The sequence below is a fragment of the Vigna unguiculata genome, chromosome 10 (genome assembly GCF_037176805.1).
Source record: "Vigna unguiculata cultivar grain cowpea cultivar isolate G323 ecotype 2 chromosome 10, ASM3717680v1, whole genome shotgun sequence".
In the NCBI taxonomy this organism is placed as follows: domain Eukaryota; kingdom Viridiplantae; phylum Streptophyta; class Magnoliopsida; order Fabales; family Fabaceae; genus Vigna; species Vigna unguiculata.
The window spans coordinates 7,124,863-7,196,951 of NC_140801.1; the positions used below are offsets into that span (position 1 = coordinate 7,124,863).

The 72,089-nt window shown below is 32.2% G+C and overlaps 2 protein-coding genes and 2 pseudogenes across 3 annotated transcripts in view; 1 reads left to right on the top strand and 3 right to left on the bottom strand.

Annotated features, from left to right (window-relative positions):
• Positions 1–24,112: 24,112 nt before the first annotated feature.
• LOC114167339 (uncharacterized) lies at positions 24,113–28,307 on the bottom strand. The gene is made up of 5 exons (XM_085667259.1): positions 28,266–28,307; positions 25,386–25,567; positions 25,249–25,311; positions 25,013–25,123; positions 24,113–24,420 (listed from the first exon to the last, which is right to left on the bottom strand). The coding sequence occupies exons 1-5, from the start codon at positions 28,305–28,307 to the stop codon at positions 24,330–24,332; spliced, it is 489 nt and encodes a 162-aa protein (XP_085523385.1). The 3' UTR covers positions 24,113–24,329.
• A 7,986-nt stretch (positions 28,308–36,293) lies between these two features.
• Positions 36,294–37,524, top strand: LOC114167566 (uncharacterized; annotated as a pseudogene). Its single transcript, XR_014985227.1, has 3 exons — positions 36,294–36,510; positions 36,642–36,748; positions 37,236–37,524. The product of XR_014985227.1 is annotated as an uncharacterized LOC114167566 (transcript).
• A 154-nt stretch (positions 37,525–37,678) lies between these two features.
• On the bottom strand, positions 37,679–40,671 carry LOC114167507 (alkane hydroxylase MAH1 pseudogene; annotated as a pseudogene).
• Positions 40,672–70,714: 30,043 nt separating this feature from the next.
• LOC146882071 (uncharacterized) overlaps positions 70,715–72,089 on the bottom strand; it is a 2,997-nt gene continuing 1,622 nt past the window's right edge. The window contains exons 2-3 of the mRNA XM_085667260.1: positions 71,090–72,089; positions 70,715–70,840 (exon numbers count right to left, since the gene is read on the bottom strand). The exon at positions 71,090–72,089 is cut by the window's right edge and continues 20 nt beyond it. Of these exons, the coding sequence (XP_085523386.1) occupies positions 70,715–70,840; positions 71,090–72,089 (1,126 nt within the window). The remainder of the gene's footprint in view (positions 70,841–71,089) is intronic.

Genomic DNA, 72,089 nt, shown 5'->3' on the forward strand with positions numbered 1-72,089 from the left:
AAATCCATAGATATAGATATCCATGCCTAAGTAGGAATAGGTAAAGGTCGTAAAATATCAATAAGTAATTGAAGTGATGGCTTATTTTTTTGTCAGAAATGACAATTTTGTACCCATTTCTTAACCTCATTTTGCATAGTTTTCCAATAAAATTGGTCTTTCATTCTTTTATAAGTTAAATCATACCCGAAATTGCCCTTAAGAGCGGAATCATGAAACTTTTGCAGAATTTGAGTCTTCAATTCTGGATCGTTCCCCACGACAAGCTTACTCTTTCATTTTAACACATCACCCTCTCATGTAAAATGTTTCTGAGGTTGATGTCACATAGGATGATATCAACTATCTTTCTTAGCTCCTTATCAAGTGTTCCAAAAATCAATTGCACGAGTAATGAATTGAGATCTCAGAGTTAACATTGTAGCTATTTTACCGTGTGAATCTTTTCGTGACAAGGCATATGCTGCTACATTGTCTTTCCCTTTCTTATATTCAATTTTGAAGCCTAATCTCATGAGTTCTTTTAATTCCAAATTCTGCATTATTGTTGTTGGAGGCTGTTTCAACAATCAATATATCGTCAAAGAAAACTAAAATAAAATTACACAGATAAGATCTAAAAATATCATTATTCTGAAAGTTACTTGAACATTATTAAGACCAAAGGGTAAAACTAACCAATCATATAGCTCATTATGAGCTCTAAAGGCCGTTTCGTATGTATCTTTCTCATTCATCCCCACTTGGTTATAATCACTTTTTAAATCTAATTTGGAAAATTATTTAGCTCCTTTTATTTCGTAAAAAAGATCTTCAATTAATGGTTTGGGAATTTGATTTTTATCGTAAGGGCATTTAGCTTTCTAAAATTTGTGCAACATCTCTAAGACTCATCTTTTTTCTTGACCAAAACCACAGGGGAAGCATAAAAGCTAGAAAACTCTAATGAATTCGGTAGATAGTAGAGACTTAATTTGGAAGTGTGGATACCTATAAAGTTTTAAACAAAAATGTATATCACTAGGTAAAACGATTTTATGGTCAAATTGTCCTTGGGGAGGTATATTTGTAGGATCTTGAAATACTTCCTGAAACTGGTGTAGGAGTTTATCCAGTTGGTTTTGTTGAGAAAGTCAAAGCCATGTTGCCATCAACTTCCGTGGCATGAACATAAACTGCAACCTGGATAACCAACAACAGTTATTGACCTTTTGTCGTTTTCAAATTTCCAAATAAGAGCCTATTAGTATCAATATTTTGTCCAACCTGTGACGTTAATGTCTCTCTTTGATGCTGAAAAGTCATGGTTAGTTAAGCATAATTCCAAGATATTACTCTTAAGTTTTAAACCATTGCATGCCTAAAATTACCCCAAAATTATTGCTAGGCAAAACAAGAAAATCAACTAGAAACAAGTGATATGATTATCAAATTTTCACGTAACTTGTCGACAAACTTTTGTAATTCACAAATGTTTGTCAGAGGCAATCATTACAGAAAAATATTTAACCATTGATATTCCAAGTTGGTATTTCCTGAACCATTGAGACGCTTTGTTATTCCCTGCAAACCTTCATCTCGAAGGCGCACTAAGCTCACGGTTTCCTGAATTGTGGATGGCTTATGCAACCCAACAAAAGTTTCAAATTCGATATTAAGACCTGAAATAAAGAAACTTAAGGCAATGTCCTCCGAAACTGAAACTCTAACTAAAATATGATCAAAATTTTCCAAATATTCAAGTAAAGAACTTCCTGTTTCAGTTTAGTAAGCTCTGCCACCAGATCATCAAAAACACCATCGTCAAAACGATTACCACAACAATTTTTAATCTAAAAGTAAAGATTTTGTATGTAATGGCGCTACCACGAAAACGCCTTTCCATTCATAGACAATAACAACAATCTGGCACGTTGATTCAGAGGGATTCCTTCTAATTCAAAGAATTGTTCATCAAAAGATGAAAATTGTAATTGAGTTCTGTCAAGAACTCCATCAGTAGTTGCTGGCGAATAGTGGGTGTAATTTGAGATTCTGACTGCAACATTGTGCTTTTGTAAAGCTAGTAAAGCTGGGTGAATTCTTATGCTTCTGCCATCTTTTTCTCCAAGGAATCCATGCGGCTGTCTAGTTCTTTGTTATGCTTTTCATTCATGTCACAAAATATTCTATTTTAACATATTAAGAGCAGAAAAAACACAAGCAATCCTAATTCTGTACAGAGGATGAGATCCAAGAAAATATTATATTTGAAGAAAATCATCTAAATGGCATTTGTTTCAGAAAATGATGAATAAAATATGATATAGAATTTAAGTAAAAAAATATTTTGTATTTGTATAGATTAAATATTTTAACTTCATTTTTATGTGTGATATATTTAATATTTATTTCATTTCACTTGGTTTTACTTAAAAATGTTATATTTTATTTATTACAAATCTTCTTATTATAACAAGAATCTATTCACAATTTAAAAAATCATAAAACGATTACCGATTCAATAACTATGTTAAGATTATCACACATTTCAATGTCTTTGACAAATTACATAAATCAACAACATAGACACATTTAGATCTGATCCATTTAGAGGCAAAAGAATCAGAAAGAAAGAAAGGAAACAAAACATCATAACAAGCTACGACAAATTGCATTCCAAATTATATAGAAGTCAAAGGATTAAAAGCCAACATCAATGCCCTCCAAGCTAATAAACAAGTTATTCAATTGTTTATCTGAAATGGCATGCGCAGATGACTCAACCAAAAGCCCGTACTATATATAATAAGCAAATACAATTTCTCCCATTCCCCAACTCAACAAGCTTGCCTATTTTTTGCCTCTGCCACCACCTGCATTATTTCCTCCTGCAGCCTGAGCAGCTTTCTTAGCCGCTTTCTCCTGCAATGCTTTCGCATCCCTGCACACCAAGTAAACACAATGTCAGATCAAGGCTTCAAATTCCATCATCCCAAAATATTACAATAAAATGTGCTCTCCAACCACATTGCAGCCACAATTGGTCGCAGCATTTGGTCATAATTATACCAACTTTGGTAATTATTGAGTCTGAATGAACATTTACAAATATGTTCATTGAATTTGGTTGGTAATTGTAAATTTAAAACACGACGAGTGCAGACAACACAACACGGTATTTATCACATCCTTTTAAAGATACACATAACTATTAGTTCAAATTCATTGCAAACTCCATAATCAAGACAATAAATAAGAGACTTGGAGCCTCTGGTTACGTAAGATAAACTTCAATATGTTCCAGTCCTTCAAAAATAACTAATATTTGATTTTAAGTCTAATTCATTTTCACAATAAATCCCAATTTATACTTTATAATTTGGTCATTCTCTCGCACATGATTCCTACAACAAAAATTGCTTTTCATTTAAATTTCAATATGCTCAATAGCTTAAACACAGAAAGCGAGAAAGAAAACAACCTTTCCCTGCGCTGTTCAGGAGTCAAGCCATCATCCTTAGATTGCTTAGTTTTTCCACCAGCTCTTGCCTGAGCCCTTTCACGATCTCGGTCCCTCTGGTTACCGCGTTCGCTTCAGTTAAGTCAAAACAACGTTATTAAATGAAAAAAAAAAAAAAAAAAAAAAACCTACAAACTTTCGTCACAATCCACTAAAAGGAAACGAAAACACGGAAAAACAAAACGATGCTCCATATGAAAGGATATGAGACATTGTTTTACGGAATCCTGAAAAACCAAGGTGAAAGGGGGGAAATAAGGAGAAGACGAAACGCCCTGAACAACGAGAAAAGCAAAAGATTAGCGAATTGTGAAAGAAGAAAACGATGAATGAAATGAGAGGGGAAACTCAGAAACCTGAAAATGATGAGAAAGGAGGATGAAGAGAAAGAGGATGAGAAGGAGTAAAATAGCGTGAGAAGGTGTTGGAATATGGAATGGAAGACTCTAGATGGAAGGGCGTCCAAATATAATATGAAAAAAACAGGTAAGCAATGAAAAAAATAACGGTTTTGTCTAGTTGTAAGATATTCTATTTTTTTAAGATTTCTAATGTTTTATCTCATATTGTATTTTTTTTTAAGATCGCTAATTTATTATTGGCTGAAAGTTTAATCTATTTTTTTATTTAATTTAATTAATTAATCTGGGCCCTTTAAAAACTATATTTGTTAAAATAAATAAATATTTTTAATAACAATACTAATACTAATAAGGTAACAATAATTTTTATTGTATACAAAATACAAAACTTTTATATGATAAAATATGAAAATATTAGACAATAAGTATTATTTATTATGTAGTAAGGTTTGAGTTTGAAATTCTTGAACATGTTATCGAAATTAATTATTGGTAAGTGTATTAAATAAGCAATGTAAACGAGCACTCTAACTATTCTTCTGTTCATATTATTGTTGTTATTAATGAGTTTGCACACTGAGAATAAAAAATCAAATACATTAATCTTCTTTTCTTGCAATATTTTATGAATGTTATTAACTACATTGGTTTTTTATATGAATTTCCGTCAATACATATGTCATTTAATATATATATATATATATATATATATATATATATATATATATATATATATATATATATATATATATATATATTCGATTCTTTACTGATCGGAAGAAGAAAAGATTTTTAAAAAACAGAAGAAAAATATTAAAAATAGCTAATCTAAATATATTAAATTCTTATTTCAAAATTATGTTTTGAATTTATGATCGTCTATTAATTTGCTATAGTTACTTTCATATGGTTGATATAATTATACTTAATACTGATATGATTTATTACTCTGTATATAAATATTTGTATTAACTATTTGATTTGTACCCTTTATGTGTATCTATATATAAGACTTTTTCGATAAGTAATAATCAGTAATAAGACACAAAAAATTGCTCTTCATTCTCTCATTCTTTATTCTTCCTTGACTTCTTTCCTCTATTATTAGTTTTATTTTATAACACGTTATCAACACTATTCTCCAACCAACTAAACGCTAGTGGAAGCATTAGGACAATGTTTTATGTGTCTTAATCAAAGCTCTTTTAATCCTTTCTTCATTTACAATTTTATCTTATATTATTTTTTTGTCATAAGAATAGTTTGACTTTATTGATCTTCATCTCAAATTATTATTATTATTATTATTATTATTATTATTATTATTACTATTATTTTATGTACTAATTCTAAACATGTCAAACCTTATAAATTTTGAATTTTTTACCCTTGATATTATAGGGAAGAATTAGTTATATTGGATTTTAAATGTTGGAATACATTAGATGCAATGGGTATTGGTGATATCATTAAAGAAAGAAATAAAACATCTGAGCAACTAATTTGCTCCTGTGACAACAATATTGTAAAAAGAGATTTCACACATATTATGAATTTATTTCATGCCTTTGTATGGTTGAACAAAGCAATGAAACTTTTGATAAAAAATCATGAGATTTGCCTAACTAGTTCTGCTCCATTCTCATAAGTTAATGTAGCAATAAATATTATGAATTTATTCCATGCATTTGTATGACTGAACAAAGCAATGAAGCATTTGATGAAAAATCATGAGATTTGCCCAATTGGTTATGCTTCATTTCTAGAAGTGAATGCAACAATATTTCTTATTTATATTTTCATGGTCATAATCGTGGCCTTGGTTGTGGTTGTAGTCATGATAGGGATCATGATTGTGGACATGGTCATAAAGAAAATTTCAAAAAAAAAAAATTTATCATCAGAAGTGGAACAATAGTGTGAAAAAGGAAAAAAAAAAGAAAAAGGTGGAAATAATGGCAAATATAAGATGAAAGTATATGTTATCATTACGGTGGTAAAGGCAATTTGAGTTGTACTTGTCGTACACCAAATCATCTTAAAACTAATGAGAAGAACATAGAAACACACTTTGCTTATGAAGATGGTGATTCTGATTATGGCCATGTGGATGCTACTCATCTTGATATTATTATTTTCTTTGCTAAACCAAATGGAAGCATTGATTTAAGCCTATACACATTAAACTACCTAATAGATCATGTTATTGCCAAATGCGTAGGTACAATTTGTTTCTCTGATCACATTATGATATATCATGTGTTGTTTGTGCTTGAATTTACTTTGAATATTGTGTCTATTCAAAAGCTGACAAATACTTTAGACTGCCAAATTGTTTTCTCTCGTGATCCTTGTTTAATATAGGAGAAGAATTCATTCAAGACGATTGGGCAAGCTAAGATACACAATGGTCTCTATCATTTCACTAGTCACTCATTGAATGCTATTTCTCTTAAACACAATAATGATTTTTTCAAGCATGTTAATAATCTTGATGTATGGCACTATAGACTTGGACATCTGTACAAAAAGATTTTAGATCAATTGTCTAAAAGCTATGATGATATTCATTATGATAGTTTGAATGTTTGTGCACCTTGTCACTTAGCTAAGCAACACAAGCTTCCTTTTCCCCTTAGCAAGACTAGAATTGATAATGCTTTTGATCCTCTACATTTAGATATTTGGAGGCCCTTTGGAACCCCTTCTATACATGGCCACAAGTTTTTTCTTTTTGTTGTTGATGACTTCACAAGGCATACATGGGTTTTCTTAATGAAAAGCAAAAGTGAAACTAGCGGTTTGTTAAATAGTTTTGTTATGCTTACTAAAAATCAGTTTAATCAAAGTATTAAGATTATGAGGACTGATAATGATCAGGAATTCTGTTGGCTAGAGTTTTATGAAAAACATGGTATTATTCACCAAAAAACATGCGTTGAAACACCACAACAAAACTCCATTGTTGAGAGAAAACACAACTACATCTTGAACATTACTCGTTGTCTCATGTTTCAATCCAAACTTCCTAAAGTGTTTTGGTCATATGCTATTTCACATTTTGTTTTCCTTATTAATCGTCTTCCTTCTCCCATTATTTGTGATAAAAGTCCTTTTGAAATGTTATATAACCGCATGCCTGACTTGTCAAATTTAAAGATTTTTGGGTGCTTGTATTTTGCCTCCACTCTTGAACAAAATAGAAATAAGCTTGATCCAAGAGCTAGAAAATGTATCTTTCTTAGTTTTAAACCTAGAACAAAAGGATATATCATTATTGATACAAATAATAGAGAAATATTTGTGTCTAGAAATGTGATCTTTCATGAAAACATTTTGTCAAGTTTCTGATACTGAAAAAGCAATTGATATTGATGTCTCTAATGATCAAGTGTATGGTTATTCTTATGATGTACATCAAGATGTTACACAAACTATTGAGGATAATCATGATAACACGAATGATAATGAGAACGATTCTTCAAGAGATAATGATAAGACAATCCTCCTGAAGATAACTTGAAACGTTCTATAATAATTCGTAAAGCTCCAACATTTCATGAAGATTACCATCATCAAATATCTCCATATGAAGAAACTTCACAAAAATATGACAAGGTTCGTTACACACTTAATTTTGTTTTGTCATACAAGAATTTATCTGAAAAGCACCTTAATTATGCTTTTTCTCTTTCAACTAAAACTAAGCCACAATGATATGAAGAGGCAGCACAAAAACCAGAATGGGTCAAAGCCATGAAGGCAGAGATAAAGGCTCTTGAGGCTAACAACACTTGGAAGATAATGGATCTTCCTCTAGGAAAAACGCCCATCAGATACAGATGGCAAGATTAAAGAAAATGTCGATGGACACATAGAACACTATAAAGCACAGCTTGTCGCCAAGGGATACACACAATGCGAAGGAATAGATTATCTAGACACAAATTCTCCTATGGCAAGACTAACCATGGTTCAAACATTTCTTGTTGTTGTTGCTATAAAGGATTAGTTTTTGGAACAGCTTGATGTCGCCATCGCTTTCTTACATGGTGATTTAAGTGAAGAAGTGTAGATGACTTTACCTCAAGGAGCTAATGCTACTGTCCTTTCTGGAAAACAAAACCAACTTTGTCGCTTAACAAAGTCTCTATATGGATTGAAACAAGTAAGTAAACAATGGTATGAGAAACTTACTTCCTTTTTACATAACATTAATTTCAGTCAATCAAAAACCTATAGTCCTCTCTTTATTAAAAACTTAAATAAGTCCATAATTTTTCGGTTAATATATGTTGACGACATCATCCTAGTTGGAGATGAGATGACTAGCATTTCAAATGTTAAAGCAGCTTTAAATGCAGCTTTTAAAATTAAAGATCTTGGTCAACTACGATACTTCCTTGGATTAGAGATAGTGAGACCTTATGAAGGCATACATATATGTTAAAGAAAATACACTCGTGACATCTTAGTTAACGCTAGAATGCTCAATGCCAAGCCTATTTGCAGTTCTATGGTAAAGAAGAATGAAGTTTTGTTTGACCAAAATTTCACTGTTCACAATGCCTCTGCATATGGAAGAATTATAGGAAGATTATAATACCTTGTCAACACAAGACCAAACATAAGCTTCGTTGTGTAGTTCCTCAGCCAATTCGTTCAAACACAATCAAAGCATCATCATCAAGCCATTCAACGAATCCTTAGATATATCAAGGCTTCACCCGCACAAGGCATTTTTATCCCAAAATTTTGTTTTACAATTAAAAGCTTTTAGTGACTCTAAGTGGGCATCATGTTCTATCACTCGACGATCAACAACCAAATATTGCTTCTTCCTTGGAGATTTGTTAATATCTTGGAGAACTAAAAACCATAGTACAATTTCCAGATCCTCATTTGTAGCCGAATACCATGCCTTGATGTCAACTTGTTATGAATTACAATGGTTAGTTTTTCTCCTTGAAGATTTACGTGTGATTACTTGCAGCATGGCCAACTTATATTGTGATATTGAATCTGCCAGACATATAGCTCACAACAGTAGTTTTCATGAATAAACTAAGCATGTAGACATAGATTGTCATGTGGTCAAAGAAAAGTTTCAACAACGTCTCTTCAATTTGCTTCCTATTCGGTCTTCTGAATAGCCCGCGAATGTGCTTACTAAAGCGCTCAACCATGATTTGTTTTGTAAGCTTGTGTCCAAGCTTGGAGTGATTTGCATACACACTCCAGCTTGAGGGGGGATTTTACGCTATATAGTTTTTCTTTAGTTAGTCAGATTATTTTCTATTATCTTTTTGTTACCTTTCTCTTTGTACATATAAACCCATATGTTTATGTTTTTGAATAACAAGTGAAACTTTCAGCTTTTTTTCTCTTTATTGAAATATCCTTTTACTCTTTCTCTCATTCCTCGTTTGATGTGATACCAAAAGTCATTATTATATTTATGTTTATATAAAGAATGATTGTTGGCACTAGCACCAATGATGAAGATATGTGTCTTGCTGATAATGCAACAACTCATACAATTCTTAAGAGTAACAAATTTTTTTCTTGTTTGGTAATGCGAGAAGTAAATGTTAGTACTATTTTTAGTACTATAAATATAATTAAAAGCTTTGGAAGATCTACTATACTTATACCAAGAGGTACAAGATCGCATATTAAAAATGCATTTTATTCTCCTAAGTCTAATAGAATCTTATTAATTTTCAAGGATATTCGTCTAAATGGATATCATATTGAGACAAACAATGAAAGAGATATTGAATATCTTTATATCACTTGAATTGAGTTGAAAATCCGTCGCTAAATCAACATTACCGACGGATTATCGAAAGTCAAAAATCTGTCAGTAAAACTCTTGTCAGTAAAATTTTACCGACAAAAATCATGTCCCGTCAGTAATTACCGACAGAAAAATCTGTTGTTAAATCTGTCGATAATTACCGACGAGAAAATTCGTCGGTAAATCTATTGATAATTATCGACGGAAAAATTCGTCGGTAATTATCAACCGAAAAATCCGTCGGTAATTACCAAAAAATCCGTCGGTAAGTAACATGCATTGTTCATCTTCTTTCTCCTCCCTCTTTCATTTTTCTTTTCGTTTTCTTCTTCGTTGTCGTCGATGCCACCACCGCCGCCATCGCCGCCATCGTTTTCTTCTTCTTCCTCTTTCTTCTTCTTCATCTCTTCCTCCTTCTCTTTCTTTTCCTTCTTCTCCTTGATCTTCTCCTTCTTCCTCTTCTCCTTCTCCTTCTCCTTCTCCTTCTTCATCTTTTCTTCTTCTTTTCTTCTTGTTCTCGTTATCTTATAAGGAGAACTTGGGCGGGAAAATTTTCGTTCCTTTTACCAATGGATAAATCCGTCGGTAAATTCGTCGATAAAAAAAATTTAAATTATCAACGAATTTTCTTGATAGATTTTAAGTTATGTAAGTATCAAAAATTTTACTAATGGAAAAATTCATCGACAATACAAATTTGGGTGGGAAATTTCCCGCTTCTTTTATCAACGTATTTATCTATCGGTAAATTTTTCAATAATTTTTTTTTAAATTAGCAACGAATTTTATCGACGGAATAATCCGTCGATAATACAAATTTGAGTGGGAAATTTCCCACTCCTTTTACCGACGGATAAATTCGTCGCTAAATTTGTCAGTTAAAAAAATTTGAATTACAGACAGATTTTATTGACGAATTTTTCTGTCGATAAATGAAATATTTGTTACAGACGGATTTTTTCATCGGTAATTAAAATTTGAAAATCCGTTGGTAATTCAAATTTACCGACTGAAACATATCCATTGGTAAAATTTCGTCGGTAATTTCAATTTTTTTTGTAGTGGTGGTCCAATATAACCACCATGTTGATCATTTAGATATTCCATGGTTTTAATTGATGCATCAACTAGATGGTCACATATAAGAGCTCACTTCCCAAATTATTTGATTAAGAAAATCTTTTTTGATAATACTAGTTAAATTACATCTCATGTTTTTCATAAGTATTGTATATCAATTGGAATTGAAGTTGAGCATCAGTAACACATGTTCACAATCAAAATAGACTTATGAAATCATTGCTAAAACGTCTAAAATTGGTTGCAAGACCATTACTTATAAGAGCTAATCTTTTAATGGCTATTTGGGGATATGCAATTTTACATGGTGCATTATTGATTTACATCAAGCGAACAAGTTATCATAAATACTTCATTATGCAGTTGGTTTTTGATCAGTGACCTAATATTCTCATGTAAGAATTTTTAGGTGTGGTGTATATATTCTAATTTCCCCACCAAAAGGGACTATGATTGGTCCTCAAAGACATTTGAGAATATATGTTGGATATGATTCTCCCTCAATAATAAAATACATTGAACTACCAACAGGAGACTTATTTATAGTTCAACTTTTTGACTACCGCTTTGATGAATAATTTTTTCCAACATTAGGGGGAGAAAGAAAACAATTGGAAAAAGATATTGGTTGGAATGAATTATCATTATTTCGTCTTGATCCTCGTACAAAAGAATGTGAACTAGAAGTTCAAAGGATAATTCATTTAAAAAATTAATCAATTACCTTATGTTTTACTGACAGAAAAGGGGTAACTAATATCAGTTGCTAATGCTTAAAAGATAATTGATATTAATTCATAACACGCCTGAAGGGTGGTAGGCTTGTTAGTTCCAAAGATACGCTTGAAGCGTGGTAGGCCTACTGTTCCAGAGAGAAAAACTCTTGAATGAGAAAGGGAGCTAAAATACAAGATGACCTAATCGAAAAGGTGGAAATCCCAAAAGATTCATTTGACATAATTCATTATTCAGTTCCAAAAGAACCTTAGGTACCTGAAATTGTTGAAAATGATGAGATCTTAATAAATTATTTCATGAATCATATAATATGGAACCAAAATGAAGTCAACATTGACAAAACCTTTACATATAATATAGCGATGAATGCCATGAATGACAATGAGGATCAATAACCAATGATCATTGAAGATTGTCGATAAACAAATGATTGGTCAAAATTAAAATATGCAAAGAAGCATAATTAGATTTTCTTGATAAACAAAAGGCTTTTGGACCTATAGTTCGCACACCTAAGGGTGTGAAACCTATTTGGCACTTATGGATTTTTGCGCAAAAAAAGGTATAATTAGTCGCAACGTACCCAGTTTCGTCCCAATGTGTCTAAATGGTACCCGCTTTTAACTTTGCATCTATTTAGTTACCCAAACAACATACACGGTTGGAGGAAGAAAAGGTCATGGTGATGCAAGAGAAAAATAGAATCCAAAAGTTGTTGCAAGACATTCAGAATGGTATGGTTAGTTTCAATGCAAGATCACCCATGTCCAATGTCACAACCATCATCACAAATTCTGCAATTGCTCGTCCAGTGGAAAAATCTATTAGAACTACTCCAGGTAGGTGCATAAATTTTATGGTTATTAATGAATTAAATTGTGATTATTGTTATTTGTTTTTTAAATTTTTGAGTTCTTTTCCTCTTTTAACCTAGTTGTTTTTTCATATAATTTTTAAATATATGAAAAAAATTATTTTTTTTCTCTTTAATCTTATATATTTTCCCCCTAATTTTGCTCCCCTTCATTTTTTACTTTTACTTTTAAGTGTTGATTGATTAAGACCTAAATATTTTTTAATTGTCCCCACTAACATAGGATGTGTTCACGTGTGGCGATTGATTTGAGGGAGAGTGGAATAATGGATTTTAGTGAATCAAAGGATGATTTGTGTTCTTCTTTTTATGGGATTTGTGGATGAAAGTAAATGGCCAATCAGAGAGAACCATCCAATCTTTGGAAGATTTGCTAAGAGCTTGTGTGTTAGAAGATTCTCATGGGTGGGATCGATGCTTGCCTTTGATTGAGTTCACCTATAACAATAGTTTACCCCTTTCCTTTCTAATCTTCATAACGTCTTTCATGCGTCTCAATTAATAAAATATATTTGTGATCCATCTCATGTGATAATACCAGATATAGTACAATTAAAGAATAACCTTACATTTAATAACCTTATATTTAATGAAATGCCTGTACAGATTTTGGACAAGAAGGTCATGGAACTGAGAGGCAGGCAAAACCCTTTAGTAAAATTCATTTGGAATGAAGCTAATGGAGATATTACATAGGAATTAGAAAAGAAAATAAGAGACATTTACCCTCATTTATTTTAGTCAATAAAAAATAAAATATCAAGGACAAAATTTCTATTAGTAGGAGAGAATTGTAACATCCATAAATTATACTATCAATAAACAATGTTTTACTTTATTTATAAACATTTTAATATTATCTATAATATATATATATATATATATATATATATATATATATATATGAATAATAAAGAAAAGAAGAATGGTAAACTTTCTGATATGATTAGACAAACTTTTAGTTATATAAATAAATCTCTGAAACAAATGGATAAGAATGAGTTTCGTTGAATAAATATAAGAAAGGATAATAATGAATACGTGGTGAGAAGTTAATCCATTATAAAAAATGAGGGGGGTTGAAATTATAGGATAATACAACATTTGTTAACTCAAGTATAAAGCATGTGCATTTTTACTGTGGATGCAAAAAAAGAAAAATAAAATTCTTCTAACGAGAAATTTCAATCAAACCAGAATGCCAAACTAAAGGAATTTAGGTTCAAATTGAATCATAAGTAATGATTGCAAGAAGGGTTATAAATAGGGGTAGAATGAATGGGAAAGGAAAAAGGGGATTGACAATGAAGAAAAAAAGAAGAAGGAAAAAATGTTCAAGAAGTTACTCACAGAGTAGCTACAAATTTTTGGGATATATCTTCCACAATAACTAAGGTAAGAGAAGGAGACATTTATCACCTTATTCTGTTACTTTTATTATCTTTTCATCTATTCATAATTATTTTTATTTCTATATTTACCTTAAGTGAGGTGTCCACAACCTCATTTTAATTTATATTTTAGTTCACATTGTTATTTATTTATTTATATTCATTTCAAGTTATGCACTAGTCCTATTTATTTAATTTATATTTACTCTAATTTATTTATTTATATTTATCACCAGACACGTATTGGTCCTCTTTATTTATTATATTTATTTTTATTTATGCACTAATCCTATTTATTTACTTATACAATTATATGATTTAATATCAAAATAAAAATTATGATAAATAAAGATTTGATTATTGTAGTTGGAGGTATGACGTTGGGGATTTAAATGAGTGGATATTACTCAAGATGAGATGTTCTTGGGTTACTTTGTTGACCATGATGAGGCTCATTTATCTTTACTAGTCAGTACAAAATTAATCAAAATTTTTATAAAATATGATAAAAAACACAGTTCATGAACTTGAAAGATTTTTATGTGATATTTGTCTCACTTATTTTATGATTGTGTATAAAAAAATCTTATAATCTCATTGTAGATGGTTGCCCCTAACATGTCTGACTCATTCTTTGCCAATATCGTAGCAGTCTTTCCAAGAAATGCATGGTAGGCAAATGCGGTAAATAATTTGGTAACATTTAAGGAACATGAAATTCTAGCATTACATTCCTAAATGCTCCAAATGCACTAGTTATCCTTGAAGGATAGATTGAAGTCACTTTTTATTTACCCTCAATAGTCTAAATGAATCTTATCCATAACCTTTTTTCTCCACATGTTTGAACGCTAGGTTTATTGATAGTATAATTTATGATATATTTGCCTCTCAGTTCCATAGGTATATTATAGTATAAATAAAATATTTGCATAGGTATATTTTGCATAGGTTTATTGATAGTATAATTTATGGATGTTACAATTCTCTCCTACTAATAGAAATTTTGTCCTTGATATTTTATTTTTTATTGACTAAAATAAATGAGGGTAAATGTCTCTTATTTTCTTTTCTAATTCCTATGTAATATCTTCATTAGCTTCATTCCAAATGACTTTTACTAAAGGGATTTGTCTACCTCTCAGTTTCATGACCTTCTTGTCCAAAATTTGTACATGCATTGCGTTAAATGTAAGGTTATTCTTTAATTGTACTGTATCTGGTATTATCACATGAGATGGATCATAAATATATTTTATTAATTGAGACGCATGAAAGACATTATGAAGATTAGAACGGAAAGGGGTAAACTATTGTTATAGGTGAACTCAATCAAAGGCAAGCATCGATCCCACCCATAAGAATCTTCTAACACACAAGCTCTTAGCAAATCTTCCAAAGATTGAATGGTTCTCTCTGATTGTCCATTTACTTTCATCCACAAATCCTATAAAAAGAAGAACACAAATCATCCTTTGATTCACTAAAATCCATTATTTCACTCTCCCTCAAATCAATCGCCACACGTGAACACATCCTATGTTAGTGGGGACAATTAAAAAATATTTAGGTCTTAATCAATCAACACTTAAAAGTAAAAGTAAGAAATGAAGGGGAGCAAAATTAGGTGGAAAATATATAAGATTAAAGAGAAAAAAAATAATTTTTTTCATATATTTGATAATAATTTTAACAAAACCAGGGGAGCGCTTGCCCATGCACAACTACATATACGTCCGTTAGTGCCTCTAAATACTAATTCTAAGCTGGAGGACCAACAAATTCATCATTCTACATTGTTGTATCTCTTACATATTGGTGAATGATTATTCTTCAAAGTTTATAAAATCTAACATGTCCTCCGAAAAATCTAGGTATATACAATCGTCTCTTTTGTTGTCAAATTCAGAAGCAGCAATATCGTTTGAAAATGACGTGTCCAAGTTTTTAGGTATATCAAAAGAATTAACATCCAATGCTATCGTACTTGTTATATTTGTATCCATGTTACTTTCCTTGTTTGTATCCCTCTTTTGTGTTTCATCATTATTTGCCACAATAGAAGAAAAGTCGATATTGCCTTCATTACAAGCCATTTGTTTTACATGGTCAACCATATCTCTCTTGGTCGTAATCACATTATAAGAAGGGGCAATAACTTCCCCATTACATTTTGCAACAAGAGTAACATCTGTATCACTGGGAAATGAATGAATTATGGGATGTGTTGTTGAAACATAATTAGTTGAAATTTGTGATTCCTTGAGTGTAGGGTTTATGACCAACGATTGAGTTGATGCATCAAAGGATCCAAAATCTACTTTGTTATTAGGAGACGATAGCGACATATTTGTACCTAGAAATAAGGAGAAAGTAAAATTCTAGTTGCTAATATATGAAAACTTAATGGTATACATTATACAAACATAAAGTAATCATACATTGGAGTTGCATCTTCTTCCCAGGTTTTCTACCACGAGGTTTCTTAGCAACTACAGACCCATTTGCGGTCGAAATTTCTTTTCTCTTCTTGTCAAACACTCCAATCATAGGTGATGACAAGTTTTTATTGTCCGTGGGTTTAATTGGCAAGGACATTGTATTTTGCATAGGAAAAATGATAGTACTAGAAGCAACTAACAAAAGGAGAAAAAAACAATAGGTTAAAAGAGGAAAAGAACTCAAAAATTTTAAAAACAAATAACAATAATCACAATTTAATTCATTAATAACCATAAAATCTATGCACCTACCTGGAGTAGTTCTAATAGATTTTTCCACTGGACGAGCAATTGCAGAATTTGTGATGATGGTTGTGACATTAGACATGGGTGATCTTGCATTGAAACTAACCATACCATTCTGAATGTCTTGCAACAACTTTTGGATTCTATTTTTCTCTTGCATCACCATGACCTTTTCTTCCTCCAACCGTGTATGTTGTTTCTTCAATAATATATATTGATTTAGTATTTCCTCCAAACTCAACACATTCTGGAACGCCAACAAAACAAAATTAATGAGAAGAGTGTGATAAATTATGAAAAAAAAAATTAAGAAAGGATAATGATATTTTGACTCACTTTTTTAACTTACTTTTAACTCATCACTCCAATCACCCTTCAATTATCTATTTTTATTTTTGTTAATGGTGTGATGTGATGCTCTAAAAGGGATTAGATTGGTGAGTTAAAAGTCGGTCAAAATATCATTATCTTTACTAAAATGACCAAAAAGTAAAAAATAAAAAAATATAGAAAAAATACGATGAATAACCGTGTTTGATGGTCGAGCAGCAAAGAGTGGCAAAGCTTCGTTCCGAAAGGTGGCCCTCGTTTGGTAGAATTGGTTGCGACACAAATATTGATCCACAATGAAGGCAATTAGAGGCTGAGAAACGTTATCCATTGCAGAAGTCATTAAAAATCACACCTTTGCACGCGTTTGACAAAACAGGAATACACTAGTTACACGATCAAATACGCAACTCACTATATTTGGTGTTGTAATATCAAACTCTAATAAGAAAGGAAGAAATTGATTAGATAATGTAAAATGTACTACTTTTATACTAGAAGGGAGAAGACAAAAAACAATCTTTTAACGTTATTATCTTTTAACTAAATCTTAAATCTTTGTTATCTTTTAACATTATTATCTATCTTTGTACTGTAAATTTTATTTATCTATTTATTTGATAATGTAAATAGATAAAATAATATATGTTTAAATAAATTTTTATTTATTTATATAAATATATTAACATTTATATATTTTAATAGATAGATAAAAATATAAATACTCAGGTAAAAAGATAAATATATATATATATATATATATATATATATATATATATATATATATATATATATAATATCTATGTATTTAAATATTTGTGTTTTTTATTTTTCTATCTGAAATAGATAAATATTTATATAGTTATTTATTTATATATCTAAATAAACAAATATTAATTTACATATCCATCTATCGTATATTTATATATCGTATATTTATATATGCTATTTATTTATTTATGTAATTATATATATATATATATATATATATATATATATATATATTTATATATATATATATATATATAGATATTTATATATATATATAGATATTTATATATATATATATATATATATATATAAATATAGTATAATAGTCGTGAATTTTCAAAATCTTTCAAATATATGTAAATATTCATAAATATTTAAAAACAATTATAAATTTTAAAGTAAAATATAAATAAAAATATAAATTAAGTATAAATTAAATTTTAATTTTAATTAAATTTAACTTAATAATATAAATATTTCTCTAATTTAATATATATATATATATATATATATATAATTTTTCCATAAATATTTTAACTAATTTTGTTTTTTTGTAACTAAATTTTAAGTTTTTATTATCTTTAAACTTTATTATTTATCTATTATCTGTCTATTGTATATTTATTTATTTATCAGTTATTTGATGTAAATAGATAAACAAATATTTGTTTGGAAAGATTTTTATTTATATATATATATATATATATATATATATATATATATATATATATATAAATATTTAGATACATAGATAAAAAAAAATATATATATATATATATATATATATATATATATATATATAATAGATAGATATTTACATATTTATTTCGATATAAATAAGTTAATGTTTAAATATTTATCTATTTTAGATAGACAAGTAAAAAGGTATGGAACCAAAATAAAAGTGTATGGAACCAAAATAATAAGCTCTTAATTGATAGGAGCTGAAAATATATTTAAATTTATATATATAATTATAAAATGTAAATAAAGTTTTTATATAATTAATTCATGGTGAAGTATATTAATGAGATATAGATTAGTTTCTCTTATTTGTCCGATAGCTATTAATTAACTTGAGTAGTGCCACTTAAACATTTAAAAGAACAATTTTTTATTTAATTAGGATCTAGAATGCTAAGTAAGTCCATATTAAAGTGAACTATACCGGTTTATATGGTTATGGATTGAGTGGATTTTACTCCACAAAAATCACGTAATTTTTTTAGTTGTATATATTAAATTATCAACTTTAATTTTCTATATAAATAATAGTTAAAAATTGAGTAAAATTATACGATTTTTTTCATGAAAAAAGTCATTAAATTGGTATCCGGCATCTAATATCTACTCGAGATTTCATGTGGCTTTCTTCTCCCTCCTTTCCTTATTTTTGGTTCTCATTCATTTTCTTGCTTTTCCAATACTTTTTCTTAAGGAGTGTTCCTCAAAACCATCAATCCCTTTTACATACCTCCTTTACCCTTGAATCTAGGAGTCCATATATGAATATTGGTAAAAAGATTAGAAAAACCTTCTTAAAGATATTTTCTTGAGATTAATTTAATTTGTATTCCTTTTATAATTAAATAATATTCATCACATCTTAATTTTTCAAAAAATCTTTTATATTAAATAATTAATAAATTCTTATATCTCTTATGATAATCTTTTAGATAAAATATTATTTTTAATAATTAAATAAATCATTATATCTCTCGTGGTAATCTTTTAAATAAAATAAATCTTTTAAAATAATTAATAAATTATTTTTTCTCTTACATTAACTTTTTAAATAATTTTTTAAATAAAATAATTCATAAACTACTTTGGATATATATTTTTTAATTGTTCTAATTTTGTAACATGCATTTTAATATTATTTTGTAGAATTATATATATATATATATATATATATATATATATATATATATATATTTAAATTACATTTCTTAATTTTTTTCAATGCCATTTTTATAAAGGTTTGTTTAACAAAAGTAGGTGATAAACTAATTAATAGTAATTAAATACTATAACATCCCAAAAACTGGATAACCTCAAATTAATAAAACGTCACATACATGAATATTCAGAGAGTACGAAATATGGAGTATGCAGGTATACAGTACGCCAAACATTACCCAGATTACGCAAAAGAAGCTCTACACGGCCTAAACAAAGTGCACTGGAAAAGCAAATAACTATACTAGGTCTTGTGCGGACAATAGAATCATGACTAATAAAATCCTTTAGTGATGGACCCCACAGTGGGCCCAATACTCGTCCAATCCATCACGCTGCAACATCCATATTATCATTACCACTGTCAGGGGTTCTCACATCTGCTCACATCAATGAAATTGATGATCATTGCAATAGAGAAGACCACACACAACATACAAGCAAGCAAAATGGTAAGCTAGTGTAAAGGAATTTCATATTATAACAGTCAACATGCAGTTTGCAAAGTCAGACACAAATAGCAGACATTCACCCATAGGCTACCAAATCAATTAAGACTCCAAGACTTGACTTATCCGGATACGTAGCTGAGGCACCACCATCAAGCAGTGGAATTACGTCCTAGCAGTGAGGCGTCACCACCTAGCCTTCGCGAAATTACACCCTTACAAGAGGCACCACCACGTGGCCTTCGTGGAATTACGTCCTGGCCTTGAGGCACCACCACAATACTCATATGGAATTACGTCCTTATGTTAAGGCACCACCATGAACTCCCACCACGAGGTCCATGGAATTAAGTCTAATAGGTGAGGCACCACCAAGGACTCCCATTGGGAGGGTCCATGGGATTACGTCTGATGGATGAGGCGCCACCATGAGCTCTCGCTACAAGAGTCATGGAATTACGCCCTACTCACACTTTGTACATGATTCACCAACCAATCAGAAAGTTCCCATAATACTAATATCATGCATGACAACCCATCATACAACTCATGCTTTCCAATTCAAACACAATGAAACAACATATCATTTACATCTCACCCTCATATATAATAAAGGCATTATCCCTCAAACTTTTCTAGGAAAGCATTCAAGTCAATCAAACAAACAATCACATCATTGGCCATTCACGTTATAGCACAAAACCTGCCCCAGCCTCGCTCAGGCTAGAAGACCTCGCTCAAGCGAGATATCCTCTCGCTCAGGCGAGTCCCTTCTCGCCTAGGCGAGAGCGCGAGTAGTGGAACAGTGGTTCCTGCGGATTCTCGCTCAGGCGAGCTCATTCTCGCCTAAGCGAGATCACCCCTCGCTAAAAAAGATGACGAGTCGCCTGAGCGACAGTTCGCACAGAAAAGCTTGGGCGAGTATCTGTTAGTCTCGCCTAGGCGAGGCATGCTCGCTTGGGCGAGAAAACTAGTGCCCGCCACTGTTCCTCCATACAGTAGTCACACAACCACAATCCCAAAAGCTAAAACGACATTCTCATCAACTCACAGTAGCATCCAGACCACAAAATCATGCAATAGCAATAAAACAAGCAGATAAACGAACTAGACAAATGGACCCTAGCTTCCCTTACCTTGAGTGGGAGCACTGAAGTTCACTGAGAAGAGGGGAAATACGACAACTCAAACTAGTGCAGTAAAACTGGAAAACAGATGTATTACTAAGCATACTGTTTTAGATTCGACTCAAATAGAGATTAAGGCACAGGAATGGAAAGGGAAGGGTAAAGTTTAAGTTCAACTTACCCGAATGAGACCTTAGAGTGAAACGGTGGTTGCTCAGAGGATGCCCTAGCAGAGCTCTACGTTCAGCTGCAAGGGGTAGGGGAACAGTCTTCTCTGAAAATTAGCAGAATGAGGTGTTAAGGTTGGTTTAGGTGGTTTTGGACACTTCCTGGGCTGCCTTAGGCCCAACAGATTGGGGCAGTCCCTTAGCTATTAGGACAGAAAAATAAATGGGCTTTACAAATACCGATATGTTTTACATTCTCGGTACTTAACTTTTTTTATTAAGAAGTAATTCGATATATACTTAAAAAAATTAATTTTATAAAATTAAAATGAAAACTAATACACAAAAATAAATAAAAAACAATAAATTAATTAATTAAAATATAAAAAAGTGATAATAAAAAAATTAAAATATTGTAATTTAGAAACTAGTTGAAGTAACTTATAATTTATAAATTATTTCTAAATTAAATTATTTCGAAATACTTACAAAATATTTTTATGTTGATGAAATTAACATACATTTTTGACTTATTAAATCGGTTAATATACCTCGATTTTTGCAAAATCGAAGAATGTCAAAATGTGGTGGCAATTTTATTATTTAAGCAATTGGTTATCCTAATAATTGAGGTAGAAAGGACTTTTTGCCCCGATTCTAGAGAAATCGAAGTCTAATGGTTGTCAATTTTTCAAAATTTCCGTTATTTTGAATTTTTCAATTTGAACGAAGGATTTAGGCTTTGGTTCTCTAGCAACTGAAGCAATAGCAGACAAGAATTTCTACTTCGATTTATTTGTACCTAAGGTAGATATGTTGGTTTAATTCAAAAAAATGAAACTTTTTTAATTATTTTCTATGCTAAATGGCCTCCATTCTCTCTAGGTTGAGGTAGAATGGGGTGCTAAATGGCTCCGGTTCTCTTTGAACAAAGGCAGAATATGAGTTATACTTCGATTTTCCCTTTAACCGAAGCAAATTGTTATTTCAGCCTTGATTTTCGGAATAACTGAGGCCTAATGGTCTTTCTAGGTTAAAAATTTCCAAATCAAATGCAGATTGCCAGTGTTCATTATGTGTTTTCTCTTCTTCATCTTCCTTCCCTTATTTATTTACGACGACGAAGGAACAATGCTCCACAACCGCTTGGCGTTGTCTTGTTCCACCACCGCGCCCGTCACCATTGCGCCACCGACTGCCATTGCTCCACCCTCCATGTTGTCCGTCCACACATTGTATGGTATTTTTTTGCATTTTTATTCCTTATTGTTTTGTGTTTTTGGTCCACTTTTTGCATGTTTTCGGTCTATTTTTTTGTTGTGTTTTCACCTATTCTTGAATTTTGAACTTGAATTTGAGATTATGATGATTTATGAGTTGTTGGCAGAGTTAGTTTGTTTTGGCGTTGGTGTTTTTTATTCTTTTATGTATGTAATTGGTTTAAACATGATTTCCTTTGGTTTATAAAGATTTGGCTGATGGAGATTATGTTTCGATAGAAATTTGGTTTGTACATTTTTTTGCTTTTAAGGTGGGATTGATGATAATGGAACATTCTGCCGAACTTTGTAAATTTTTATAAATATTTTCATTCTTGAACTTTGCTTGCTTTTTACAATTATGAAGAATTACGAACTAAGCGAAATTATGAACTTAACTTGCTTTTCCAAATCTTATATGTGATAGCCATTTTTTTTTACTATTATTTTCTATATTACACTTATAAAATTTTAACTCATAATTCTACAATAACGTATAACATATTTAAAATATTTGCATAGGTATATTTTTTAGAGTACTGTAGGCTAAGGCAAAAAATTTAAAAAGAAGAAGGAAGGCACTTATGATCTTATATGTTTTTATGATATTGAATTAGATGATACTAAAAAGAAGTTTAAAACAATATTTTATAAATAGATATCAACTATTAAAAAGAGAACTCAAAGCCTTTAAAGCAGGAAAAAGGAAAAAAGAAATGCATATTTGTTCAAATTAATAAACTTGTGTAATTAAATTACTCATAAATGTTATAATATTTTTTTAATATATCCAAAAAAATTTACTAAGGTTAATAAAAAAGAAAAAGAAAAGATCTACCATAAATTCAAATAATATGAAATTAAAGTGAAGGTTGAAGAGATGAAGAACGAGAATGAACTACAATATTATATAAGATGATCTATTTGTAATTGATTTCAAAAATATGAATCAAAACATATTAGAATGTAGGATTTAAGTATAGGAAATAGTATTTTGTGTTTTATTATTATATTTTTATTTTATATATCAAAAATTTTATTTCACTTTTACATGTCATATTTTTAATGTTTTTTTATGTCATTTGTTCTTCCTTAAAAATATAATATTTTATTTATTATTTATCTTTTCTAAAAGTAAACTTTAGTCTAACTCAATGTTAGAGAAATTTGTAATTTTATATGAAATCTTTAATACTCACTTCACATCCTACCATTTATATTTCTATTGTGAAACTATATTTATAAGTAATCTTATAACAACTCGATGACATATGATAGAGAAATTTATAACAACTCGATAACATACGGTAGAGAAATTGTAATTTTATATGAAATCTTTAATACTCTCTTCACATCCTACCATATACATTTATACGGTAAAATTACATATTTATAGGTGATCTTATAACAATTCAATATCATATAACACATAAGTCAAACAAAATAACAAATATTATTAAGATAATTCTAAATGAATTACATTTAAACCTAATTTTACCTTAAAACACAAATTAGATATGATGCATTCATAAACCAGAAAGAAAGCAAAAACATCATAACAAACTACACACAAATTGCATTCAAAATCATATAGAAGTCAAAGATTAAAAGCCAACAACAATGCCCTCCATGCTAAACACCAGATATTCAATTGTTTATCTGAAATGGCATACGCAGATGACTCAACCAAACGCCCATACTATATATAACAAGCAATACAAATTCTCACATGTATACAATCCCTCCCCTTCCCCAACTTAACAATCTTCCCTATTTTTTGACTCTGCCACCACCTGCATTATTCCCTCCTGCAGCCTGAGCAGCTTTCTTAGCCGCTTTCTCCTGCAATGCTTTCGCATCCCTGCAAACAAAGTAAAACACAGTGTCAGATCAAGGCTTAATCTGCACCATCCCACAGTATTACAGTGATTCTACAACCACAATTGGTCGCAGCATTTGGTGATAATTTTACCAACTTTGGTAATTATTGTAGATGCAAGAACATTTGCACATATGTTATTGAATTTGGTTGGCAATTATAAATGTAGAACACGAGGAGTACTCACAACACACTATTTATCACATACACAACATTTAAATTCATTGAAAGACAATAAATAAGATTTGGAGCCTCTGTCAAGTCAAATAAGCTTAAATATTTTCTCCAGTCCTTCAAAAATGAACTAAACATGAGTTTAAGTCTACCCCTCACCTCACAAAATCAACATAATCAACATGATAATTCAATATACTTTATACCATTTCAGAATTGGATTTTAACTCAAGCTCACAGATATAATATACCACAAGTACAAGCTTAGACATATAAGCTAATACAATGTAAGTTTTCTCTCCCTTATCTAATTTGGTCATTTTCTCGAACATGATTCCCACAAAAAATAAAAATTGTTTTTCATATGCAACTGCCAATAGCTCAAACAGAGAAAACGAACCTTTCCCTGCGCTGTTCAGGAGTCAAGCCATCATTCCTAGGCTGCTTAGTCTTTCCACCAGCTCTTGCCTGAGCCCTTTCACGATCTCGGTCCCTCTGGTTACCGCGTTCGCTTCAGTTAAGTACAAACAACGCTATTCAGTGAAAAAAAAAAAAACTACAAACTTCCATCACAATCCACTACAAGGAAACACAGAAGAAAAACAAAACGATGCTGCATATCAAAGGATATGAGACATTGTTTTACGGAATCCTGAAAAACCGAAGGTGAAGGGGGAAATGAGGAGAATACGAAAAGCCCTGAACAACGAGAAAAGCAAAAACTTGGTGAATTGCGAGAGAAGAAAGCTACGAATGAAATGCAAAGGAAAAACCTAGAAACCGAAGATGAGGAGAATAGAGGATGAGGAGAATAGAGGTTGCGGAAGGAGTAAAATAACGTGAAAGTGGTTCTGGAATATGGAATGGAAGACTCTAGATGGAAGCTATCCAAATATAATATGAAAACCGGTAAGCAGTTGAAGTAAGCGTTTTGTCTAGTTGTAAGATATTGTATCTTTTTCAGGTGGTCATTTAAAATATAAAATTATTTGAGAAAAAATAATTTTAAAATTAAAAATATTACATTTTATTAAATATCTAAAAAACCGTATGATGTTCATGTAATTTTTTTTAAGAAGATTTCTGATTTGTTAGTATTGGATAGAGTTTAATTTATTTTTATTTAATTTAATTAATTAGGTTCGGCCATTCAAAAACGTTATTTATTAAAATAAATATCTTTAAGATAGACATTTTTTTATAGTTATAAGGTCGTGATATAGAGAATATTTATATGATAAAATATAAAATTATTAGATAATAGTTTTTTTTATTATAGATTTATTTAAGCGGATAGATTTGATTTTTAAATTTTTGAGCATGTCGAAATTGATTCTTATATACAAAGGGGTATCATTAGGAAGAACAAACCAATGAGACCTAAGCTCAATCACATAAGAAATTGACACCACTCTCAACAAAAAATCTTAAGACAATGAGTTTATGAGTTTTTATTCTTATATAGTGCTCTACTTTCTCATTTCTAGCCAATGTGAAACTTAGACTCAAACTTGAATTCCTAACAGATATTGTAGTTAATATGATGAGTTTTACCAATGCATTAGAATCAAATATCAAATATGTAGTTGAGAATATCTTGACCAATTAAGTCTGAAGTACTCTCAACCTATATATATTTCGTTAGACAAAATCACGCCGCTCAAGATTTAATAATAATGGTAATGTGTGACCAAGTTAAGGTAATCACTAAAATATATTAACAAACTATTAGGCAAAGTTAGTCAAGATAATATTTACGTGGATCAGATCCATTAAGGTAAAAAGCCCATAAATAGAATATAAATACTACAATACACGAGGTAAATTAATTATGTTTTATCATTACATTTGTTATCATCTAACGCACTTGATTGACTTGAGTATTAGAGTGTCTTCTTTATGCACACCCTTTCTAGTTTTGAAGAGACGAAGACCTAGTACATCTTGAATTGAAGGTTGGAAAACGTAGGAAGAGATAGTTTTGAAGGATTTTACATGATATATTCGGTGTTACAATAACATTTTGGCACCCACCATATGATCAATGTATATTTTGTGAAGAAAAAACTGTATGGTGTCTACAAGGATCAAGATGATTGAAGCTAAGGAGATTGACCAGCCTTTGCAAGAAATCATCATGATGATGGAGAAACAACGAGAGTTCACTGAAATATAAGAAGAGAACAACCAAAGAGATGAGTGTTTTGAGGCAAAAGAATGCCAAACTGAAAAGGAAGCAGAAGGAGGTGGGAAGGGGAAAGAGAAGGAGAACCAAGAAAACACTACTTCTATGTAGAATATAGCATCTCATCCTCGAACTGTATCAGAAATCGAATAAGGGAGTGGTAACAACAACACTAAGAATGGCGGTAGGACAAATACCTCATTCATGGTGGGAGGTAGTCGATGACATCCTTTCATAGACGACATCATGGAAGTTACTTTCCTTGCCAACTGAAAATCTCTCACCCTGGATCGATACGAAGGGAGTACAAACCTCGACGAGCACATTGATGTTTATGTCACTTACCTGTATACGAACCAGGACTTAGTCATGTGCATAATCTTCTTCACAACTCTAAAAGTACCAACTTTGAACTGGTTCACTTGCCTACTAATAATTGGAATTATCATGTTTTTATTATTTTATTTTTATCCCTTATTTTTATTTTTATTATTATCCTTTTAAATAATTAAGGGTTTATTAAATAATTTTGGGTAAGATAAGTATTTTATCTTTTATTGGTATTTTTATTATTATCTTTTTAGATAATTAAGTTTTTATTAGATAATTATGAAAAAGATAAGTATCTATATTTTATTTGTGGATTATTTTGTAGATAAGTGAATTCCTAGAAAATTGAATAATATATCAACGATTATCATTTGGTTACAATTCATTCAATTACATGTTCGAAGCCCAATCAGTTTGGCCCATTTCGCACAGTGAGTGGGTATTTAAACATGTTTTCATAAGGGTTTCATCATTTTCCATGTTTTTGTGACTAGAAATCGCCTAGAGTGCTGAAGAGAAAGGCTTTTTGAGATTATTGGGGTTGCTAGGAAGCTCTCCCTTCTCCTCTTTGGATTTTCATCTTCATCCATAGGGGTTTTGTCCATTTTGGGTTGAAGAGGATAATGGGTCATGAAATTGGAGGTGGATGTAACATCCCTAAGGAATATTACTAATTTAAATAAATACATAAAGAAAAGAAAATAAACGTCACAGTATTATTATTCCCAAAACGCGGGAAAATGAAATTATTTAAACATCGCGCCACATTTATTAAAATCGTAGCATTTAAAACTTTACAATTTCCAAAACAAATTAAAACATAAGTGATAACATAAATATAATCCTAGCTTAATCTCAGCTAGCCCTCACTCCGTCGTCTGAGCGTTCTCAGCATCACCTGTATCACCATCTGCTCATCCCGTGTAACGAATTACACGATCATCACCATACACAAACAGAAAGGATAAGCTTATAAAAGATAAAATAACATATAATAAATCAGAAATAACAACAACACAACCATTTATTCTATTCCCCTTAGTTCTTGGCCAAGTTCCTAATTTCTCAAGGTTTTACAACCTTCAATTCACTTAACATTGTTAGCCTTGGACTCAGGGTTTATGATGCTCGCACAAACCTGCCCGCTCGTGATCCTGCTTCTACGAACCTCCCCGCTCATAGTCCTACTCTACGGACCTGCCCGCCCGTAGTCCAACACATGTGATCCACCAGCTACGTACCTCCCCGCACGCAGCATCTCTCAAGTGTGAGCCGAACCATATGAACCTACCTCGCCCGTATCCTTACACGAGAGTAACTGGATATGAACCTCCCCGCTCATATCATCACGTGTTATCTCCATCCATGAACCTACCCGCTCATGGCACAGCATCCCCTGATCCAAGTTTCGCCTCAAATGCATCCAAACAACACACACAAACCACAATTCTCGCTTAGGCTAGAAGATTTAGCTCAAGCGATCAGGCCTGACTCGCTTAAGCTAGGCTCTCTCGCCTGGGCGAGCCTATGACAGTAACAAGATACGAGAACTCGCTTAGGCGAGACCTTACTCGCTCAGGCGAGAACTCCCTTCGCCTGAACCCCAAAATTCTCTCGCCTAGGCGGCGAGTCCTGCAACCACAAGCAATCCATCACGATTTCTCGCTTAAGCGAGTACCTCTCACCTGAGCGAGGTGCTTTGTCGCCCAATTCATGGGCTACTCGCCTGAGCGAGCCCCTCGAGTACAACCTCCACACTTCACGATCTCTCGCCTAGGCGAGATACCCTCGCTTGAGCGAGATGCTCAAGCAACACTAGGGTTTGAGTTTCTGCTATTTTCGCTTGGGCGAGACTGGCTCGCCTGAGCGAAATTAACAGACATTCTGCTCTGATCACACACCCCGATACCAATTCCAACCCAATTTCCTTCCCTCCACATTTACCAAGCAATCCAAAACACTTCTAGAGTTATATGGACATTATTTAGACATATTTTGACACCAATTTTTGATATTGCCCATAACACATCATACAACACAGATAATACCTCCATCATATTCATAACAGGGTATAAGGCATTGTCCAACAAACATCCAAATAACCAACATACCAAATCACAGCACATAGGCATGAGAATTCAGAGCAAACCAACATACAATCATGGGCATATAACTCTTACTCATACACATAACCTAAAACACGAAAATAGCTCCCCTTACCTAGTTTCCTATGCTTAAAACAAGAAAGGATGATGGTTCTTAAAAATGAAATTCTGATTTTTATGTGTCTCTAAAGACCATTATGGGTTGTTTTTCCAACTCCCTTGACTGCCCATTACCTCTAGGATTTTCCCACTCTTTCACATTCAGACCACTATTTTATTAGCAAAAATAAAGAGAGCAATTTTGTTATGAACGGGATTTGAACACACACCCTTGAAATTCCAAAGTTAAGACACAACCAATTCAACCAAATCATGTTTGTGTTAAATCCTCTAATTATATAATTATGTTAGCACCCAACATAACCATGCAATTTATTAAAATTAATAATCAATCAAATAACATACATATGGCAAACATAGGACTCGAACCCAAGTCCTTTCACACAATCAAAGTACTCTCAACCACTTGAGCTAGCACTTTTCTACATCACAACAATTAACATTAAATGTCATAAAGGATTCTACTACCCGCATTTATTAAATAATTATTAATTTAATTATTTAAATTTCTCGGGTCTTACAGTGGAGATATGAATAGGAGGCATCATTGGAGCATGAAGCAAATACTAAGAACCTTAGGAGATTCCTTGATTCTGATTTATGGTTTTAATTTCTTCCCTATTCTTCAATTTCGTAAATCATATGTTCTCCACCATGAAGAGCTAAAATTTTTATTGAGATTAGATGTAATAAACTAATTTCTTGTGTATTTTGCAAGGTTAATAATGATAGCAAATATCCGCGTTTTAGGCCCATTTACTTTTGGCTGTTAGGGTTAGCTTTGTGTATATATATAATACACCTCTAGTAACATTTTATACACACTCAAATACAATCTCCTTTTTCCTATGTTTCTTTGTTTTCTACATGGTATCAAGAGCCTTAAACGATCTATGATTGAGAAGGGATTCTTGCAATAGTTCCTGTTTCCTAAGTCATAAGTCCTAAGCCTCTTTTGTAAATTTTATGATTGAGAAGGGATTATTGCAGTAGTTCCCATTTCCTAAGCCCTAAGCCCTAAGTCCTAAGTCTCTTTTGTAATTTTTCAGGTTTCACTTGATTGCTTTGTTTTCTGCTTTGAAACGTTTTTTGAGGTTCTGCACCATGTTCTTTATGCCATTTTAAGGTATTTGCAATCCTCTAATATTGGGTTTGTATTTTGTTTTGTTCGTTGCTTTCGCTATGTGGTTCACATTTATGTTTTGTATTCAATTTGCTATGGTAAATTATAAAGATGATTCTCTTTAGTCTATTAGTGTACAATTGGATGGTAAAAATCATTCCCACTGAAGTTATGTTATGAAAAACTTTCTTTGGAGAAAGTCCTTGTGAGGTTATATTTCAAGTACTAAGGCAAAACCGATTGACACCAAAGTCGATGATTATGCTACTGTTTTAGAGGTATAGGAAAATGAACACTCTAAAATTATCACTTGGGTCAATAATTTTGTCAAACACTCGATTGATGCTCAATTGATAAAATACAATAATACAAAGAAGGTATGAGATCACTTATTATTGGTAGAGGAAATTAGACTTGCTTCCCAACCACAGGCCAACATAGCCTTGCAATCTCAAGGTACACAATCACCAAATATATCCTCTAATAAATGAATCATTAACTCAGGTGTTACTAATCATATGTCACATCATTTACCTTATTTTGTTTCATTATCACCTAACTCATCCATGTCAATTGCAATTGCTAACGGTGATTCAGTTCCATTATATGGTATTGGTACCATTACCATACCATCTTTGTCTTTATCTGATATTTACTACATACCTGGTCTTACTTTGAATCTTGCTTCTATTGGAAAAATTTGTGATTCTGGATATAATGTGTGTTTCTCTCCATCTGAATGTTTTGTATAGGACAACACCTCTCAGAAGGTGATTGAGATAGGTTGTACGGAAGGTGGACTCTATGTCTTGAATTAATTCAAGGAATCAATAGTTGCAGCCTCTTGTGTGGATTTATCTTTGTTTCGTTTGTCTTCTTCTTCCTCACCTTTTTATTTGTGGCATTATCATTTGGGTCAAGTTTCAACATCTCGTTTAAAGTTTTTATCATATACATGAGTCTTGGGTACTTTTGAAAGTCATGATATTTCTAATTGTAGTGGTTGTAAACTGGCAAAATTTTCTGCTTTACCTTTTAACAAAAGTATTTCTTATTCTCTTGTTTCTTTTGAACTTGTGTATTCTAATGTGTGAGGACCTTCTCCTGTATCTACCAAAGGAGGTTTTAGATATTATGTCTCTTTCAGTGATGATTTACTTGTTTCACTTGGATTTATCTTATGAAACGTCAGTTTGATATTCTCACAATTTTCAAAAATTTTGATGCTCTAGTAAAGACCCAACACTCTATTATCATAAAAACCTTTCGTTGTGACTAAGGGGGGGGGGGTGAATACACTTCTAATGAGTTTAACATTTTACTTGCCTCTAATGGAACTATACATCAAACCTCTTGCGTTGACATTCTTCAACAAAATGATGTTGCTGAAAGAAAACATCGTCATCTTGTTGAGATTGCAAGATCATTCTTGTTATCTGCTAATGTTCCAAGTGTCTTCTTGGGGGAAGTTATTCTTACAAAACCTCATGTTATGAATTAGATTCCAACTTCACATAATTTTGGTTTGTCTCCTTTTGAAAAATTGTATGGTCATGCACCTGATTACTCTGCTTTGCGTGTTTTTGGATGTACTTGTTTTGTTTTAGAACTACATGTTTAGCGTATTAAATTATCAACTAAGTGTACTTTGTGTGTCTTTTTGGGATATGGTATTGGTCAAAAGGGATATCGTTGCTTTGACGTCATGTTGTGTTTCTAAAACATATTCCATTATTTCCTATTCCAGCTAGCTTACATGATTTGACTACATCTGATGTCATTAAAATTGATCCTTTTAATATTGATGACACTACACCTACTCCCATACCAATTCCAAAACCTGTCTTAGCACCAATTATAGACACTGTACCTGAGGTTGTATCTGTTGATTCCCTTATTACATTTGCTCAATCATCTCTTGAGGTTGTGGTTCCTCTGCCACCTTTTCGACCAAGTCATAATCATAAGTTTACTCAACTACCAAATTTTGTATTCCTCTTATTCTGGTTCATTTGCTGCTTTTATTGCCTCTATTCACCGTCTTCATGGGTCTTCATCTTATAGAGAGGTTGTTTGTGATCCACTTTGATAGAATGTTATGGCTGAGGAACTTACTGCTCTACATCAGACTCATACATGGGACCTAGTTCCATTACCACCAAGAAAACTTCCTATTGGATCTCGTGGGGTATACAAAATAAAGACAAAATGAGATTGTTCAGTTGAAAGGTATAAAGCTAGACTAGTTGCTACATTTGCTCTTGTGGCAAAGATGTCTACTATTCATACCTTGATTGTTGTCACTTCTATTTTTCAGTGGAAGATTTTTCAAATGGATATGAAGAATTCTTTTTTGAATGGGGATCTACATGAGGAAGTCTACATGATTCCACCACGAAATGTCTCTCACAAATCTGGTGAAGTTTGCAAACATCAAAAAGCCCTCTATGGTTTTAAACAAGCACCTCGTGCTTGGTTTCAAAAGTTTTCTATAGTAATTGTCTCTCTTAGTTTTGTTACTAGTAATCATGATTTTGCATTATTTGTCAAGAAAACTGATGCAGATGCATTTTTTATCCTTATGTTGATGATATGATTATTATTGGTGATGATTTTGATGGAATTGCATCTTTAAAAACTACATTATCTCATCGTTTTACTATGAAAGATTTGGGTGTGTTGCGTTATTTTTTGGGTATTGAGGTTGATTGTTCTCCCAAAGGTTATCTTCTATCTCAGTCCAAGTATATTGTTAACCTATTTGAGCCTACTCGGCTTATTGACAACAAGATTATTGATACTCCTCTTGAGAAAAATGTATGATATTCACCATTTGATGGTGTTCCTTTGACTGGTTCTACTTTATATCAAACTATTGTTAGGAGTCTGGTTTATCATATTGTGACTCGTTCAGACATTGCACATGCTGTTCATGTTGTTAGTTAGTTTGTTTTAGCTCCCACAATAGTTCATTGGTGTGTTGTTCTTCGTATTCACATGTATCTTTGGGGCACTCAGTTTCAATCTCTTTTGCTTTCTTCTTTGTCGTCTTTATACTTGTGTGCCTATTGTGATGCAGATTAAAATGGTGATCCTAATGATCGGAAATCGACTATTGGGTGGTGTATTCTTCTTAATGATTCACTTATATCATGGAAGAGTAAGAAACAAGATGTTACATCTTGATTATCCACAGAAGTTGAGTATTGCGCCATGGCTTTGACTACCTGTGAGGTTATTTAGTTGCATTGGTTACTTGCAAATGTGAGTGTATTTGAAAGATCCTACGCCTCTACATTGTGACAATAAAAGTGTTATTCATATTGTTCGCAACTCTATTTTTCATGAGCGAACCAAACATATTGAAACATATTGTCATTTTACTCATCATCATGTTCAACTCGGCACTATATCTTTTCCATTTGTTCCTTCAACTCTACATATTGCAGATATATTTACTACGCCTTACTCCGTTTTATGCTTTCATTTTTTATTTGACAAACTTTCAATGCATTTAGTCGTAACATTGTGAGTTTGATGGGATGTTAGCATAGACCCATGTTTTAGGCTCATTTACTTTTGACTCTTAGGGTTAGCTTTGTGCGTATATATAACACACCTCTTGTAACATTTTATACACACTTAATAATATACAATCTCCTTCTTCCTATGTTTCTTTGCTTTCTACAAATACATATACTTTTCCTATTCAATGTTAATATTTGATTTCTATGCTTAATGTTTCTTCTAACTTGAACACCCATAACTTGATTGTGGTTCTTGAGATGTTGGAAAATATCTATTAAACCTAGAACATGAAATTGAAATTAAGATGTTTGTAAATGCATGACAATAAAATGAATAAAAAGAGTGAAAACAAATATGTAGCCTGTATTTCCACTAACATTAATTAATATATATATATATATATTATATTAATATATTAATATAAAGAGAATTAATAGTTATAGGTATAAACTCTTGATTTACCTACCATCAATAACAATAGTTAAAATACACAATATACACAATTCTGAAAATAAAATTTAATTATTTATATTTTTACATTAGATATCTTTAATATTTTACTTTTTTAAAATGCATATTTCATATCATATCTTTTAAATTAGATATATATTGAAAAAAGTTTATATTAAAAAACTAATTAAATTAATATTCATGAAATATTATAAGGAAATTAGTTTACTTGATCTTTGATTGCGTGAAAGAAAAAACTTGTAACAAAGAAAAATAGTAAGGTTCAATGTTGAATTTATTTAGTACATACAATAATAAGAGTTGATTTCGGTTTCACAATATTAGGGATGGCAATTAGGGCTTGGCCCGGCCCGCAGACCCGCAGAAAAAACGCAGGGCGGGCCAAGGTAGTGAGCCCGCAGGCTCACACGGGCCCCAAGCCCGCATAACATTAAAAAAAAAAACTTATACTTGTGTATATTAATTACTTCTTTTATGGAATCTTGCATTAACATTTTAAATTCTTGTATAACTGGAAAAGACAAGTATTATGTAATTTGTAATGTGCTAAAATTTAAAAAATACATTGTGTATGTCATAGTATGAATTAGGGATGTCAACGGGGCGGGTAGGGTACGAGTAGTAGCTCCCACGTACCCTACCTGCTGGATAAATATTCGCCCCGTACCCGTACCCATATCCGTCGGGTACCCGTTATGCGGGTACCCGTCTATTTTTTTCATATCCGCAGGTATCCACGGGTACCCGCGGGTATTTACAAAAATATTTTAAAAAATAAATATTTAACCACAATTAGTGTTTGGATCAACAAGTCCCCTTTCTCCGATTGATTATTGCAAAACAAACAAATAAAAAATCACTACCAATTTATATTATAGTTTATTTTTGAATAAAATATTAAAGAAATTACTAACTTCGTCAATGTCCACCTCTTGCAACATTGTATAAAGTTTCATGTTGTCCATAACCCGTCTTATAGACACATCAATGTCTTCACAGTATATGGAAGTAATTTACTCATTTGTGGGGTAAGAATCTGACCACCATTAAGAATCTGACCACCATTATTGAATGAAGACTCATAATGTTTTTTACTAATATATATATATATATATATATATATATATATATATATATATATATATATATATATATGTGGGTATTTTTCTGAATTAAAGTTTAGCGGGTACGGGTATCCACAGGTACGGATACTATGATACCCGTACCCGCCCCGTTAACATGCGGGTATCAAAAATACACATACCCACGCATAGCGGGTATCCATTTTTAATATCTATTTCCTACCCGTTGCGGGTTTTATCCGCGGGTACGGATTTTTTTGACATCCCTAGTATGAATATGATGAAAATGTTGAATTATCAATTTATCATCTAATTCTCCAAAGTCTTTACTTAATTTTGTGAACTTCTTAAAGTTTCTCAATTTTTAAACATTGAAAGTTTTATCATAAAAAAAAAAAAATAAAATAAAAAGTTATAAAAAAAAAAGCGGGTCGGCCCGCGGACCCGCGGACCAAATGTATGCGGGACAAACCAATGTTTTCAGCCCGCATAAAGTATGCGGAACGGGGCGGGCCGGCCTACGTTGTGCGGGCCGGCCTGGCCCAGCCCCGCATTGTCACCCCTACAAAATTTCAAAAATCAAATTTACACAAAATAGTTACTTTCCAACTACTTACCTCTCTCAATTAATTTTCTTTTAATTTTTAAATTAAATTTAAACTTTGTTTAGGAGTATTTATGATTATAACAGAACACAAGTTCTTATTCTTGATTTTCTTTTTCTTCATTGCCACAGTTCCATATTCTCACACGTTATTTTTATTTTACTCCTTATTCTCCTTTATTTTCATCTTCATATTCAGTTTTCGACGTTTTTCAGTCTCATTTCATTCATCGCTTTCTTTCCTCACAATTCTCTAATTTTTTTCTTTTGTCGTTGTTCAGGGCGTTTCGTCTTCTCCTTGTTTCTACCTTCAATGTTGGTTTTTCAACAATCTGTGTGAAAGAATGTCTCATATCCTTTTATATGGTGAGTCGTATATTTTTTCTTTTGTGTGTTTTCGTGTCTTTTTAGTGGATTGTGATGGAAGTTGTAGTAGTTTTTTGTTCAATGAAAAGCGTTGTTTTGACTTAACTGAAGCGAACGCGGTAACCAAAGGGACCGAGATCGTGAAAGGGCTCAGGCAAGCGCCGATGGAAAAACTAAGCCGCCTAAAATGATGACTTTGACTCCTGAACAGCGCATGGAAAGGTTTTTTCTTCGCTCTCTGTTCTATTGGCAGTTGCATATTAAAATTTACATGATTTTAATTTTTTTCACAATCATATAAAATATTATATACTTCGATTGAGTTAGATTTAAATTTTTACGATGAAATTCAAGTCTATCAGTTAGAGAAATTTAGTTGTTCTTGAAGGATTAGAAAATATTTAAGCATATTTGACGTCACAGGCTCCAAATCTTGTTTATTTTTTAATGAATTTAAACTAACAGTTAAGTGTGTCGTATGAAGAATGTGATAAATAGTGTGTTGTCAGCACTGTTTTGAATGTCCCCAATAAACATATTTACAAATATCCATGCAGCCACAATAATTTACCGAAGTTGGTAAAATTATGTCTAAATGCTGCGATCAATGGTGGCTGCAATGTGGTTGTAGACAAAAAAAATTACTGTAATATTGTGGGAGGATGCAATTTGAAGCCTTGATCCGACATTGTGTTTACTTCGTGTGCAGGGATGCGAAAGCATTGCAGGAGAAAGCGGCGAGGAAAGCTGCCTGAGGGAATAATGCAGGTGGTGCAGAGGCAAAAATAAGGCAAGATTGTTGAATTGGGGAAGGGGAGGGACTCTGCATATTGTATTGCTTATCATCATATGGGCATTTGGTTGAGTCATCTGCGTATGCCATTTCATATAAACAATTGAGTAACTAGTGGTTAGCATGGAGGGCGTTAATTGTTGTTGGCTTTAATCCTTTGACCTTTATATAGTTTGGAATGCAATTTATCAGTAGCTTGCTGTTATGATGGTTTGCTTCTTTTTTTTTTTCTTGACTTTATTGCCTCTGAATGGATCAGATCTAAGTGTGTCTATGTTGTTGATTTATGTAATTTATTTAAGGCATTGAAAGGGTCTGTTAGATTATACATGTATAAACGATGATAAGAACGGTTAGTCTGTTAGGGAAGTGAATCTCTAAGTTGGCTATTTAGAACAATACAAATAACAGTAGGGAAGGAATAAGGTGGAGTGTTTTTGTTTGGACAGGAGAGCATGAGTCAACATTATGAAGCGAATGGCAGTGGGCTGTTGTGGTGTGAATACAATCCAAATTATTAAAATTCAACATTGCTACAAACCTTACATGTGAACACAATCACTTATTATAAACTGAGATTGCTTGATCTCAGATGCTTCTTTTTGTCACTGTCACCTTCAAGCCATGTTTCATGTGAAGGACAACTGAGACTCTTGGGGATATGGCTTGGCCTTCCACCAAATGAATGCGATAATTCCACAGTATATTGGCAGCTATCATCTTCATCTCGATGAAGCTGATTTCTTTACCCAAACAACTTCTTGGTCCTGCATTGAATGCAATGAACTTGTGAGAGGGCATGTGAATAATCCCTCCACTCTTGGAGATCCACCTCTCAGGTCTAAATTTCAAGCAATCTTCACCCCATATTTCCTCTCTCCTTCCCATGCTGTATAAAGAATACATGACGATGGTATTTGCATTAATCCAGTGACCAGTAGGAAGCATATCAGATTTTAAGGCACACGTGTGCTCTAATGGTACTGGAGGATAGAGCCTTAATGACTCACTTATTGCGGCATGGAGGTAAGTTAACTTGCTAAGCCATTCCACACCAAAATCCTTCCCATTACCTTCTCTTGCTGGTAATTTTTCTCGGATCTCTTCCAGAATATTAGATTCCACAGATGGGTGTGTTGCCACCAACCAGAAAAACCAAGTCAGACCTGCACTAATGGTATCTCTCCCAGCTGCAAGCAGATTTAGTGCTGTGTCTCTCAGAAACTTGTCGTCGATTTTTTCCTTTCCTTCTTCACTTATAAGAATATCTAGCAAGCTAAATGGTGGCTCCTCTTCTGGTGTGCTATTGCCGCTGCTTTGGCCTTGCATTTTGCACCTAGATATGCCTTCTGTATACAACATTTGATCAAGAATTTCCTGGCTTTCTTTCATCTTCTTTTCTTTTCCAAGTTGAAGCCATTTTTGCAGCTTCCATAAGCATTTTGGCACGACATGCCTGTAGAAAAAGCCCTCCAATAGTTCAGTGAAGGCTTTCTCACATGCAACTTCTGGGAGATCAATGGATAGGCTAGTAGGATCAAATCCTAAAACGGTGGAACAGATGACGTCAAAGCTTAACCTTTGAAAGGCTTCTTGTAGGTCCACTTCCGTTCCTTGTATCCATGCATGATCAAGAAAGGGAAGCAAACAACTCTCAGTCTTGTTCTTAATTGTTTTGTGAATAAACGATTGAAAACCAACCTTTTTAAAAATTGAGTGGGTAATACTTCTATTATACTTCCACATTTGGAATTCAGACCTGAAAATCCCATCTCCCAGAGCTTCAAAAATCTCTCTAAACTCATCTCCCTTGCTGTAGTTTCCGAACTTTGTGCTTGTAACGTGTTGCACATTCATAGGGTCGCTGGTGAGGAACATGTTCATGTTTGATAGCCAAGGGCCTTGAAACATGAAATTGCCTCCATTGTGTTTCAAAATCGTAGTTATATAATCAAAGACGGTGGACACATTCAGCAAGAGTCCAGGTAGCATGCCAAGCACGGGCCAGTTCGTGGGAGCGTGTCTGTTGAGCCTCCAGTAGTGGATTAAGACGAAAAGAAGAAATGCCACGAGGAGTTCTCCATAACCAAGCATTGCCATTGATATGGTAGTATTGAGAACCGAAAGTGTGTTCCGGTGGTGTTTATAGTAGGGTGGAAGCTTATAAGAACTTCGAGACCTTATATAAGAACTTCGAGATGTTATGTGCATGGGTTGCGTCATCAATGAGGTTGTCATCAAAATATAGTATAAGATTCTCTTTCAATGTTAAAACAAGTTTTAAATAAATTAAAATTACTTAAGTTATGTCAAGGCTCTGAACTCTTCTATTTTAATATGTTAAAATGATAAGTTAATTGATTAATTTTGTGATTAAGTGAAAATTAACAGACAAATTAAAATTTATATCTCTTATTTTGACATCATTTTCTTAAGTACATTATACATCATTAACGTAGACATATATCAAACCAGCATTTACAGAAGCATTGTACAAATGGTTTGAGACAGAAAAAGGTGTAGTCAGACAAACCATGCAATTTTTTTTCATAATTATACTGACATGTTTTTACATTATTTACACACCCATTATCGAATTAATGCTACTAAAGATCCAAAAAATGCATTGAAATAATGTTTCTCTAGCATCGCTAAAAAATTACTAATATTGGTAGTATAACACTAAATAGCCTAAGGTATGATCAAAATATGGCCGAAAGTAAAGAAAAGGGCCATCATTAAGGCAGAAGTAAGTTTATCTTAAATGAGAGATTAGGACAACTTATTAGGCTAATTTAATATTTCTTCTGGATTCAAAGTTATGGTAGGAGGAAGAGTAGAGGAGTGTGATTGGTTAACAGGTAAAGTAGAGAGCTCATCCAATGAATAACATGTCTAATTAATTGATGGATAATGATATTTTGATCAACTTTTTTATCCATTTTTAACCTATTACTAATCATATCTTTTAATTATCTATTTTGATTTTTTTTAGTGATGTGATGTGATAATCTAAAAGTGATTGAAGTAGTGGGTTAAAAGTGAATCAAAATATTATTATCCTTGACAATGATAGATGCAGTACACTTGAAGCAGTAGAAAGACAATGAATTAGATTCTTTCCAACCTATAATCATGTTGCCAAGGTCAAGCAATGTATGGTAACTGTCATGAAGTTCTCTGTATCAAGATAAATACTATGCAAATTCTAGGCATGTGTTAATTCAACAGCAATAACAATAGAAGAATTTATAGATGTCTTTGTCATAGTATTGATTTAAGATTTATCAAACAAAAACAGACAATCAAGAAAGGCATTGGTGAATTTAAAAGAAAAGAATGTAGCAATTGTGGTGCTTTTATAAGAAGCATGAATTGTCCAAAATAATTGAAAGCTTTTAGAACATATAGTCATATATATTTTAGTTTCTTCAACTAAAATACTCAGGTCCAATGATATTGTATTGTTGCTTTTCACTGATGATATTGACATAGTTGGCTATTAATATGAATAAAACGAGTCCAGATTTTTTAATGAGTTTTTTTAGTACGGTCCTCCACTGAACACGAAAATATACTACACGAAAATATACTACGTTAGTACTTTAAATATTTTTTTAATATATTTTTAAATTTCAAAATTAATGGTCATCAAATTGATTTGAAAGTACGATTGAGTAAGAATACAAAAAAACTCAACAAAAAATATAAATTCAAATGAAACCAAAAGTTGGGTTTCATGTGATAGTTACTATAGGATTTGTGACGGTATAAGTATCTCCACCTTTCATGGTCAATGAGAACTTCAACAGCCTAGTTTGAACTACAGGGGATGATTTTAAAATGAAAAGGAAGTAGAGACTTTTGTTAAGCTATAAACCACCTTAAGTCATAGCTTCGGGAGCTCATTAGAGCTATAAATCACCTTAAGTCATAACAATAATCTAAATGTGAATGAGAAACAATAATTAAAATGGAAACCAAAGCAAAACTTCCTTACATTAAGCCTATGAAGGGTTCTTTTCTGACTCCAGTAACTTTGTGAAATCCAATATTTTGTCCATGATTGAGTTGTACCTTGACCTCTATCAAAACTCTCTTAATTTGTAAATTAACAAACCAAAGGCTTACATTATTTTAAAATTAGTTATATACATTTCATTAGGCACAGAGTGAAAATTAATCAAACTATCTCAAGAAAAATTTGGTAATAGATCCGTACACTAGGCATAAACAGAAAAAGAAAAAAAAAAAACTCATCGATATGCATTTATGAGAAAAATGTAGCTACAATTTTCTAACACAATACAAAGAACCACACAAGTGCTTCCTGGGATAGATGATGATAAACGCAAACAATCTTCAAGCTTACGTGCATCTAACAAAACTATTTTTGACTCTTATTACTATGTTACGGGGAATATCTTTGACTTTTATAGGTCATAATGATTCGTAACGTACGAGTCTACATTAAGATCACTTGCAATACGAACTAAAACTATTTTGTTTTAACAACTATTTTGTTGGAAACTTGTGCCAAATTTGGTCTAGTTATTTATCCCTACAATCTTTGCCTTTTCTTTGTTTTTAGAAAAAAAATTCCTAATATAAGACTAAAAGGTATTGTTAGGGTTAAATCATTTAATATTTTTATTTTTTAAAGAAATCTCAAATCAGTTTCTTTTTTTTTTTCTTCATTTGGTTTTATTTTTGGAGATTTATTGCAATCAGGTTCTTTCCATTAGTAATGCACTAACAGCAGTTAACTTCAATGTCACATGTCAGCTTGTGTTTTTAATTTTTTTAATTTTTAATTTCTTTTATAACTTTTTTTAAAATAAAAAAAATTTCACGTATTAAGTTGACACTGTGTCACATGGCAGTGATCATACCGTTGAATGTGAAAATATCAATTTAGTTTTTTTTTTAAAATGGAACATTTCATCCATGTCCAAATTAAAACAAAATTTAACTTTTATATAAATGTTATACTAATATTTTTAACATGATTAAAGTTTATTTAAATTTATATTTTACATTGAAATTTATTTAAATTTTGTTTCAAATATTTATATATCAATAATTTTTAGATAAATATTAAAGTTGGTTTAAAAATAACAATTTTATAAATTGAAATATAAAATTTTAAAACAGATTTATAATAATTTAAAATTTTATAAATTGTTAAATAAATTTATTTTAAAACAGTTTTATAACAATTTTAACAATTTAAAATGCTATAAGTTGTTAAATAATTTTTTACTAAATATATTTACTTAAAATTTTTATCAAACTGTTTTAAATTTTACATTTGAACTTATAAATTTGTTATTTTTAAACCTACTCTAACATTTGTCTAGGAATTATAGATATATAAATATTTAAAACAAAATTTAAATAAAGTTCAATTCAAAATATAAATTTAAATAAACTTTATTTTGTTAAAAATATCAATTATAAAAATAATATTATAATACAACACCTATATAAAGATTAAATTTTGTCATAATTTGGAAGGTATTAAATGACTCTAATTTAAAAAGAAATTGAGACAAAATAACAAATACAATTAACTAAATTGAGATTTTTCACATTAACCGTAACATGTGACACTGTCATTGTCATGTCCCACTACCTCTATACGTGGCAATTTTTTTAAATTAAAAAAAATTAAAAAATAGAAAATAGAAAATTACAAATTGACACATGATACATAATTAAAGTTGTTAGTATATTATTGACATAAATGACCTAATTACAACAAATTTTCAGAGACAAAATTGAGATAAATTAAATGGAAGAAAATTATTTGAGATTTCTCTATAAAAATAAATATCAATATGAAATAATTTAACCTATGCTAAACTATAATAGTATAACTTGAAAAAATTATGAACATTTAATGCATTTCTAGGTATATATACTCATTAGACATAGAAGACGAAGCTATCCGAGTTAAAAGAGTCTTTACAATCACTAGAGAATTTGCCTTTTCAGTATAAATAAATTCACCTCACCTATCTCCGTTAATGTGTCAACACACTAAACCCACCGGAACCCCAATTAATTATGAAATCCCAACCCCGGTCATATCAAGTGCTGGACCAATAATTACGAAACCTATTGTACCAAAAGAGTACACCTACTCTACATCCACTACTTAATCTACTCCCTTAACAGCACACTTAACTCTCACGCATGTCCAACTGCACTAAATCCACACACTCACCATCAATGCAATCTTGTGGACAAAGTTGCTAATCAAATCAACACGCATTCAAGTGAATGAAAAGTTTTATATACACTGGAAGTGTTGTAGTTTTTTTTTTTGTATTCTCTTAGGACTCAATTGGACATTGGTTTTTATACGACTTCATTCTTACCAAAAATATGTGTAACACTTTCATTTACTCTCTTAGAAACTAAAAAACATTTTCGTTATTTCTATGCTGTACCTTTTTTTTTTATTAAGGTTAATAGTAACACTTAACTTACTTTATTTTTAATTCGTCAACCATATACGTTCATTGTACTAATAACTTATTTATACGAGTTTCTCAGGTGAAAAATAAGAAAAAAATGATGGATTATTTTTCTATCCGATATGACTCATAAATTATTTTTAACAATTTTCTCTCGAGAGTGAGATCCTTTTTTATATGGTATATTCCATGTGTATGTTGGTGATTTGCTTATACCTTTATGATTATATGATATTGTTATTATTATAATGGTCTAAGTGGTTATATTTATACCCTTATTGTGGTGGTTATCCTATTGTTATAACAATCTAAGTCTGTCACCCAAATCATCAATTCTAATATTACCGACAAATTATTTTCCTGTTCAATATAAATTTTTTACTTATACTTACATTATTTTCAATAAAATTAAAGTAAAAATAAATATTTTTAGTCAAACGTTTTCAACCAAAACCACTTCCGCAAATCTGATACTCTGGGAGAAAACTCTGTTCCTGAAATTATACCACGTCGATCATGTTTCGTTGGAAATGATGGACAAAGAAACACGTCATTAAGGATGTGCCTGGTGTTCTGGATAGGACAATTGTTGATGAAATGGGTTTGCATAGCTTTCATTAAGTGTACATCATTGTTACTAAATATTTTTAATTAAATTGTAGAGTCTAGCTCACTCACTTCTGACATTGATGGTTCCCCAACTTGTGCTTACAAGAACTAATCCGTATCAAAATATTTCTCTCAAACTACATGTGCAGAATTAGTGTAAGACAAATTTTTGGTAGCTCTGAAATTTAATACAATTAAACTGATATTTTTAACAAATTAAATGCTTTTTGTTTCTATCAGTTAATAAATTTGTTAATTTTATCTTAATTGTGAAAACTAATTCAATAATCTTTCAAATTTAAAAATTCTCATATTATTATATGAGATTTTTCTTGTAAATTTGTTAAAAAGTTTAAAAGAAAATATTTTTTTCTGCTATTTTTTTAAAAATTTTAATTGGCAGGTAATTCCTTCGTGGATAATCATTTTCTACTTTATAAAATTTGCAAATATTTCTTATAAAGTTTTCTGCGAAAAATGTTTTATACAAAATATTTTGTAAAAAAATTGGTAGTAATTTCTTGCAAATTTCTTTTCACAACAAAATTTGTAAGTATTTTTTACGAAAATTTTTTTAAAATAAAATTGGTAGGAAATATGAGTTTTTAGTAGTATTCTAAGGTTCTTAAACTATCTAATTATTTTGACTATCTAGTGAAAAAATTGTATTTTTTTTTTCTATCAATGTAGATAGTCTCAATATAACGTCTAGTCTCTTAACTTTTAGAGATTCTAATATGGTTTAAGTGGCGTCTCAACTTATTATTGAGAAGTTTTATATGTGTGTCTTCTCTTATTTTTTTACAAAAATTAATTATAGTTATATTGTGTAAAGAGGTATCTGTTACTAATTGTTATTAACGAATATTTGTTGTTCAACTACAATAATATACAAATTGTGATAGACAAGGAAGAGTTCACAAAGAGATAAACTTAATATTTGTTTTGTTAGAAACATAAACAATTCTTATAATAAATGACGATAATATAGGATGAAAAAATTGTAAATAAAGAGTCTCGATTGAGGTATGAAAAATTGTTCTTTGAGGGAAAATGTCTACATTGTAGAGGCAAATAGAACAATATGGATTCCACTTCTAAGATACCACAACTCATCATATTAATTGAGTGTAGGAAGAATATTTTAAATGTATGAATATCATTGTTTTAAAAGATAATATGAATTTTAAAATACTTTTGTATAAGATGTTGTATTTGTTGTGTGATTTTCTCATGTGATAGTGTTGGAAATATTTTAATATAATTTAAAAAATAAATAATTAAAATAAACATCCTACTGTTACTCATGTTTTAATGGACTTTTAATTTTATGTATTAATGTTATTTATGATTAATGACTATACTTTTTATTACAATTTACTCTTTTGTATCGTTTTTCTACCTATAAATACTACCTAGATGCATGGGGAGAGAGAAACAATAAACATTAGAGTTCTCTCAAAAGTTTTCTTCTTTACTTCTTTATATTATCTCCTAAAACAATGGTGTTTAGAGATCTTTCAATACACTCGATCGATCTGACAGTTGTTTTGCCATGTGCAGTAGGGACGTGTTCTCTTTAAGGATAGCACTATGAATGCCTCAACCTAGACTATTTATACTCCTTCCCTTATTTATTTTTTATCTTTTTTTGTTATTATAATTGTTGGGTCTGATTAATATTCGCTGATTTATATATATGTCTCAGTGTTATTATTGTTCTAATAATTATTATTATATTATTTCATATTTTTATTATTAATAATACTATTTGATTAATTATTTTCTAACATTCTTATCGAGAAAAGTTGTTATTAATTCTTGCTCATCGAATAATTTTTTTGTGATGTCTAAAGCTATTTTTTCCTACTATATAAATTTATGCTTTAATATGTTTTTTCTCTTACAGCTGATAATATGTTCTAGATCATGAATATATTTTAAGTGTTTTGTATGAAAAAATATTATAAAATAATTTGTCATGCTAAAACTATTATTGAGTTATGAAACTATGCATTTGTAAGGAAAACAAGTTTATGTTGATATTTATATGAACAAAAAATTTTGATTAATAATAAATATTTTTTTATCAGATTTATGATTTTAAAAATAGTTTATGACATAAAATTAAGGTTAAAATACCTTTTTGGTCCCAATTTTCGTCAAGTTTTGTCAAATAGGTCCCAATTTTGTTTTTGTGTCAAATAGGTCCCAATTTTTGTCAATTTGATTCAATTAGGTCCTAATTGGGTAATACTGTTTAAATTGGTAACACTGCACTGTACAATTTGCATTTATGTGCTACGTGGAGCATTAGTAGACCTATGTGGCCCTTTTTTAAGTTTAATCACATGTTTAATTAGGATTTTATTTTTAAATTAAATGAACAGAAAATCAAAATAAAAAGTCTTAGGGTTTGTTCTTTATAAAAATCGAACAAGTCATCTTTTTTTTTCGTGTTTGGAATGTTAAGCTTGAATGTAGTAACTATGTCTTAGACCCAATCTTCTTCTTCATACTGTAATAGTTGTGTGCAGCGTAGTGCTACCTCATTTGAAGGTGGGTCGTGCAGGGTTTTGGGGTCAAGACCCATTTGTGATTGTGGAGAAGTTGCAGTTCTCAGGACAATAAGAACTCTGAAAATTGTGGGTAGAAAGTTTTGGGGTTGTGCTAACTACAAGGTAAGATTGATTTAATTCCTATTTTTGTGGATATATGTGATTTAATGAATCTTGTAATTGTTGTTCGTTTTGATGTTTTTCTATTGAATAACAATGTGAGAGGAAGTTTTTGTGTGGTGTAATTTTTTCAAATGGTGGTATGAAGACGTTGATTAAGAAAAAGATGTTATTATCCTCAGTCAAAACATGAAGATACTACATGTGGAGAATGTAGTCAGGGTTCTTAAAAAATGGTTCATTGTATTAGCAGGAGTGGTTTATGTTGTTGTGTTCATAAACGTAGTGATGTTTTCCATGATGTTGGAAAATTGACAAAAAAAGGTTGTAACTATGAATCTATTGGTGTACGAACCTTAACTTAGTTAATGAATGAATTCAGTTATTTATGTTCAATTAGGTCCTTACTTTGATCATTTATGTTCAATTAGGTCCCAAAATTTTGAATTTATGTTGAATCCAATGGTCGTATTTTGGATAAATGTGTTCTTTTTGATAAGGTTCCCAGAACAGCTAAAAGGGTGTGAATAATAACCAGCACATCAGATTAATTAAAACCACATGTTGTGAATAATAAAATTGTAATTGAAAAGTAACTTAGTTAACATTGCAATCGAGTTCACCATAATCCTGATTGATCTAACTTAGAAAATGAAACAGTTTGTGATCCAAATGATCCAAAATGGATAATCCTAATTGATCCACATTACATAATAACAACCACGACATTACAAAATTAAAGACTATGAGATACATCTACATTAAAAGCTATCTCAAATTGGTTGTTGAAACTGTTGAGTGGGTGGTTCTTGAGATGGCTGAGTTGGTTGTGGAGGAGCATTAGTTGGTTGTGAGGACTGCACTTGTGCAGGAACTTGTGGCCAATGTTTTCTATTGTGGCCTAGTTGACAGCACACTCTGAATCTTTTTCTATGCCCACCTTTTCTTAATTGACTGTCATCTTTCCTCAACTCCCATTGTTCCAACCTTCTTTTTTTCTTTGGTTTACCAGGCATAATCCTTTTACGTGGAGGTATCACATCTGGGAAAGCAATCATGGGCCATAAGTGTTGTCCATTCACAGAAAAGATAATGGAGTTGTATATCTCTTCATAACTTGATTTTCTGAAGCAAAGAGGGATATAATCTTTTGCATTCAGGTTCAAGAACCTCATGGCAGCAATGCATGGCAGTAATGGATGCCAATTATCAACCACTTTCTGCAGCTGCAATTTTGGGTGCCCAGGTTGACAACATACTTCTCTCCTATCACTGAAAGCAGTGGCGGATCTTAACTAAAAATTTTGGAGGGGCCAAAATAATATAATATTTTTATCATTAAATTAGATTATTAGTATAGTGTTTCAAAAAATAATTCTCATTAGATTAGATTATTAGTATAATGTTTTAAAATATAGGAAGAAGTGGAATGTATCTGTTTTTATCTTCACAAATAGCTTCCCTTTAATCATTTAAAAATAAATAAATCTATTATTTTATTTTCCATCTATATAAATATTTTTTTCAAAATAATATTAGAATACAAATTTTATCTTATATATTCATAAAAAATGAATTTGCAAAAGGCTTGTAAGATAAAAAAAATCATGTTAATAACTCTTAAACTAATATTTTATTATCAGGTAAGACGATAGAGAGTTACCTTTTTTTCAAGAAAGAAAGAAAACAAATGAGAAATCAGAAAAAAAAAGAGTTTGTGTCTAATTATTTTTTCTTCAAAAACAAAAAAGAAAACATGTGAGAATGAGAGATGAATACAATTTGTGAAAAATTAAAAAGACAATGAGAAAAAAATAAAAAATATCTTAATAAATATTTGGTTTAATGATTTTTTTTCTTTATTTGTCCAGAAATGTCTAGTTGGTTGCCTAATATTTTTTTAGTCTCAATTTGTTGAAAATTGGAATGGTTAATAAGAATGTTTTATTTTGTTGGTGCAATTAACATAATCCAAGTGTATGAAAAATCTTTTGATTCGCTTCAACAAATTTAATGAAAATAACCAAATTGCATCAATTTTTTCAAAAATCAGAACCAAATTGAGATTAAAAAAAGCTAGATGACCAACTTTTAAGATTAAATGTTGTGTTTTATAACAAAAATAAAAAGTCACACAATTTAATTTCCATTAATTTCTAAAATATACTACTTATAATTTTTTAAAAATTTAAAAATTTAAAAGATATATAGAATTTAAAATAATTTCAAAAATATAAATATAATTTTTAAAAAATTAAAAAACATACATATAATTTTAAAAAAATTCAAAAATATTGGGGGGGCCATGGCCCCTCCCTGCCCTATCAATGATCCGCCCATGACTGAAAGGAGTGCTACTTCAAATATTTTTTCCCCTGCACAACTATATAATCATTCATATACATACATAAGCACATTATCTATTTAAATGAATAATAACTTAAAAAAAGGCATCATAAATAACTCATACCTTAGGATCTAGTATCTAGTTTTTTGGATTCTTCTTGAAGCTTGCTTTTTATTTTAGAGCAGATCAAACCCTCTTGAGTTTTGACCTTCTCTCTTTTGGATTGCCACGAATTTATCATGTATATTCTTATATCCTCTAACATTGATAGATCAGGCTTGCTCCTAGCATTAACAAGGACACTATTAAATGCCTCGGTCATGTTGTTTACAATTGTGTCAAACACCACATTCCTGGTCAATCTTGATCTTGACCAAAATCTGTGTAATAAGAGAGATAAATGTCAAAATCGCACATACATATTAGTCAAGAATAAATGTGACATTAATACAAACCTTATGGAATAACAATTAGGTACTTGAAAGCATCCCATGCCATTAAACTTTCCCATGCCATAAGGTGTGTCACAGTGGCAGCCTTTCGCATTAAGTTCTTCAACTTTTGACTGGGAAACATTTTTCTAAAATTGGAGTATAGATGCCTCATACAAAATCGTTGCTCTACCCTAGGTAATAATTCCTGGATCGCAGGCAACAAACCTTGTTTATAAGGGAAAATGAATGCCAAATCAATGTCAACCACTATTATAAATTGATAAACACTGAATACTAAGAAAAATATTAATTAATACCTTTTGTTGATCGAACATAAATGTACATGCCCCATAAACTTTAGGTCCACGAAGATCATCCACTAGGATTTCCAAAATCCACTTCTAAGTCTCTTTGTTCTCTACTTCCACAATGGCATATGCTAGAGGGAGCATTTGGTCGTTAGCATCCTGAGTAGGGATGGCAATGGGGCGAGGCGGGAACGGATTTCGCTATCCCCTATCCATCCCCGTAGAAAAAATTCATCCTCATCCCCATACCCAAATCCAACGGGTATCAAACTTTTGTCCCATCTCCACCCCCACTGGGTAACAAGTATAATCTCGTACCCATACCCGTACCTATTTTCTTACTACTTCAATATTAATTTTAATTGATTTTTATAAAATAATAAAAAATTACGGTAAAGAAAACATAATATTATCAAATATTCAATATTAGGAGGATGGTTATTTCTTCAATACCAAATACTTTGAAATAAATTATAATTGTTTACATTTTAGATTAGAATACCAAATAAAATTTCATGAGAACCAAAACATTTATTAAATTTGCAAACATTAATGAAACTTAGTTGATAAAATTTAAAAATATAAAAGGAAAATAAATATTCAAATTAAAATATATTTTAAATGTTTGTTTACTTCAATTTTTTAAATTCTAATGAATCTCTTTTTAGTAATAAAAGTTATAATACATCACTCGATCAAAATGACGCAAAGAACAAATAATAAACATAATAATTACATTTTAACATAGATTTTGTATCTTTTGAACTCCAATATATGTTGGATGGTGATAAAAAAATATTCATGACAATTACATTAAATTATTGTAGTAAATAAAAGTTATTTATACAATTATAGTGAAAAAATTACAGTATGATTGATAATGAGTTAGAAAATAAAAAATAATTAGATAAAATATATCGAAATAGTATTTTGCATGATGAAAATAAACAACAAATAAAAATATTAAAAAATTAACAAATGTTTAGAAACAATTTGATTGACTAATGAAAGAAATCACACAAAGAAAAGTGAATGTATAATTAAGGGTATGATAAGATTAAAAATACTTTAGAGATCTAAGAAAATTTTTCAAATATCAACATATATACTCAATGGTTGAGAAATAACAAAAATTATTTTAGCGAAACAAAAGAGTTATTCAAATGAAACAAAAATTAATAATAATAAGTAAAGAATTTTTTTATATTACCTAGTAAATGAAAGGTTTGTGCTATTAAATGGTTAAATTGAAAGTATTAAACATTCTCGTGTGAAAATGAAAATATACAATAAATAAAAATATTAAAAAATAATAGAAATATTCAAATTGAGACATAAATGTTTTTTAATTAACATACATCATTTTAACATAATTACATAAAGGTTATGATAAGATGAAAAATATAGTGGAGATGCAAATGAGTTTCATGACAAAACCAAATAATTAGAAGAAATAAGAAATAGAAAGTATATATATATATATGGGATTACTTAATTAATTGAGAATATTTTAATAATTTAAATAGGGACGAGTATTATGGAGGGGATATGTACATCCTCATACCCATCCCTATACCCAATTGAAAAAGTTGAGGATTCCCCATACCCATACCCAGTCAATGTGGGGATTCCCCATCAAAATAGGGACGGGCTCGAATAATACCCACAAGGACGAGTTTATTTGCCATCTCTAATCCCGAGCAATAGTAGTAAGCAACTTTCCTCCATATTTCCCTTTTAGGAAGCAACAATCTAACCCAATAAAGAGGTGACAAACCACAAAAACATCTTTGCATTCCTTGAACATGTGTAAAACCTATTAAATACTGATTCCCCTTGCATGTCATCCATTTTCACTTTGACTGTGCTACCAATACCACATCTCAGAATTTCGTATGCATAGTCATGTATTCTTCTAAACTGTTCTTTAAATGGCCTTTCCACTTGGTCTGAAGCTAATGAATTTGCCCTACGAGCCATAGTGACTGAGATACTTGTATTCCACTTCCTCATAACCTTCTCCTGCACATCCTTAATCTTGAATTTAGGATTTTCCCTTAAGGATTTTTCTACGTTCTTACTAAGCCATTTTGCGTTCATAATCTTCAATTTGAACTTCGTACAATGACTATGCCTATCAACCACTTTCCTTAATTGCCATGTCTTGCATAAAGGGAAATATGCAGCATATGCGGACCATTCACATTTTCCTTGTGCCCCTACATATCTTACTCTTGTCCTTTGTTTATCATTTTTAACCCATTTAATATTTCTTCTTGAATGAACTGCATAAGTAATTATAGCATGTTGCAAGTGTTCCTTATCTATGAAAGTTGTGCCTACATCCCACTTGTAATCAGCCATGGAATTTGGCATGAAAAATGTCCCAAATGGACCACAATTGCCTGCCCCCTTCATCCCCTGATATCTCATTACCACGTTCTTCAATGCTAAGCAGCTCATCTGACTACCATTCCTCTCCTATTGTCTCCCTATCAGTACCTTCATAATTATGAACTTCCTCTTCCTCGCTTTCTTCCTCTTCCCCACTTTGTTCCTCTTCCTTAAAATCTTCCTCATTTTGCACTTTACATTGGACCTCAACACTCCCTTCAAACAAATTCTCATCACCATTGTCAAAACTAATTTGGACATCAACAAGTCCCTCAAGATCAACTGTTGCTGACCTGTCACATCCCCTAACAGTATTCAGATCAGGAAAATTATCAGATTGGTGTACTTCATCCCCCACCTTATGTTGAACTTCACCTTGAACCCCTTCCTCGCCCCTAACATCAAATTGGTTAACTTTAGACAAAGGATTCCTCACGTGAGATTGCACCTCACAACTTCACCCTCACAATCACCTATAACAACCTCAACCTTAGATTGACATCTATGATCCCTCACTTCACAATTCACCTCACCTACATGACCATCTACCTCCTCATGAACTTTATCCACCTCATCCTGAACCTTCTCGCCCTTATCATTGATATGATTGCTCTCTCTACTCTCTAAGTCATCCCCACACTTGTAACCCAGTGTACCTTCCAAATCATTTTCCACAACTTCTGCTTCAGAGATACCATGCACAACAAACATGTGAACTTGACCATAGTGCTTGACAATGTGCATCATGTTTATTGCACCTTTGTCATCCTCCAACATATGCATGGCATTGTCAATTGCATACCATAACTCCTTAACATTGACATAGCCCATTTCCCTTATTTCACCTGTGACCTCAAAATAACTCTAGCTATCTGGGTCATAGGCCCAAACAGTGGTTTCCCCACCTATGTAATTGACTACACCATGCTGTTGAAAATGTCCACCATGGTAGACTACAACTTTGAAACTTTCATCACACATCTCAAACAACTATTTAAAAACGTGACCCAACTATCTGGCAGATATGAAAAAAAGTTAAATTAAACCAAGGTCCACTCACACATTCAATATAGCATAAAAAACACACAGGGGTCACAACTTTGAAAGAAACAAAATCGACAACAGAAAAAGCACGCACATAACCCCAATCCACTAACAATGACTATCACTAAATTAGGGAAACAGAGTGGGATATACCAGAACAAAGGAGAATGGCATACAATATCACACAATATCATCGCACCACAACCAATAACCAAAAAATGACACCAAAAATGCACAATCACATAATCACAAACTCAATCGCAAATAAGACAAAGGCAATCGTAAATAACACAAACGCATTTGCAAATCAGAAAGTAAACCTTACCTCTCTTTGATGACTTGCTGTTGATCCTAATCGCAATAGCAAAACCCCAATCGCAATCGCAAACCCCCAATCACAAATCAGAAGGTAAACCCCCAATTCTGATACCCAAGCGCGATTTCGTCCAACAAACCTAAACCCCTAATTTTCTTATTGAACTGAAAGCTAAAGTTGTGTTTTTATTTTAAAATGCCTTAAGCTGTGTTTTTATTTTTATTAATTTCTTTTCATTTATTTAAAAAAAATCAAATTAAACTTAAAAAAGGGCCACACAGGTTTATTAATGCTCCAATAGCACAAAAATGCCAATTGTACAATGCAATGTTACCAATTTAAATGGTGTTACCCAATTAGGACCTAATTGAATCAAATTCACAAAAAATGGGATCTATTTGAGCACAAAAATAAAATTTGGGACCTATTTGACAAAAGTTGACGAAAATTAGAACTAAAAAGTTAAATGATGATTATTTCTTGACATATTATTTGGTTGGTAAATGATATATTTGTGATGATTTGTTTGAGTTAAGTACATTTATCTTGTAATAAAATATTTAGTAGTTTTTCTTTGATTATTACAAATTTTAAATTGTGATATATGATGTTCTATTATTATAATTGTTGAGAAGTTGAGATGTTTGGTTAGAGACCCTTAAAATTATAAAATTTTGAGGTACAAAATTAATTAAAAAGAGAAGTGACGAATATATGTCCTTAGAAATGAGAATACATCTTCATAAAATGTCTATATAAATGAGTGTTTTTATGTGAAACTCATGGTATTATTCCTTAAGTAAGATCTTCATATAATGTTGATCTAATAGTGCAGTGAAAGAAAAAAAAATGCTTTGATATGATAAATGTTATCCTACAAGTTATAGCTTGCCTAAAATTATATAGGATGAAACTTTATATTTTGTTTGTCATATCCTCAAATATATTTCCTTAGAAAAAGTTGTGATAACACTTCTTATGAGTTACGAGGGAAAAATGAACCACTTTTAGTGTGGGGGTGTCTTGCAATGGTTAATATACCTCTTAATAAAATAAATAAAATTTCTTGGTTATATATTCTAAAGTGAGTGAAAATATACCTCTAGTACTATTTTGTCATTTAGTGTAATATTATTTGTGTTTCTTACGGTTATGACAATATATCTAATTTCTTGAGATGATTGAAGGATATATTAATGTAAATTGGATATTGATTTTGGTGACAAAATCAACTACTAGTTATGATTATGTTTTAACCTTGGATGAAGGTGCACTATCATGTAAATATGTTAAAAAGTTGTTGTTCTGTCATGATCTAGTATGCAAACATAAATTATTTCTTTTTTTTTTTCAATGCATTTTGACAATCAATCAAATTGTTATATTTAAATTTTCTAGTAAAAATGTCAATGAAATTGGCATATGGGAATGAGGGACAAATTTATTAGAAACTTAATTACTCATGGTATTATCTCTCTTGACTTTGTCAGGTCAGAAAGAGATATTGCAGATCTGCTTATGAAAAGGTTGATGCATCGACAAAAATTTGAGTCGTTGAGTGGAATGAGATTAAAGCCCATAAATTAGTTGCAAGGACAATTAAGTCTCTGCATTTTATCGGGTGGAAGTTTATAAGGACTAGGTGTAAGACTAAAACTCAAGAGGTTCCTTACGTTGAACTACAATATTTTGTTTTAAAAGATAATATATTTTATTTTATTTTATTTTTCTAAATTATGTGCGGGATTGCTAGAAATATTTTAATATAATTTAAAAAATAAATAATTAAAATAAACATCCTATTGTTACTCATGTTTTCATGGACTTTTAATTTTATTCGTTAAAGTTATTTATGGTTAATGACTATATTTTTTATTACAATTTACTCTTGTGTCTTCATTTTCTACCTATAAATAGTACCTAGGGACATAGGGAAAGAAACAAACACTCTCAAAATTGTTCTTATTTTCTTCTCTATATTGTCTCTTAAAAAAATGGTGTTTATAAGGTTCGGAGATCCTTCACTGCACTCGATCGATCTAACGAGTTGTTGTATCTTAGGAGAGAAACGCATATGATTTTGTTTTGCTTGTGCAGTAGGGCATTTTCTCTCTCAGGATAGCGCTAAGCGTACCTCAATCCAAACTATTTCTACTCATTCTCTCATTTATTTTTTATCTTTTTTTGTTATTATAATTGTTGGGTTTGATTAACATTTGTTGATATATATATGTCTCAGTGTTATTATTGCTCTAATAATTATTATTATATTATTTCATATTATTACTATTAATAATATTATTTGATTAATTATTCTCTAACATTAGATTATTTTTATAGGTTAAAGAGATTAAAAAGTAATAAATTTAATTAAAATAAAATAAATATAATAAAGTTAAAAAAGTTCACAAATAAATAAATTTTATCCATAAAATTTGCAGTTCATACAAGTATCAGTATCAATTGATATTTTTTTTAAAATTATAGTAAATATTTTTGTCATGTTTATATTGTGGACATAGAGTTCATTACTTGATTCTTTTATTTTTACCTTCTAGTTTTTTCATTTGGAGGTTCTTTCCCTTAATCATTCGTGTAGTAGACACTTTCTTAATTTGTTTTTAAATTAATAATGTTAATTATTCCATGAAATATTAATATACGAATACTATAAAAAATATGAGAACCAAATTAACATATTTGCTAAATATAAAGATAATAAAAAAAAGTTTAATTATGTCTTTGGTCTCTATTTTTGTAACAAAATATCGATTTGGTCATTCTATTTTTTTTTTATCTCAATTTGATTCCTCTATTCTTTCTTATCTCAATTTATTTCCTGTTTTGAGAAATTCGATGCAATGAAGTATTTTCCGTTAGTGGTACAGTAGCAACATTAAAGGGGTACCACGTGTCAATTCTTGAAATGTTTGAATTATTTTTTTGTTATTTTTTCTTGAATTTTTTAAAAATTTTAAAATTTGTCGCGTGCCACGTGACAGTGTGATGTAGCAGTGACATGTGCCATGTGTCATTTCCTCATACTCAATTTGGTCCATGTATTTTAATTTTTGTCTCAGTTTAGTTTCAATTTTTGTAAAAATAAAGCAATTTTGTCCCTCTTCAAATTGAAACCAAATTTAATTTGTATATAAATGTACACAAATGTTTCTATCCAAAATTGATATTTCAAATAAATATTTTTAAAAAAATTAAGTTTATTTAAATTTATATTTTACATTGAACTTTATTTAAAATTGTTTTAAAGTTGTTAATAGAAAATAACGCTAATAGAAAAAAAATCATAAATTATATTGATATTTTATTACATCATACTTTAATATTTTTTTTATTTGAATTTACATTTTAAGTAATTGTATATTTTTAAAATGTATAAAGTTCAATAATTTCTATCCAATTATTTGAGTTGGTGTAAAAATAACAATTATGAAAATTTTAAAAATAATTTTAACTAGTTGATGTAACAATTGAAAACAAATAAATTTAAAATTTGAAAATAATTTTAAGTAAAGTTGAATAGAAAATACAAATTTAAATAAACTTAGTTATGTTAAAAATATATAATAAAAATATCAATTTGAATAAAAATATCAAATTTAATAAAAATATTTGTATAACATTTATATAAAAATGAATTTTTGTTTGAATTTGGAGAGAGACGAAATTGCACAATTTTTAAAAAAATTGGGACTAAATTGAGACAAAAATTAAAATACAAGGACAAATTGAAAATTAGGAAATGACATCTAGCATAATAGTGACACGTGGCATTGTCACTGCCACATCACACTTTTACTACCACGTGGCACGACATCAACGTGATACTTGACAAATATTTATTTTTTAAAAAATGCAAAAAAAAAAATTAAAAAATCCAAAAACTGACACGTGACACCCTTTTGACGTTGTCATTGTACCACTAAAGAAAATGACTTGATTACATCAAATTTCTCAAAACAAGGACCAAATTAAGATAAAAAAAATAGAAGGACCAAATCGATATTTTATTAAAAAATGAGAATCAAAGATATAATTAAACTAAAAAAAACTTTTGGAAATCTCAATTTCCTATATCCACGGTGACACCTCAAGATATCTAGATGGCGTATACATGTTGAAAATTAACACCATGCATCCTTAATTAATAGTTCACTCCTCATCAAAGAAAGGAGTTAAACACTAAGGTAAGTAACTTAATTAATGCTAAGGTAAGTAACTTAATAATTTTAACCGGTTTTTTAAATCAAAACAATTGTTTTATATTTTTACCTTTTAAGTAAATATTTAAATAGATTTAACCATTCTTTTAATTAATCAGTTTTAAACTAAAATAAGTATATTTAATAAAAAAATCTATATATACAAAATAAATAAATATTTATAATAAAATTTAAAAAAGTATTTATATTTATTTTTAAAATTAAAAAAAGTTAACACACATGCACATAGTCCATGTGTTTTGATTAGTATATATAATGTAACAAGTATAATATAATAATTATAGGTATTAAAGATGACAAAATAAGTTATGATATGTGGGTTGATTCGTCAACTTGTTAAAATTTGTATGGGCTAAGACGAAGTTTTCAACATGCTTTGATCCATCCCGCACATAGTTTACCAAACTGGTAGACTGACCTATTGATCATTGTTTTAAACTAAAAGTTAAAATAACAAATTATTTTTTCTATATTATATTATTTTATGAATATAAATATATAATAGTATTATAACTTAAATCATTAATATTTAAAAATTAAATTTCAATTATTAATTATAATTGAGTGATTTAATGTGTAAATGTTACAATTATTTTAATTAAGAAAGGCCAAAGTTGTTACAGACAAACATGACTTTAGTTAAATTAAATACACTGAAGTCGTCAAAAAAATGCACGATTTCAATGTTTCTCTATTTTCAAAGGACTTGTCTCATGTATCTACAAATTTAGGTTAAGCACATGTCTACTAAAGTAGTTTAAGTCTTTCACGACTTTGATTACCTATAATTAAAATTGAAATCGATGTTGATCTTTATGATTTTAATTGTACAGGTAAAAAATTGTCGTATATGATAATGATTTCTTCACAATAAAATTGTGCCTACTTGTACGACTTACCTCTGTCCATAATTAAAAAAAAAAAAAAAGAAATCCATATCATAATTTCAAAACCGAATTGACCCATATCGGTATGAACCATTCCACATAACTCACAACCTGCTTTGTCAATTTGTCTCGTCACATTCATTCCTTCAAATAATTTCAACTTCAATTTAATTTTCATCTCACACTCCTAGCATTAATTTTAATTTCTAAATTTTAGCATGAATAATTTTTCCAACAATTTACTATTTTAATAAATAAATTTATTTACATAAAATTAAGTTAAAGTAATTTGAAATTTTATATTAAAATGTTTTTCACTTCAATTTTGATAAGAGTAGGAGTGAAATAAAAAATGAAATAAATATTAAAGATAACATCTAAACCAGCATTCAAATTGTGGCATCCAAACCATACAAGGAAACCACAAAATTATGGCAAAAAGTACACCAAGTCTTCCATCACTATCAACACTCCAAGAATCTATTGCATATAATATTTAAGCATATCTTTAGGATTTATCTTTTCTGCAGTTACCACTCTTCTCATATTTATTACCAGAACCACCTGCAATTTATTTACAAATATAGACCATTTTACTTTAGATGATAGAAACTGTAATTCCAAGAAGACAAAAAGTTGAATCGGCTTGTTATGAAAGGACATTTTGCGATTGGAATTCGAGTCCCGAAAAATCGAATTTTATGCAGTTTATTTCTTCTTTCTAAAAAAATACATTTTTTCTTTAGAAAAAATATAAAAATAAATATTTAAAACTATAAGAATATAGAATATTTTTTAAAAATATAGAATATTTTTAAAAAATATAGAAAAATAAAAATTTAAAAATAAAACAAAATATATATATTTTTTAATTGAAATTTATAAACTTTTTAGAATAGAAAAAAGCAGAAAAGTTTATTAAAAAAATTTATTTCGAAAATTGATTTATTCAGGTGAAGTTATATTCCTTTTATTTACTGTTGATATGAAATTGACTTAGATTTGAGTTTTAAAGTTATTAAGTTTTGTCAAATGATAAGTCTAAGGTGTGTGATGAGTGCAAATTTATGCCCTTATTTAGACTTTGATCTTAATTTCTTAATTCGTTTTTTGCTTAAAAGATTATTTTCATTAAGATTTGTTATAATTAGGCTTATGGAGCATAAGATACAAAAATATGTTAAAAATAATCTTTTAATTGTATAAAGATTCTTTGAATATTCTGACGTAAGTTAGTACAACTTCTGCTAAGCATAAGCTCATGAAAATGTTGAAATAAATTGATAGAAGAATGGGGTAAGCCAACAAAAAGTGGCCTTTGGGTAGCCCCTTCTCATATTTATTAAGATACCCACCTACAATTTATAGTAATGTAGACCATTTTACTTTATATGATGGAAATTCTACTTCATCTTTTTGTTTGTTCTTTGCATCATATTTTTTAGGAACAAAAATTAAATTTTTCTTAACGATATTTTTTGTCAAGTATATTTTCCCCATAGGCTCTCACTGACTAACTATTTCTTTTATTTTAGAATAGTAGTCTTTAATGATCTCAAATTCTTTCATTCTTATTAATTCAAACTCTCATCTTAGAGATTAAAGTTTAACATTGTGTACTTCATCACTTCCTTAAAACTCTTCTTGTATTGTGTTCCAAGCTTGCTTTGCATTTGTGACACCTATTATTCTTGGAAAGATTGTGTCATCAACTGCTTATAGAAGAACAAATAAAACCCTTGAATCATTCTACTTGTTTTCCTTCAACTCCTTCTTTTGAGTTGTAATAAGTGATGTTTTATTAGTAGTGGCCATGTGTTGAAAAAAATATTTGGGAAGTAATGTAGAATGGTGTTGTTTTTTTTTTTGAAGTAGTTGAAAAAGTTATCTATGCCCCATAAATGACCAAACGTAACTCAGGTGCCATTATGGAGTCTTGAGGCAAAGGAACTATCATGGTGGAGACAAAGAAAGGTACATAATTCACCAAGGACGTTTTATTAGTTTCCAATCTTAAAGAAAATCTTTTAAGTATTGGTCAAATGATGGAGAATGAATATTCTTTTCACTCTGAGAAAGATAGATGCAAAATTTATGATATTAGAAGGTTAGAAATTGGCCAAGTAAAAATGGAGAAGACAAATAGAAGCTTTCCTATAAGCTTCAAACCATTAATTTTGCCATGAAGGCAGATGTTGATGACTCATGGATTTGGCATAGGATATTTGGCCACTTCAACACACATGCCTTAAAGCTTCTATATTAGAAAAATATGATGACAGATCTTCTGTGCTTGAAGGAGAATAATGAATCATGCAAAGGATGTCTCCTTAACAAACAACACTGATTACCCTTCTCAACAGGAAAAACATGTAGACAAAAGACTTATTGTAGATGATCCATATTGATGTTCATGGACTTATGAGGATGCCTTCACATCACAACAACATGTATTTCATCCTCTTCATTGATGACTTCTCTAGAATGACATGAGTCTATTTCTTAAAAGCAAAGTCAAAAGTCTTTGGAGTATTCAAGAAATTCAAGGTCCTTGTTGAGAAGCAAAGTGGAAAACAATTAAAAGTACTTAGAAGTAGTCATGGCAAGGAATACACATCTCGCGAGGTTGACAAATTTTGTTGAAGATGAAGGGATAGATAGATAACTTATAATCACATATGCTCACCCCATAACAAAATGGTGTGTTAGAGAGAAAGAATCGCATAATCATGGAGATGGCGAGATCAGTGTTGAAGGAGAAAGGACTACACTAAATTCAACCTACTCAACAAATGTCCTAGTAAAGGAGTTCAGGACAAGACTCTAATCGAAGCTTGGAGCGGGAAGAAATCATCAGCTAAACAACTAAGAGTATTTTGAATTATTTGCTATATTCATATTCCAAACCAAAAGAGACACAAACTAGAAGATAAGATTGTATGAGGTATCTTCTTGGGATATAATAAACAATCAAAAGGCTATAGAGTCTACAATCTTTAGAAAAATAAGCTAACTATTAGTAGAGACATTGAAGTAGATGAAAGTGCTACTTGAAACTAGGAAGAAGAGCGAATTGAGAGGAAGACAATATACATGCCCATTAATCAACCTACTACAAGCCAAGAAGATAAGAATATACATGCTCTAGAATCTCCTACAAATCCAACATCAATTCAAGATAAAAAAGAATCATAAAAAAAATCTACTTTAAGACGATTCAAATCTCTAGCAAACATATATGAATCTTGAAACTTGGCCATACTAGAGGCTGCAAGCTTTGAAGAGGCCGCGAAAGAAGAAGAATGGGTCAAGGCTATGGAAGAAGAGATTAAAATGATTGAGAAGAACAACACTTGGGAGCCCGTAAATTGTCCTGATGGAAAAGACATCATTGGAGTAAAATAGGTATTGTAGCAACCGAAATCGCGATGGCATGATGAACAAAAAAATAAAACGAGTTTAAAAAAAGATTTGGAGTCGCCACCATGATTTATTCTGGAAAACTATGGAAAATCATAATGATAAGACAAGTCTATGAAAAACTAGAGTTTGGGCCCGAGAGCGGATTATGTGTAGGGAAGGTGTTAACACCCTATAACACCCGCCTGAGGGTGGTACTCTTAATTAAACATGCAAACTTGATGTGGTTTTCAAAATATTAATTTTCCTAAAAAATGATGAGATAATAATACTAAAAAGAAGCAAAAATATTTTTTCGTCTTTTGGGCCAGACAAGGATCGACCTTGGTCCTACGTATTCTCGTTCAAAATGAGAAATCAGTGTTACATAGTTATGTAAAAAACAAAACTTTTTATTGGAAAGTGCTGATGTTTTTAGCTTTTGAAATTTTATATTTTTAGCATTTTCCAAATTTCTTGAATATTAGTGTCATACGACGCGAGCGGCTAGACAAACTAAAAAAGAGAGAAAAGAAAACATTTTTCATTTTTTAGATTTTTTCTATTTTGGTAATTTTTTGTGATTTTGAAATTTTTTTCGTTTTTTAAAAAGAAAATAACATGTATATAAAAGATATGACAAAATAAAATAAAATAAATTAAAGGTGAAAAATAAAATAAAATAAAAGGAAAGGAAAAGAAGAAAATTAAAAACGCATGGAGGGTGCAAACATAAAACACAGTGGGGTACAATGAGTAAAAGCTGAAAATGAAGTGAAAATAAATGAAGGGTGTGAGCTATGAAAAATAGGGTACAATCAGCAAAGGCATGCAGGGTACAAACGTAAACAATGAGGATGTAATGAGTAAATTGGCACAGACAAGAAAAATGCAAACAATTCTACAATTAATATAGGAAAATGATATATTAACAATTGTTCTTTAACAACTTCTCTCACTACCTGACGTGACAGTGATTTTTTATTTTTTAATTTTTTTTTCACACTTTGACGTTGGATGCTTGAGTACGAGAGAGAAAGGGAGGTTGATGGAGTGACAGAAGTGAGAGAAGCAAGGAGAGAGAGAGGTTGAGAGCGAGAGAGAAAGGGAGGTTGATTTGGGAGAGGAGTGGGTGATGGGCAAGAGAGAGAGGAGTGGAAGTCGCGAGAGAAATGGAGAGTAGTTTGTTCTTTCTCCATCCCTAAGTTTATTCTTCCTCCTTCCCCAAAGTTTTTTCTTCCTCCATCTCCGAAGTGTCTTCTTCGTCCATCCCCTTAAGTTTCTTCTTCCTCCATTCCCTAAGTTTGTTGTTCCTCCGTTTTCGAAGTTATTTTTCGATGGGGTTCGTCATTTCCCCGTTGGTGGAGCAGAAAAAGTATTGGGTTTACCCACTGCAACAAATTCGTGGTTTAGGGTTTAGGTTTGTGGAAATGAGGCATTTTTGTTTCCCTTTTTTGGAGAATATTTGTTAAAGTGTGGATTTTTTTTGTAACAATGTTGTTCAAGAGCGGAAGCGGAAGGTCAGTTATAGAAAATAATCACTCTAAAGCGAAATCTGCAGGATTGGTGTTTCCAGTTTATGTGCAAAGCAGTGGGTTCTTAAATGTGAATCTGCATTTTTCTGCATTACCTTGGTTTGAACTTCAATCCAGGATGAGGAATGACACAACCATCTATTGAAATGGGTTCACCTTATACCAACCCACATAATCCATGAAGCAAACATGTTAAATTCTCAAAACTTAAGGGCTACTACTTTCATGAGGGTGAGGGAAAACAACCTAATGTAGAAAATTGCAGGTTTGCACTTACGATAACTCGACTTTGCACTTAAACTAAAAGTTTTTATTATGCAATGCGTATGGCACAATCTACAAAATTTATATATATAATTACTTAGTACTTGGTGTGAGTTAACTTTATTAATGAGGTGTATAAATTACTCACGCCACCAACGAGATACTTATAAGCCAAGTGAAGAATGGGAAAGATTTTGTTCAAATCATTTAACATAGGTTAGCAAAACTGCACAACTTGGTTTGCACTTAAATCCAGGATGAGGAGTGACGCAATCATCTATTGAAATGGGTTCACCTTATACCAACCCACCTCATCCACGAAGCAAACATGTTAAATTCGCAAAACTTAAGGGCTACTACTTTCATGAGGGTTAGGGAAAACAATGTAATGCAGAAAAGTGCAGGTTCGCACTTACGATAACATGGCTTTGCACATAAACTGGATGTTTTTATTATGCAAGATATATGGCACAATCTGCAAAATTTCTCGTTATAACTTCCTCTAACGTCACTTAATTAACAAACTTTATAAATTATTGATGCCACCAAGGGGACTGTTTAAAAGGATACTTATAAAGAAAGTGAACCAGGGAAAAGTTTTTGTGCAAATGATTTAGTGTAGGTTCGCATTTTTGAACCCACTGCTTTGCACATAAATTGGAAACACCAATCCTGTAGATTTCGCTTTAGAGTGATTATGTTTTACAATTGACATTCTGCTTCCGCTCTTGAACAACACTATTACAAAAAAAATTCACACTTTATCAAATATTCTCCATAATTATAGGATTATAATAGTTATCATTAAATATGAATTGGCATAGTGGTTGTGCTTTGGCCTTATTAGTGGAAGGTCACAGGTTCAAACCTTGATAGACAGGAATTAACCTTTATTTTTGCCAATTTTAGCTTGGAATGAATGTGAAAAGGTAGAGGGAACCCTAGGCAACCAAGAGGGTCTGAAAAACCACCTTGTAATTACCATTGAATAGGCATTAAACCCATAATAAAGCCCAATTTCGTTTCAACTTTTTACCCAACATTTAGACACCTATAAAAGGCAAATTTTAGGTGGAAGGAAGGGTTTCTGTAATTGTTTTGTTTTGCTTTGAGAGGAGAACGAAAATTGGAGAGGGAGTGGTGAGTCTTGGGTGCACAAGAGGTGAATTGGGAGAAGGCTTGAGGAGAAACATTCTTTTCTTCTCAATTTTAATCAAGAACTCCAGGTTAGGGGAGTTGTCCTTATATGCATACGAATTTTGTTGTGATTATGTGTTTGTGTTATTCTCAATTTGATTCTGCATGATGTTAATTTCATATTATAGGCACTGTGATTGAGAATTGGAGAAATTGATATTGTGCATAAAGTTTTGGGGTGATTTATATGAATTAGATGAGGGTTTTAGAACTGTATTGGTTAATTATGGCCAAACCTTTAGATTTGGTGATTCAAACCTGTTTAAAACCTGTTCTTGTGGTTGCTTGATCAAATGGAGTGCTTGGTAGTGATTGTTTTGGTTTTTGGGTATGGTTTTGGTTGTTTTCGTGCTTGAACAATGGCGAAACTCTGCAAGTTTCGCCCAAGCGACTCCCTCTCGCCTAGGCGAGAGTTGCAAGAGTTCATTCAGGGTTTAGGCTCGAGCATTTCGCTCAGGCGACCAAGGTTTGGGTTGAGCGAAACGAAGTCTCGCTCAGGCAAGAGTGGCTCGCCTAAGCGAGGACGCGAAGAGTTCTGTGTGTGGTTAAGCACGAATCCTCGTCCAGGCGAGGAGATTTGGGTGTTTAAGCGAATGGGGTCTCGCTCAGGCGAGATGGGCTCGCCTAAGCGAGACAAGGTGGTGCAACCACTGTTTCATGCTCGCTCAGGCGAGGTGGACTATGTAACATCCCGTCAGGATATTACTAATTTATAAATAAATAAATGGAATAAATACAACAGCGCGTTTAATAATACCTCATTTTCCCCAAATGCGGGAAAATTTAAAGCTTTATTAATTGAGCGGATAAATTTTAGAGCGTCCATTACAAAACTAAAACCACAATGTCATCAAGTCACCCATCAAGGTTTACAATTATTTTCAAAAACAAATAGATACATATAAAAGTTTCCCAAGTCAATCCCCTCTCCGTGACTAAGCTGCACCAGAGCCACCTGCATCACCAACATCTGCTCCCGTGTACCGCGTACACGATCATCGCCACACACACGCAGATAGGGTGAGCTTAGCAGATAAAATCACATATATACAAAGCTATAAACATATATATATATATATATATATATATATATATATATATATATATATATATATATCAACATGCATACATATCACAACACTTAACTTAACTTTCCATATTGCCCTATATTTTTATTCCCACAATCTGATCCCCAATACGTTTATTCGTGTTCTACTTCGTCTGATGATTACTTCAAGGTGACTTGCTGCCATACCTATCGGCCACAACCGATAGAGCACGTGCGGAAAAACATGCTACGGATCATACACCGCAACGCCAGGTAGAGTTCCCATATACGAACAAAGCCCGTATCGTCCCAAGACTACCAAACTCGTCAGCCAACAACTGAGGAGGGCAATCTATCTGGACCCATCCGTACTGGCCACAACCAGCACACTCATACCGGCAGCACTCGCCAACCCGAGCCACAACTCAAGGGTTTCTCGTGTTCATCCGCCATCCCGAGCCACAACTCAAGAGATGCTATTCCGAGCCACAACTCAAGGAATAACACGTGCTTAACCCCTATCCCGAGCCACAACTCAAGGGATACGTTCCGAGCCACAACTCAAGGAACTCCATCAATCCCACCTTTAAAGCACCATTAGACGCCACATAGATCACACATACACAATCCAAATTCAAAGCTGCAGCAGTGCGAATCGCCTGGCGGGGGACACGTGCCGCCAGGCGCTGGCAACTTCCAGACCGCCTGGCGGGGGACACGTGCCGCCAGGCGCCAAGTGCCCCATAAATCACAAGATCTGTTACTACCGCCTGGCGGGAACGTTTCCATCGCCAGGCGGATACTTTCCCAAAAGTCACGAATTTCGTCGCCATCGCCTGGCAGAATCCCCTTGTCGCCAGGCGCCTCCTGTACCAGAACCCCCCTGTTGCCTCTCTACCGCCTGGCGGACCTAACTCTGTCGCCAGGCGCCGTATCAGTACTTATGCAGTACTGGTTTTGGTCAATTACTATTCGCATCTTGCCCTCGCACCCATCCTCGATCCATTATACTCCTAGCTCAATGCATGGTACTGTTTACTTAGATGAAAATTTACCACTCCCCCTCTTTACTACAACTCTCCATAAAATAATTACAAGTCAAGAAAATCACAAATGGTTGGGTGTCATTCTTATTTTCCCCAACTCCATACTGGCACGCATGTTATTAAGGCTCTGACAGTACTAGAATATCCCGTGACCTAACATACTTCCCAAGCTTCTTATTACCATTATCTCGACCAATTTATACACCCCCCCAAGTTCGCTTATAAAGTAAGAGGGAAAATATCATTACCGTAGTGAAATCTCTATACTTTATTCCCTCACAGATACACTAGAAATTGATTTACCAAGGAACCAAACGCCAATTATCCTAAAACACCCTCCTAGACCAAAATAACCACAAGTATCCACATCACTGTACTGGCGCCTGGCGGCTAGTCCTGTGCCGCCAGGCGGTGTATTAGACTTCTGGTAAGATTTCCAGAATTCCCACACCTTCGCAGTCCCACTCTCCCTTGCTTTTCATTCCAGATTAATCTCCATCATTTCTCGCGTCATCTCCCTTATGTATCGTGTTCCTCGCAGCCTACACCCACATCTATTAAAATTATTCAAGCATTCCAATCACTAACCACTCTCACGACATCAAACCCCAATTGTTCAACCCTAAACACTTGGTCACTGTTCCATTGAATTTCCATGTCAATTACACTCGAAATCAAAACACTTCTACACCAAATCCACTCATAAGACCCACCCCTTGATTTCCCTCTGAACAATTCACGCCAAACACTCAAGAAAAACTTAAAACGAGTATTCAACCCGCGCCGCCTGGCGATCATAACCAATCCTGCCAGGCGGTTCATCCAAAAACACCCAGAATGGCCCAGACTATGAGTCGCCTGGCGGTATAGGGATTCACCGCCAGGCGCTGCACCCAGAACACAGCGAAATGCACAGAAATGGATGAGCCGCTTGGCGACTATGTATAGCCCGCCAGGCGGTTTCTGGAAAATTTCTAGAATTCAACAGAAACTCAGAATAAACACAGTGCATGCATATCTTAAACATTATTTTCACAGAATTTATACCAAACAACAGTATAATCGCGGTAAACTCCCCTAACCTGGTTCTCCTTCGCTTAAGCTTGACAATTTGTAAGATTTCCCCTTGATCACCCACCTTCCTTGCTTCCTCACTATTCAGCAACTCAAAATCACACCAGAACCTCTCACACTCTCTCAGATTTTCGCTCTCTCTTTAGGTATAGTTTCCCAGCTTGTCAAACCTTAGCCCTTAACCTAATTTTCCTTTTTAAAGTGTGCCTAGACTAAGTGATTAATTACCAAAACGAAAATGGCATTGAATAAGACATATTGTGCCATTCAATCCTTCCCTATGGCTGCCCTTCCAGCCTCCTTTGGCTGCCCACTCACTTAGGTTTCCTTCCCACCTTTCCATATTCACGTCAAAACCAAAAATGCCAAAAATATAAAGTTTAATGTAAGTTCTCCAAGGCTTGAACCCATAACCTAAGCAATTGCCAAGTCATTATCAACCATGTAACCAAGTCATATTTCATGCTAGGAATCACAATTCAATTATCATAATATACAAGAACATGTTTTCATAAATTTAAATAACAAAACCATAACATCAAAAGTTAGCATACATAGGACTCGAACCCAAGTCCTCTCGCACAATCAAAGTGCTCTCAACCACATGAGCTAGCACTTTTCTATGTCATACCAACCATAATTTAATGTCATAATTATTACCCCTCCCGTATTTATTAATTAATTAATTATTTAATTAATTAAATTCTGTCTTACAATACTCCCCCCTTTTTAAATTTTTCGTCTTCGAAAAAGAGAACTTACCAGTGAAGAGATGACGATAGGACCGCCTCATGACATCGTCCATCTCCCATGTCATTTCTTGAGTTGCCTCATCCCATAGGACTTTCACGGTTCTGATTTCCTTCCCTCTGAGCTGTTTTGTTTGAGAATCCAAGATTCTCACTGGTTCGGCTCCAATGGTTAAGTCCTCCCGTATCTGCACATCGTCATCCTCCAGAATATGTGTAGGATCGGCTATGTATTTTCTCAACTGTGACACATGGAAAACATTATGCAAGTTTCCCAAGTGTGGTGGCAATGCCATCTCGTACGCTGCAGGACCAATCCTCCTCATGATCTGATACGGTTCGATGAATCGAGGTGTCAGCTTCCTCGATTTAAGTGCCCTGCCAATACCTGCAGTAGGGGTAACTTTGAGAAATACGTGATCCCCTGCCTCAAACTCAAGCGGCCTCCTCCTCTTGTCCGCGTACGACTTCTGCCTGCTTTGAGTCACACGCATCCGATACTGAATCACCCTCACCTTCTCGGTGGTCTGCTGTAAGAACTCTGGTCCAAGAACCACTGCCTCACCATCCTGCTGCCAACACAATGGCGTCCTACATCTCCTACCATACAGGGCCTCGTAGGGAGCCATTCCAATACTGGTATGATAACTGTTATTATACGTGAATTCTACCAACGGCAACACATCACTCCATGTACCCAGATGGTCTAAAACACAGGTTCTCAACAGGTCCTCCAACGACTGTATAGTCCGCTCAGACTGTCCATCTGTCTGAGGATGATAGGCGGAGCTCATCTTGAGCTGAGTACCCAAAACGTTTTGCAACGACTGCCAGAACCTCGATGTGAACCTCGGGTCTCTATCTGACACAATACTCGCTGGTACTCCATGTAATCTAACAATCTCTCGCACATACAAATCCGCCAGCCTATCCATATTCATCTTTTGATTAATCGGCAGAAAATGATCACACTTCGTCAACCTGTCTACTATCACCCAGATTGAGTCGTGCCCTCTCACTAATCTCGGCAGGTGAGTGATGAAATCCATGGAAATGCTGTCCCATTTCCACTGTGGAATGTCCAGAGGTTCTAACATACCACCCGGTCGCTGGTGTTCTATCTTCGCTTTCTGACATACCAAGCAAGAAGCGACGTAATCAGCCACATCCGTCTTCATACCCGTCCACCAGAAAGAGGCTTTCAAATCCTTGTACATCTTAGTCATACCCGGATGTATGCTAAGACGACTCTTATGCCCCTCATCTAGGAGCATCTTCCTCAGAACCCTGCTGTTTGGAACACACACTCTCTCCCTGAACCGTAGAATCTCATCTCTGCCCATTCAGAAATCCTTCCTCTTCTCAGTGCCCAACTCACCAATTATCAGCTGCAGTTCTTGATCCTTACCCTGTTCCACCCAGAGCTCATCTAGGAACTCATTCGTGATCCTCAACATGCTGCATCGTATCTGTCCAGGCCCCATATCCAACCCCAGATTCATGTCCCTCAACTATTCTATCAGCTCCAACTCTCTAATCATCATAACTGATACATGAATTCTCTTCCTACTCAAGGCATCCGCTACGACATTAGCTTTACTAGGGTGGTACAATAGCTCAAAGTCGTAGTCCTTTAAATACTCCATCCAACGCCTCTGTCTCATATTCAGCTCTTTCTGATCAAACAAGTATTTCAAGCTTTTATGATCGCTGAATACCTGGAACTGCGCTCCATACAGGTAATGCCTCCATGTCTTGAGGGCAAACACGACTGCCACTAACTCTAAGTCGTGTGTCGGGTAATTCTTCTCATGCACCTTCAACTGTCTCGATGCATAAGCTACAGGCCGTTTATCCTGCATCAGCACACAGCCTAACCCCTGATACGAGGCATCATAGTACACCTCAAATGTTTTAGTCGTGTCAGCGATTGCAAATATCGGTGCGGTGGTCAGTCTTCTCTTCATATCCTCGAAGCAAGCTTCACACTCGTCTGTCCACGAGAAAGGCTGGTCCTTTCTCGTAAGCTGTGTAAGAGGACTCACCATCTTGGAGAAACCCTCCACAAATCGTCGATAATACCCTGCCAAACCCAGAAAACTCCGCACCTCTGAAACTGTTTGGGGCCTCTCCCACTTCACCACAGTCTCTATCTTTGTCGGATCAACGGCTATTCCTTGGGATGAGATCACATGCCCAAGGAATTGTACCTCTTCCAACCAAAATTCACATTTTGATAATTTCCCATACAACTGGTGCTCTCTGAGAATCCCCAACACTACTCTCAGATGCTCTGCGTGTTCTTCTCTGCTCTCCGAGTAGATCAGAATGTCATCGATAAACACTACTACAAACTGATATAGGTATGGCCTGAAAATCCTGTTCATGTAATCCATGAATATAGCCGGCGCATTGGTCACCCCAAATGGCATCACTACATACTCGTAGTGACCATACCGTGATCGAAAAGCAGTCTTCTGGACATCTTCCGGCCTGACAAGGATTTGATGATATCCAGATCTCAGGTCTATTTTTGAGAACACCGCAGCTCCCCTCAACTGATCCAATAGATCGTCAATCCTCGGCAACGGGTACTTATTCTTTATCGTTAGCTTATTCAGCTGCCGGTAATCAACACACAACCGAAAGCTACCATCTTTCTTCTTCACTAACAGAACCGGTGCTCCCCACGGTGATGCACTTGGTCGGATGAACTTC

Excerpts from the sequence above, each read along its gene's own strand:
- LOC114167339 (XM_085667259.1), bottom strand. The coding sequence starts at position 28,307 with ATGAGCGGGGAGGTTCGTAGAAGCAGGATCACGAGCGGGCAG. Across the intron at positions 25,312-25,385 it reads TCCTCATCTTCGGTTTCTAG|GGCTTTTCGTATTCTCCTCA; the intron begins GTTTTTCCTTTG and ends CTCGTTGTTCAG. Across the intron at positions 24,421-25,012 it reads CCTGAACAGCGCAGGGAAAG|GGATGCGAAAGCATTGCAGG; the intron begins GTTCGTTTTCTC and ends CTTTGTTTGCAG.